The sequence below is a fragment of the Tetrao urogallus genome (genome assembly GCF_951394365.1).
Source record: "Tetrao urogallus genome assembly, chromosome: 9".
Taxonomy (NCBI): domain Eukaryota; kingdom Metazoa; phylum Chordata; class Aves; order Galliformes; family Phasianidae; genus Tetrao; species Tetrao urogallus.
In genome coordinates this window covers 14,334,806-14,392,848 of record NC_136822.1, presented here as the reverse complement: position 1 = coordinate 14,392,848, position 58,043 = coordinate 14,334,806, and the positions used below count along the sequence as shown (strand labels likewise).

The 58,043-nt window shown below is 57.6% G+C and overlaps 3 protein-coding genes across 4 annotated transcripts; 1 reads left to right on the top strand and 2 right to left on the bottom strand.

Moving 5' to 3' along the window:
* Positions 1-6,242: 6,242 nt before the first annotated feature.
* On the bottom strand, positions 6,243-19,909 carry TNK2 (tyrosine kinase non receptor 2; the record flags this gene model as incomplete). Of its 2 annotated transcripts, none has more annotated exons than XM_079539598.1 (15): positions 6,243-6,374; positions 6,459-6,554; positions 6,922-8,273; positions 8,738-8,782; positions 9,308-9,399; positions 10,613-10,807; positions 13,225-13,319; positions 13,427-13,573; positions 13,664-13,790; positions 13,872-14,149; positions 14,377-14,529; positions 14,645-14,857; positions 15,810-15,880; positions 16,030-16,207; positions 19,654-19,909. In XM_079539598.1, the coding sequence occupies 15 exons, from the start codon at positions 19,828-19,830 to the stop codon at positions 6,243-6,245; spliced, it is 3,351 nt and encodes a 1,116-aa protein (XP_079395724.1). The 2 variants fall into 2 exon arrangements, with proteins under 2 accessions (XP_079395724.1, XP_079395723.1); XM_079539597.1 differs by lacking the exon at positions 19,654-19,909 and adding an exon at positions 17,192-17,254.
* A 10,054-nt stretch (positions 19,910-29,963) lies between these two features.
* Positions 29,964-39,899, bottom strand: TFRC (transferrin receptor; the record flags this gene model as incomplete). Its single annotated transcript, XM_079539566.1, has 18 exons — positions 39,852-39,899; positions 38,512-38,725; positions 37,682-37,904; positions 37,371-37,514; positions 36,841-36,937; positions 36,345-36,467; positions 35,548-35,643; positions 35,246-35,385; positions 34,798-34,967; positions 34,434-34,553; positions 33,733-33,818; positions 33,543-33,606; positions 33,095-33,162; positions 32,681-32,748; positions 32,204-32,285; positions 31,122-31,343; positions 30,462-30,602; positions 29,964-30,206 (listed from the first exon to the last, which is right to left on the bottom strand). The coding sequence occupies exons 1-18, from the start codon at positions 39,882-39,884 to the stop codon at positions 29,964-29,966; spliced, it is 2,334 nt and encodes a 777-aa protein (XP_079395692.1). The 5' UTR covers positions 39,885-39,899.
* Positions 39,900-52,875: 12,976 nt separating this feature from the next.
* Positions 52,876-54,815, top strand: SLC51A (solute carrier family 51 member A; the record flags this gene model as incomplete). The annotated part of the gene is made up of 9 exons (XM_079539940.1): positions 52,876-52,925; positions 53,072-53,166; positions 53,347-53,501; positions 53,589-53,662; positions 53,744-53,902; positions 53,983-54,094; positions 54,166-54,312; positions 54,463-54,568; positions 54,685-54,815. Exons 1-9 carry the CDS (start codon positions 52,891-52,893, stop codon positions 54,813-54,815), a joined length of 1,014 nt encoding a protein of 337 aa, XP_079396066.1. The 5' UTR covers positions 52,876-52,890.
* Positions 54,816-58,043: the final 3,228 nt, after the last annotated feature.

The following is a 58,043-nucleotide window of genomic DNA, read 5'->3' as shown; positions in this document are numbered from 1 at the left end:
ATCTCTTGCAGAGGCACAGCTCTTCCTGGTGTGGGCTTCGCAGCGGTGCTCTGCAGAGCACTGTGTTCTCCCTCAGACTTCATGGGAGCTGTGCTGCTGCCAGGTGGCACTGAAGTGCTTGTCCCCTTCTCTGTGGGGGCATGTGGAGCTGGAGACAGCGTGGCTGTGCCTGGCCCATATGGGTTGCTCCCAAACCCTGTGGCCACTGTTCCTGCTGCCCCTCCAAAAGTGGTGCCACTGGGGTGAGCAGCAGAGGCACCTGTCACTGCCGAGGTCCTGCTGCTGTACCCTCCTCCAGGGACACCATCTGGGAGCGACACATCAGCTACCACACTGGAGACCGTCCCCATGTCCAGCCCCATCGGGGTGCCCTCAGTCGGCAGGACAGCAGTGCCTGTGGTGGCTTCAGCAGTGGTGGACACTGTCTCAGCACTGGCCAGGGCTGCATACGGGGTGGTGGGTACATGTGCTGCAGTGCTGACATCCATGGCCGTGCCTGATGTGCCTGGAGCTGCTGCAGTGGAGGCGTGGAGCTGAGAGGTGACATGGGGAAGGTTGACAGCTGCATCTCTGTGCAGCTCATCTCCAGATGTTCCAGGGGCTGGCAGCCCAGGGGCTGTGGCCTCACTGACAACGTCAATGGCAGGAGGAGTGATTGTTGCAGAGGCTGTGCCTGGGGGGATCATGGTCCCTGATTTCTGTGTTCCAACATGATGCGGAGACCCTGTGGTTGCTGGCACAGTGGGAGATGTGACACGGTCAGGCGTGGTTGGTGCAGGCTCGGTGTTCCCCGCAGTGATGCTGGCTGCTGTGACAAGAGGAGAGGTGGCCTCATCCAGCCCTGCTGTCACCTCCTGGGACTGGCGCACAGCGGCTGTGTGCAGCTCAGCTGGGATCCAGGTGAGGGAGTGGGGTGATGTCCCTGTGCTGCGTTGGACATCAGACAGCACCACGGTCTGTGCTGTCCCTGGTGTCCTCTCTGTGGTGCCAACACGGTGAGGCTGCACCAACCCATCGTTATCAATCGCTGTGCTGGTGGCTGAGGAAGGTGCTTCTGTTCCCAACACCAGAGGAGTTGCAGGGACATGTATCAGTGCAGGAGACAAATCTGCACTGGGCGTTGGGACGTCCCCTGTCACCAATCTGGTGGCAAGCATATGCTCCTCAGTCACTGTTATCTCTTGCAGAGGCACAGCTCTTCCTGGTGTGGGCTTTGCAGCGGTGCTCTGCAGAGCACTGTGTTCTCCCTCAGACTTCATGGGAGCTGTGCTGCTGCCCAGTGGCACTGAAGTGCTTGTCCCCTTCTCTGTGGGGGCATGTGGAGCTGGAGACAGCGTGGCTGTGCCTTGCCCATATGGGTTGCTCCCAAACCCTTTGGCCACTGTTCCTGCTGCCCCTCCAAAAGTGGTGCCACTGGGGTGAGCAGCAGAGGCACCTGTCACTGCCGAGGTCCTGCTGCTGTACCCTCCTCCAGGGACACCATCTGGCAGTGACACAGCAGCTACCACACTGGAGACCATCCCCACATCCAGCCCCATCAGGGTGCCCTCAGTCGGCAGGACAGCAGTGCCTGTGGTGGCTACAGCAGTGGTGGACACTGTCTCAGCACTGGCCAGGGCTGCATACGGGGTGGTGGGTACACGTGCTGCAGTGCTGACATCCATGGCCGTGCCTGATGTGCCTGGAGCTGCTGGAGTGGAGGCGTGGAGCTGAGAGGTGACACGGGGATGGGTGACGGCTGCGTCTCTGTGCAGCCCATCTCCAGATGTTCCAGGGGCTGGCAGCCCAGGGGCTGTGGCCTCACTGACAACGTCAATGGCAGGAGGAGTGATTGTTGCAGAGGCTGTGCCTGGGGGGATCATGGTCCCTGATTTCTGCGTTCCAACATGATAGGGAGACCCTGTGGTTGCTGGCACAGTGGGAGATGTGACACGGTCAGGCGTGGTTGGTGCAGGCTCGGTGTTCCCTGCAGTGATGCTGGCTGCTGTGACAAGAGGAGAGGTGGCTTCATCCAGCCCTGCTGTCACCTCCTGGGAAAGGTGCACTGCAGCTGTGTGCAGCTCAGCTGGGATCCAGGTGAGGGAGTGGGGTGATGTCCCTGTGCTGCGTTGGACATCAGACAGCACCACGGTCTGTGCTGTCCCTGGTGTCCTCTCTGTGGTGCCAACACGGTGAGGCTGCACCAACCCATCGTTATCAGTCGCTGTGCTGGTGGCTGAGGACGGTGCTTCTGTTCCCAGCACCAGAGGAGCTGCAGGGACATGTATCAGTGCAGGAGACAAATCTGCACTGGGCGTTGGGACGTCACCTGTCATCAATCTGGTGGCAAGCATATGCTCCTCAGTTGCTGTTATCTCTTGCAGAGGCACAGCTTTTCCTGGTGTGGGCTGCCCAGCAGTGCTCTGCAGATCTTTGGGTGACCCTACAGTCTTCAAGGGAGTGGTGCTTCTGCCCAACGGCACTGAGCTGCCTGTCCCTTCCTCTGTGGGGGCATGTGGAGCTGGAGACAGCGTGGCTGTGCCTGGTCCATATGAGTCACTCCCAAACCCTGCGGTCACTGTCCTTCCCGCCCATCCAGAGGTGCTGCTGTCAGGGTGGAGAGCAGAGGCACCTGTCACTGCCGAGGTCCTGCTGCTGTACCCTCCTCCAGGGACACCATCTGGCAGTAACACATCAGCTACCACACTGGAGACCATCCCCAAGTCCAGCCCCATCGGGGTGTCCTCAGTCGGCAGGACAGCAGTGCCTGTGGTGGCTACAGCAGTGGTGGACACTGTCTCAGCACTGGCCAGGGCTGCATACGGGGTGGTGGGTACACGTGCTGCAGTGCTGACATCCATGGCCGTGCCTGATGTGCCTGGAGCTGCTGCAGTGGAGGCGTGGAGCTGAGAGGTGACACGGGGAAGGTTGACAGCTGCGTCTCTGTGCAGCCCATCTCCAGATGTTCCAGGGGCTGTGGCCTCACTGACAACGTCAATGGCAGGAGGAGTGATTGTTGCAGAGGCTGTGCCTGGGGGGATCATGGTCCCTGATTTCTGTGTTCCAACATGATGCGGAGACCCTGTGGTTGCTGGCACAGTGGGAGATGTGACACGGTCAGGCGTGGTTGGTGCAGGCTCGGTGTTCCCTGCAGTGATGCTGGCTGCTGTGACAAGAGGAGAGGTGGCCTCATCCAGCCCTGCTGTCACCTCCTGGGACTGGCGCACAGCGGCTGTGTGCAGCTCAGCTGGGATCCAGGTGAGGGAGTGGGGTGATGTCCCTGTGCTGCGTTGGACATCAGACAGCACCACGGTCTGTGCTGTCCCTGGTGTCCTCTCTGTGGTGCCAACACGGTGAGGCTGCACCAACCCATCGTTATCAGTCGCTGTGCTGGTGGCTGAGGACGGTGCTTTTGTTCCCAGCACCAGAGGAGTTGCAGGGACATGTATCAGTGCAGGAGACAAATCTGCACTGGGCGTTGGGACGTCCCCTGTCATCAATCTGGTGGCAAGCATATGCTCCTCAGTCACTGTTATCCCTTGCAAAGGGAGAGCTGATCCTGGTGTGAGCTTCGCAGCGGTGCTCTGCAGAGCACTGTGTTCTCCCTCAGACTTCATGGGAGTGGTGATGCTGCCCAGTGGCACTGGGGGGCCTGTCCTGTTCTCCATAGGTACACGTGGAGCTGGGGACAGTGTGGTTGTGTCTAGCTCTGTATGCCTGTTCCCATGGGTAACAGCCATTGTGTGCCCTGTAGGCACAGGGGATGAGATCTGAGTGGTGCCAGGAGCCATGGGGACACTGGCCGTCCAGTCATTTTGTTTTGCGTAGGCAATCCCTGCCTGGGGACTGTCCCATCCTGACACCCCTCCAGAGACTGCTGCACTAGAAGGCATGTCCTGCTCCTTGCTGGGGCTCATGGGGTCCAGTGCTGCCAGCACCATCTGTGGCACTGCACTGCCTGTGAGGAGACAGAAAGCAATTCCACCCATACCAACCCCTGAGTATGCTGCTCACCCAAGCACTGGATTGAGCTCTCTGGCGGGCAGCGATCAGCTCCAACCTAGCATTACCTGAACCATCTCCGAGGACAGAAGGCTGCTCTGTTCGGCCAGGGGTCAGCTGGCACATGCCCAGCTCGGGCACAGTGGGTGACATATCCCGAAGTTGCTCGGCACTGATGCTGTCAGGCACGCGGGAGCTGCCAACCGGCTCTGCTGGGTCCTGTGCTGGGACAAGGGGCCCCATGCCTGCTGCTCCCGCATTCCCTAGTGGGGCTTGGGTGTGAGCAAGGGCAGGCTGAGCAACAAGCCCTTTGCTTCCCACTGTAATCCATTGGGTGCCCATCTCTCCTCCCCACCATGCAGGCTGCTGCAGGACAGATCCCCGTGCCTCCTTGGCACCGTGGTGTGTCCGGCTGCCCCGGTGACGCAGACGACCCCGGCACTCACCTGGCAGCACCCAGAGTCCCCAAAGCACCCAGCTCCACAGCAGCTGCCCCATGGTGTGGCCACAATGGCTCCCAGCACCGCTGGCACCTCCTCGCTGTCTGAGGACCAGTGATGCAATGAGGCGGCTCCTCCGGTGAGCACTGCCCTGTGCCAGCCCTCCTCCAGCTGCCACTGCCATATGGGGATGCCACATGCCACCAAAAACTCCCCAAGCCCATAGAGACAGCCATGCCCCAGCCCTGAGGGTGTGCTGGTGGCTGGGGTTATCTTTTTAGTCAATGCGTTAGCTATGAGGAGGTTTTAAGACCATGTATAGGGTGAACCCGCAGCTGACACCTCAAGGTTAAGATACACTTAGAGCTGATCACCTCTTGAGACCACTCAATGGCCTGCGAAAGGCCACAGGATGGCAAAGGGGGCTCAGGTCTCTAAGACTGCAGGGAGGGGGTGCTCGCCAAAACCCCACTGCCCACCCCACCTTGTTTGCTGCCAGGTCCCAGTCACGCTTGGCCAGGTAGACAATAACCCCCAGAACCCGTGGGCCTGCCGCCAAGGAGGAACAAGGAAGGGAGTACCTGCCTTGGGGTCCTGCGCTGCTTAACCCTTCCCCATCCCCTGGGGCACTGCACTGCCCCCCAGGATGCACAGAGACCGAGCAGCGCTCATCTCGCCCCCACCTGGCCCCCAGTAGTGCCCACCCCACCGACCCCATGCCCCCAGAAGTGGGGGGCATTGTGCTAAGGGCCCATGACCTCAACATGGCCGTTGCGTGCAGGGGGTTATCTGCACCATCGGTGTGTATCCATTGCAAACACCCACGCAGATCCGGGCTGGGGGGGGGGGGGGCGGGGGGAAGAGAGGGGTGGTTCCATGCAGGCTGGGCCGTGCCTTGCTTGCAGGTCACCTTAAACCAGGGAAATGCAGTGAGATGCACCCAACAGCCCCCCTGCACCCATCGTTCCCCCCTGGGGACCACCAACGCCATACCTCACACCCGTGCTCACACACCCAGGTTTGGGCACCGAGGTCCCCCTTCCCCTCTGCGAGGTGGCACCTCGGGACACCCAGGCAATGCATTCCAACAACGCTTTGGGTGCACCGAGTGCCACCCCCAACCCCCGCTCCCCAGCACCTGGCTGCGGCTCGGCGGTGCCATGCGGTTGCACAACCCCTTTGTTGTGTGGGTGGGGGAAGAGATGCAGGGCTCGCCGCTCCCTGCCTGGGCATGAGTCACACAGTGCTCCAGGCACATCTGCTGCGGGGCGCGGGGGTGGCACGGCCTCGGCAGGGTACAGGGGGCACTGGGGCCGTGCCATGGGGTCACCCCAGTGTGCGCCACAGGAGCATGCGTGAGTCCTTCCTGCGTGCATCAGGAATGCCTGTGTGTGCTGGCAGCAACCCAGGAGCTGGGCACGAGCACCCTCCTCCTTTCCATTGATTATTTTTATATATATAGATATATAATATAATATATATATATTAAAATTACATTTCTCTTTACAAAAACAATTCGACATCAGGCCAAGGGATGGAGCTCATCTCCTCAGCCAGGGCGCAGACCCCCCAGACACAGGGTCTGTGGCATAGTCTTAACTGTTGGCAGGATCCTTTTTGGGGTTGCCCCCATCCCCCAGGTGGGGCTCAGTCCAGAGTCCAGCAGCAGATGGTGGGATCGGGGTGGTGACCCCGCAGTGAGACGCCTGCTCTGGGTCCGGTATCGCTCACCTGGTTCCTGCTGTCACCGCCTGCAAGGAGAGCATATGAGATCAGGGGGTGACAGAGTTGGATCCCATCCCCAGAATAATATTCATGGACCTACTTCTGCCTGGAGGAGCTGTAGGGGTCAAGGAGGTGGGAGCTGGCCTGCGCCAGGTTCCAGTCGAACATCTCCAGCACCCGGTGACACTCCACACGGGACTTCAGCCCCAGGCAGAAGAGCTGCTCCACCTGCAAGGGGACACAGGGCATAAGGATCAGGGTGCCAGGGATTGTTCCCACCCTGCTGGCAGCAGGTGCTGCAGCATGCTGTACCTTCAAGTACTGGATGGCACGTTGAACATTCCAGCCGTGGTTCTGCAGGGCTGCCTGGCACTCCTCGGTGGTGACGCCATGCACTGTGTCCTGAACCTGGGGAAGAATGGAGGTCACTGTGTGTTACTGTGGGCAGCAGAGTTGGGGGGTCAGGGAGACACTATGGCTGCCACCCCCAAGACTCCATTCCCAATCAGGAGTTGGGCACCAGCAATGGGGTGTCAACATGGTGTTTCTGCCTCCTGGGCTGGGGTGACAGTCACCTTCCTCTTAGACCCATGGGTCTAACTGTGGGTAGGGCTAATTTGGGTTAAAAGGGCCCTCAATCCCCACGTGGGAGCTGCAATGACACTCCTGCATGTCTTCAACCCTCTGCGGGTTGAACACTGGGAAACAGATGCACGGGGTGGGGATACCTGTTGCCAACGGCCACCTGGACAAAAGTCACCACGTCCCTCCTTACCAGCCGGATCTTCTCCGAGGGACGATAACCATCTGGCCCATCATATACGATTTTCTGGAGGCTGCAGGAAGCTTTCACCAAACACTTGGGCCCGAGATTGCTGTTGTTGGACGAGAAGTTGGCCTTGTAGTCAGGCTGCTGCTGCACCATGGGCCGGACGGTGGCCGTGGTGACCATGCGGGATGCTGGTGCCTCTTCAGGGCTTTTGGCCTCCTTGAAAAACTTCTCATACTTGTCCAGGTAGGCAGGGCGCTCGGGCAGCAGGTAATAGTGGGTGCTGCTGACCTTCTGCCCATCCTTCACAATGGGCAGGATGCAAGGCCCCTTGGAGCAGTCCTTGCCCTGTGCCTGGATCACTTTGGGGGTAGCGTATTTGGGGTCCAGGGCAAAGCTCTGCGTGGTGGGCATGGGTTTCCCCGGCGATGTGGACAGGCAAGAGCAGAGGGCAGCCCGCTGCTGTGGGGAGCCCACCTGCAGGGCCATGGGGCTGGGCGTCCGTGAAGTGGGCTGTGACAGTGGGTCCCGAGGGGGGATTTGGGGTGGCCGGTCCTCTTCGCCCCCCGAGGCTGGGGACAGCTCCCCAGACCAACGCCCAGGTTCATTGCGGCGCAGCGGCCGAGGAGGGATGGGAACACGGGGTGGGATTTGGGGTTTGTCATCAGCCAGGCACGCGGATGGCCCCCGGGGCACGTTGAACCTCTTCATGCACTCCTGCTGCAGCTCCTGGAAGATCTCAGTAGTCTGCATCAGGCTGGGTTGCTTGGTGTCCTTGGGGGGCAGGAAGAGGTTGTCCTCCAGCCCCGCCGCCCGCTCACCCTCATCCACAAAGCCGTAGTTGGTTTCACCCCGCTCACGTGCCCTGGGAAGGCCAGCACGGCTGCCCCGTCGCCCCAGGGGGCTGTTGATGGAGCACACCTCGAAGTCATCCTCGTCCTGTGCCACGTCATCGTAGGCGGGCGGTGGGGGCAAGGGCCGGGCGTCCCAGTCCACCACCGGCGTGGGGTGGAGGGGCCGGGGCAGGGCCCGTGTGGGGCTTTGCGGGGGGGTTTTGTCCAGCAGCGAGAAGGCTTCCATAGCCAGTTTGGCGAGGGAGGGGGCCGTCAGCTCCCCCACGGGCGAAGGGGTAGTGGGGGGCACCTCCTCCCCAAAGTCAATGAGGGTCACCTCGCCGCTCGTTGGTCCCTCACTGGGTGACCGGCTGGGTTGCCGCTCGCCCACCTTGGTGCCCGGCACGCGGGCAGAGGGCTTAGCAAGCCGCAGGCCCTTCCCTGGACCTGGCTTCTTCAGGCAGAGCTTTCGGAGGCCTGCCGACAGGCCCTCGTCCTCCTCACTGACTGGGTCGTAGGAGGGCTCTAGGAAACAAAGAAGAAAGCAGTGAGTATCCCACTACGCTACCCACCAATATACCCATCCCATGTCCCCAGCTGCTGCCAATCTTAGAGGTGACTCCAAACCCTAACTCCTTCCCAAAGCCACACACAGTAAGACTCCAGAAAGCTCCCCACAGCCCCATGGCACAGCAGCCTCAGCCACCCCTCACCCTGCTCTGTGGGCAGGGTCCATGGTGAGCCAGGACGTGAGGACGCCCCTGCTCCACTGTCACCCCAGTGCATGCCATTTCTGGAGCCCGGGGACACAGTCCACAGGGAGCAGAGCCATGCTGTCACCCCCAGGTGCCCAGCAGCACCCACATGTGCCATCGGTGAGAGCAAGAGCCGAGCACACAGCACACCCTGAGTACCTTGAAAGAAAGGAGCTAAGAGAGAAGAGAAGGTGCAGGAGCAGGACTGGCGGCTCCCAGAACAGCCCGACTTACTGGTAAGCAGGATGGAAGGCTGAGGCGGGCGTGGAGGCGGCTGCCCTGCGGGAGGAGAAGAGAGAGCCCGAGAGCAGGCGGGACGCAGGGTGAGCGCGCGGAGCAGGCGGCAGCCGGGGCGGCTGTTAGCAGGAGCATGGCGCATGCTTTGTCCCCCTGCACCGCTATGGACAGCAGCAGGTGCCGGTGGCTGCCCCAGTGGGTCGCGGGGTTGGGGGGTACAGAACTTGCACTGTGTTGGCTGCAACCGCACCAGTGAGCCGCTCTGCCCCGTAATGGGGAGCCCTGCCCCGGGAGGGGACGAGGGGCCCGGCCGAAGGCCAGCAGGGCAGAGTCCAGTCCAGAGGGGCCGGGCAGAGCCGCCCACACTGCTGGCAGTGGCACCGGGCAGGGTGACAGCGTGTGCTGGATCCCCACCACCAGGGCTGCAACAAGCAAACGGCAGCAGAGAGACAGAGCAGAGGGGACAGAGGGATAGTCCTGCCCGCCACCCAGGCAGAAGGGTGCTCAGAAGGGACTTGGTGCAGCTCACAGGTCAGAAGTGGGGGGCGAAGGGGTGAAGACACTTACTTTTAGCCCTTCCTGGGAGCTGGGTGGGTCTGGCAGCGCTCAGGTCCACTCCTAAAACATCAGGAGGGTCCATGGGATTTCCCAGGTACAGCCTGGGGGAGAAAGAAGAGAGCAGCAGGGGATCAGCAGGATGTTGCACCTCTCTGGGCACACGGGACACGCCTGGTTATACATTCTGTACACTGCAACGTACAGTAGGGGGCTCACCCTGCCCCTTGCTGCAGGATGGTGACCCCACAGCTCCATGGAGAGAGGTATATCCCAACTGCTGCGTCCCTGTGATGCCAAGCACCCATATGCTGCATTTTATGAGGCTTCTGGCTCTACAGCACAGCCCCTGGTGCCGTCCCAGTGTCACCCATCCCCTCTCTGCCTCCGGCACAGGGCACCCACACATGGGGTACCAAACCCAGAGCAGTACGGCGGGAGGCCCGGGCGAGCCATCGCAAGCCAGGCATGGCGAGGCAGAGAGCCGGCGCAGCCCGAAGGCCTGGGTGTGTGCCGAGCTCGGTGCGTTCTCTGCGGCCCGGACGGCACGTACCCAGGGCGCGTGCCCACGCAGCGGGGCGCGGGGAGGCCTGCCAGGGCACGAGGCATGTCCGTGCGCCCGGCGCCTCGACAAAGCACTCCGGGGGCCGCCTGCACAGCTCCGGTGCTGGGAGCCCTGCTGTATTGGAGCTGCGGTGCCGTGGGTACCACCATTGCATGAGGTGTGGGTGCAGTGCAGGCTTTGTGTCTGCATCTCGTTCCTCCCCTAATAGCCCTCCACATCCCCCCTCCCCGAAGTTGGGGGAGAATCCACAGAGAGCTATAACCGTGCCCACAGCTTCCTGGGGTCTGCTGCACCTCAGGATCCAATGCACCACGCCCAGCCTCAACGCTGCCCCAGTCCTCTTCCAGCCCTGCTCCCATTACAAACCAAACAGGGTAAACTCTTGGTAGATCGCGGGGAGAAGAAAATATAAGTTATTTCTATATAAAGTACCAGCAGATGTGATACTGTCACCTCTGGGTGACACTTCCCTTGTCCCAGCGCTGCCAAGCACCAAGGGGTCTGCGGGCCTGGGAGAAGGGCTCCGTGCCCAGCCCAGCCCCGTGTCCCCACGCACGCTCCATCCCATGCAGCACCCGACCCCATTAGTGAGAAGAGGCGAGGGGGTTAGTCAAGCTGCGAGGACCCTGCCCAGAGCTGTCCCCAGCACAGCAAGGAAGAAGAGGAGTTGTAAGGGAGGAAGGCCAAGCTCGCTCCTTGCAGGGGGGAGGCAGGGGGTGAGGGGGTTGCAGAGAAGACAGAAAGTTTCTTACTCATCAATTTTATCGGGAAACCCCCAGCACTGCTGAGGGTTGGTGTCTCCATGGCCTGTGTGGATGAAGCTGTTTTTAAGCGGCTGGCTGATGTCATGGGCCGACAGCCCCGCCACCGAGGTCACCGTGTTGCGGGGGAACTGGCCCACTTTTAGGGTCCGCTTATTCTGACCCCGCCACCAGTAATTCTCGGCCCTAAGGAATAAAAAGGACCTTCGTTACTGAGGATGGCGTGGGGAGGGTGGCAAGACCCCAGAGGGTGGCGATGGGAGGGGGACAGAACCCTGCCCCAGTGACACAGGAGGAGCTAAGTGACTCAGCCTGTGACACGCAGGCAGGCAGTGGCACGGCTAGGGAGGGTGCCCAGATCCTAATCTTGAGCCCTGGACCACCCCAGGCACCAGAATGCCAGGAGGGGGGCAGAAACCAGCACATAGGGGATGGAGGTGAGTGAGGAGCAGAGCTCCTTGTAGGGTGCGTCCATGCACACCCCGAGATGCTCAGGAGCCCTGGGCATGGGGCTGTCACTGAGGATGGAAGAAGCAATGGCCATGGGACCAAGAGTCTGGGTGCTGATGCTGAATCCCCAGATATCCCAGTGCCCATGTGGGAAACCAAAGTGGGGACATCAGGCTGTGGGATCTCCCTTTCTTCCTTCCTCCCTATCAGTGGGAGTCCCATGAGGGGTGAGCTCCCTCTGACTATCTGGAGGACACTGGGGTCCCAGTGGAGCCCAGCGCCGCCCCAGGACACAACTACCGCTGGGGGGCACAGCCATAGGAGGGGACAAACCCAGAAAGCGAACTCCAGGGAGGCCCCCCCAAGCAGCACCCCCCAGCCTTTCCCAATCCTGCACACCCCCCCCCTCCTGCACCCCATGCACTGGGGGACGCCCGCAGCCCCGCTCTCCTCAGGCAGGCAGCGGAGCCGCGCAGGGGGTGGCACAGCTGCCGGCGCTGCCAACCCGGCGAGGCTGGCACGGGCCCCGCGGTTTCCTGGAGTCACCTGTGAGTCACCAGCGGCCACTAGCTCAGCCCTTTTCCTGTTTACCTTCCCCGCTCGCCGCCAGCCAGCCGCATTACTCAGCGCCGGACCCCTGGCGAGGGCACCGGGCACCCTCCCTCGCCCGCAGCGCAGCGGGGCGGGCTGCTGCGTCCCCTCCCGTGAGGTTCCTGCTCCTTCCCCAGCTTCTCGAGCGATGCTGCGGCCAGGCTGCCCCAACCCCGCCGCTCAAACCCCCGGTACAAACCTGCTCCGTGCCCCGCATCCCTGCCGAAAGCCCCCTCCCCGGGCCTTCAGGTAGGTCCTGCCGCCGTGCACATGGAGCCGGGGGCCCCTTCCCCTGCCCACACACACGTACGCACACCCGGCGCTGGTTCAAACGACGTGCAGGGGCTTGAAAAAGGGGTGGGGGGTGTTGACGGTGCCCCAGGGCGGCCTCAACGGGGCCGGATGCAGCCCCCGGAGGAGCCCCCCGCCCACCGCCTCCTCCCTGCCCTGGCACTCCACAAAGGGAAACTGAGGCACGGGGCGAGTGCCCCCACCCCCAACAGCAGCACCACCGCGAAGCCCCACCAGCCCTACTCCACACCCCCAAAGCAGCAGAGCCACCCCGACGCCGCGCCTGCTGGGGAAACTGAGGCATGAGAGGCTGCACGCAGCCCCCCCAGCCCAACGGCACCCCCAGCAGGACCGCATCCCCCCCTCTTGCCCCCACCCCCGTGCCCCTCACCGCTGTGCAGTTCACCCGGGGCCGGCAAGCGGGGCGAGCGCGGCAGCAGCGGCCCCGCAGTGCGCCCGTGATGCACCGGGGACGATATGCACGCAGTGGCGCGGCCGCGCCGCCCTCCGCCGCTCCTTTCCCTCCTTCCCTCCCTCCGCCGACGCCGTTTCCCTTCCCTTCCCCTCCCCTCCCCTCCCTGCAATTAAACCACCGCCAGACCCTGGGCAAGAGTCATCGGGGAGCAGCCGGGGGAGAAAGCTGGTCCCTGCAGCCACACAAATCCGGCCTGATTCACCGTGCCGGAATGCGGGGAGCCAGCCCCAGGGGAGGGGGGCAGAGGGGAGGCTGCGCCTTTCTCTTCGCCTCCACCCCGCTGTGGGGCCAGCAGGGGGGCTGGCACCCTGTGCAACATCGGAGAAAGGGACGCTGAGAGCCTCCAGCGTGTCCCTTGGGGATAGGGATCCTGGAGGGGATGCTCTGAGGATGGGCATCCAGGGACCCGGTGTCACCCACCCTCCCAGCTTGGAGCCAGGGACCTCCAGGGTAGGGAAGGAGGGCGTGGGGCAGGATGGAGCAGCCACTAAGCAAAGCCTCAGAGCAGAAGCAGAGGTGGCACTGAGGCCCTGGTGACAGTGGCACGTCCCCGCTGCTATCAGCAGGGAGCGGCTGCCTGGCAGCTGTGTCCTAGGGCAAGGCCATGGGGTGAGTCAGCGGGGACAGGCGCTGTGGAGCAGCCACGCTGCCCATGTCATGGGGGCACAGAGCCCCAAACTCCCCACTGCTCTGCCCACCGCTCCCCATCCTTGGCTGCCGGCCCCCACCCAGGGGGGCTGTGCTTTTAGGGGCTGTGCTTTACAGGACTGACTCGAGGTCCCCCCCCATGCACTACCTGCCCTCGATGACCGTGATGATGTCGTTCATCTGGATGTGCAGCTTGTCGGGTTCCTCAAAGTCTTGCAGAGCCCTCATGTCGGTGGGCTGGGCCTGCAGGGACGGTGGGGTGAGCACATGGGAGCATCTCCACATCCCCCTTCACTCTGCACTGCAAAGGGGCAATGAGGACCGCCTGAAACCCTCCATCCCACACCTACCTCCACCAGGAAGTCACGCAGGGCCACGAAAGTGGGCCGGTCCTCGGGCTTGTGGGCCCAGCACTGCAGCATGACGTTGTAGACATCCTGGGGACAGTCCTCGGGCCGTGGCAGCCTCTCACCCTCTTTGTCAATCTTGTGTAGGATCTGTGGGGCAAGGCAGTGCCATCACGGGACAGTGCTGGGGACATTTGGTCTGGGGAGCCATAGCATAGATAAGGGGCTTGCTGCACCCACCTGGCTGCCATTGAGGCCAATCCATGGCTCCTGCCCATAGGTGAACATCTCCCATAGTGTCACCCCAAACATCCAAGTATCACTTGCGTGGGAGAAAGTGCGTGTCTTTAGGCTCTCAGGAGCACACCTGCATAGGGAAGGATGTGAGCATCACAAGGGGTGGACCCCCAGATCCCCCTCTCCACATGGACCCCCGGCCCAAGCTCACCAGGCGAAGGGCACCTTACGATGTTCCTGCATCACGTAGTGGTCGTCGTTTTTGGGCAGAGCCCTCATCAGCCCAAAGTCCCCAATCTTGACCTGCTCATTGGAGGCGAGCAGGATGTTGCGGGCAGCCAGGTCTCGGTGGATGAAGCGCTTGGACTCCAGGTAGGCCATACCCTTGGCCACCTGGATGGCGTACTGGCACAGCGTGGAAATGAGAAAATGGCCCTGGTTCTTCCGCAGACGGTCCAGGAGGGAGCCCAGAGGGGCCAGTTCTGTCACCTGGGCAATAGGAAGGGGATAGCAAGGTGGTCAAACTGAGAACATCCCAATTTTGGGCTGCTTTCTGTTCCCCAGTCTTGGCACCACTGGAAAGACTGCAGTGGAGTCCATTGGAGGTGGACTCCATGCCCACCTGGCTCACTTGGCCCCACGCACAGCACCACCGCCCTGCAGGGCTTGCTGACAGCAGCAGCCAAAGGACAAGGCTGGTCCTGCTGGGGACTCACCATCTTCATGGGGTGGGAGAGCACCACGCCGTAGAGGCGGATGAGGTTCTTGTGGTCCAGCGAGTGCATGGCGTTCACCTCGCGGATGAAGTCATCCAGCACCTCCGGCTGGCTCAGCACGTCCGTCTTCAGACACTTCACAGCCACGTTGAGCTACAGCCGAGAGAAGGGGTGAGCCATGGAATGGGGACAACACCTTTCTGGGGGTGTCCCTGTGCCCAGACCCCCACCACTGGCGTAAGGTTTTGCACAGGCTCGTGCCCCTCACCGTCTTGCCAGCAGGTGTGCACCACTCTCCACGACGCACAACACCAAAGGAGCCATCACCCAACTTCTCGAAGAGCGAGAGGTCCCGCTCCCTGATGAGGCAGGTGAGTGAGTGCTGGCCCCCTGTGTCCGGGGGGGGTGGCGTTGGGGGCTTGCGGAAGGTGCTGTGGGGCTGAGGAGGCAGCTCCGAGTCGGGGCGCTTCCCACTGAACACCTGCAGTGTGCAGAAGGGCAAGATGTGGGCTTGGAGACACCCACAAGTCCTCCCTCCCATCGGTGGTGGCCAGAGCCTGCCTCAGGTTCCCCTTCCCACCGGTGAGAGCTCTTGGTGCCTTGCTGGTGCCAGGCAGATGGGTCGCCCCGTCCACCTCTTTGGCTCTGCACATGCCGTTCCTTCTGAAACCTACTGATGACCCCACGTGGTGTTTCCCCAGCGGGCGGCGTGCTGAGCAGCACTTCTAGATGGACGGAAGAGGCTGCCCTCCAGCAGCCAGAGGTCCCGGGCTCTCCTCGGCCAGGCTGTGGGCACACGATGTGCCTGGGCACCGTTCCAAGAGAAACCTCCAGCGCAGTGACACATCCCTGCAGCAACGTGGGCCTTGCGACACGCGCTGCTGCTGCCAGCTGCCCAGAGGGGTTGGGGACCGGCTCTCCTCCCCACCAGCTGGCACTGGGCACATCGCCCACGGGAAGGGGTCTGTCCTGGCTCACAGCTGGGGCAGCTGGCACCCGCACGGGGGCCGGGGCAGGCATGTGGCTGCGGTGGGAGGTGGCATTTCTCTGCCCGGCACAAGGCTGAGTCGCCTTCTATTAAAAGCCAGGCACAGCTTGGCTCAGCCCAGATGAGTCACAGAAGGGAGAGGCCACGACCCAGCGCCCAGCTGGCGAGCACACAGGCCATCTGAGGCTGTGAGGGTGCCCAAGGGTGCAGCATCACTGTTATTAGGGAAGGGTCCCTGGATCCCCCGCCCTAGTGCTGCTGGGAGCCGAGGCAGGCAGAGGGCTGCGCAGCCCACAGGGCTGGCTGAGGCTCTGCTACTAATTAGCTCTGAATAAGTTTCTTGGAAAAAGAGGCAAATCACAGGAGGGGAATGAATTTCCTGAGTGCCGATCCCAGCTGAGAAGTGACCCAAGAGCTGCGTAGGGCTGAGGCATGTTAGCCATACCTTGCTCATCCAAGATTTCCGCTTGCACATGGCTTTCCTCCGCTTCACTGCCTCCCACAGCCGCCGCTGGCCTATGAGATACAGGGACCGTCACTGACACAGGGTCCTTCTTGAGAAGAACCACCCTTCAGCCCTTGGGACCACGTGTTCCTCCGCGCTCCCCAAAAGAAGCAGCCACAGAGGGGTACAGGGGGAGGTTGAGGGAGGAGGATGTACCCACCGGGGCGCCCCATGCCAATCTTCTCCAGATCCTCATTTTTGACGTACTCGAAGTGGGACAGGCGGGTGACGTTGAGTTCATCCCGGATGCGCAGGAAGTATTGTTGCAGCTGCAGCTCAGTCAGCAGCTCCAGCAGCCAGTCTGTGCCCTCTTCCGCCTGCATGCTACAGCTCAGCTTCTGCCACACAAGGTGCTGGGTTAGTGGAGACCCTGCACTGCTCCCCAGTGTTCCCAGGAGCCCAGCACTATCCCACCTATGTGCCAGAGGGGCTGGAAGCCGGGGATGCTCCCTGTCCCAGTGGGGATGCTAGAGATACTCATGGGACTCACCTCCTGCAGAGCCCATCCTGGGCTTTCTTCCCTATCAGCAGGACCCATGGAGAAGGGCATGAACCCCATAGTGCCCACAGTCCTAATGAAACACACCCTGTGCTGTATGTACCCAGACAGCAGTGCCAGGAATGAAGAGGCAGAGCCCCAAGGCATGGCACAGATGCCCATAACACTGCCTCCACACTGCATGCTGGCATCTTACAGACATAAGGGACAGTTGCAACTGGCACCACACACACACACGGGGCACGCTCCCTGTACCCAGCTGCTGAGGGCGGAGGTGGCAGCTGTCCCCTGCAGGGACAGACACCTCAGTGCTGTCCTGCTGCCATAAGGCGGTGGCACAGGAGGAGACAGATGGAGATACAGAGCCACGAGTGTGCAGGGAATGAAGGTCTCCAGGGTGTCATCATTACCTCCCTGGAGCTGTGCTGGGGCACAGGATCCCCAACACCATGGATCCTCACATCCCTCAAGTACCCCCCTTGTCGCACCGCACCTCACTGTCCCCTCTCTCCCTCCCCACCATAACCGCAGCCTTCCAGGAAGAAACCCAGCTCAGCTTCCTGCCTCCAGCAGCCAGAGGGGACGTGGGAAAGCCCCCATGCCGGCCCCACAGCAGGGCAGCCCCGTCCATCCTCCTCTTTCCCTGGGGAGACGACGTGGCCCCCGGCCCCCTCACCATCTGTGTCCCAGCTGCGTCACGGCCATCGCAGCCCTCGGCTAAAAATACGGCGGGCACGGGGCACGTGGGGGCACTGCAGCCGAAGGAGCCGCCAGCTCACAGCACGGGGCCATCCGCGGCACCGGGGGGGTGACGGCCACTTACTCGGTAGACGCGGAAGCGGGCGAGGAAGGGGAAAGAACGGCGCAGAGTCTCGAAGCGTCGCATCCTGTTTGGCTGCAGCCTCGGCCCAATGTGCTCAGGGTACCCCTGCGGGTGCCAGCGTCCCTGGGGCACGACGAACGCAGCAGAGCCAGGGGACCTACGGGGGTGTCAGCCCGGCTGGGTGACGGCTTGCTGAATGCCACCCAGGTACGGCCACCCCACACATCCCACAGCAGGCGCAGAGGGCTCGGGGCATCCCTGCTGCACAGGAGCCGGCAGCAGGACGCAGCGCTGCGCTTCTCCTCCTCCTGCTTCCGTCGTGCCCTCCTTCCCGGCCGTCCTGCCCTCCCCTTCCCAAACGCAATGGGGTTGGAGCTGCGGCGTCGGCGCTTTCCCGATCGGTGCCCACGGGTTCGCTCCACGGCAGTTGCTGTCTGTGGGTCCTGGGGCTTCGAGTGGCCGCCCTGCCCAGCTCCTGTCCCAGGAGGGTTTATTTTAGCTGCGCGTTGGCCCGGCTCTGGGCCGTGCACCCAGGGGGCCGGGCTCCGATCAATGTGCTGCTTTCTCTCTTGTTCGGCGGGTGCTCGGCAGCTGCACCGCCTGGGAGAGCGGACCCCGGCTCCCATTGCCATGGAAACTCGCTCCGGCCTTGGGAAAAGCTCCCAGGCCTCAGTTTCCCCCCTCAGGAAGCAAGGCGGGAGGGGGGACATCCGGCCCTGAGCTTCCAAAGGGGAGGCAGTGGGCATGAGGCCAGAGTGACGGGCACCGTGCCGCTGCCCCACAAGCCACAAGGGACAGTGGGTGTGCTGCCAGCTCCATAAACCTACTCGGCTGCCAGACCCTGTGGGGTGCTGGGGGACATAGAGATGGACCCCTCCACAACCATCGGTGTGCCAAGGTGACATGGGACAGGCAGCTCTTGCTGCATTGTGGCCATGCCCAAAGAGCTTCCGCCGTGGCTTCCAATGCTGGGATCCCGGCTGGCACCCGGCACAACGGCCCCATTGAGGAGGGACAGACGGGCACAGTGCCCTCGGCACCAAGCTCTGCCACGCGCCAGCTCTCTGCCCTGGGGACACCGAGGGTGTGGGGGTTCCCTGTCCCACTGTGCAGCCCCCAGCACCCTCTGGTACCTCCAAGCCCTGGACAGCTGCATTCCAGCTGTGCACACCTTGCTTCAGTTCCCCTCCTCGCAATGGGTCTAAGAGCACAGGGCCAACATCACCACCTGAGCCCCCAGCACCCCAGCAGGGTGCGAGCCCCCAGAAACCGTGGGGCACAAACCACAGCCCCCACCACACAAGGAGACAGCTAAGAACCACGGCACAGGGGCAGGGGGACGGATGGCACAGGTACCCACGCACACACCTGCAGCACTGAGATGCACCCTACGTGCACACACGCTCCTGCACGGGCGGTGACGGCTCTCACGTGCGCCCCAGGACCACACGCACGCAATCCTGCAACCACACGCACCACGCACACACCCCGACACGTGCACGACCGCAACCACACCTCCCTCTCCCCTTCCTTGCGTTCAAACACATCACCTCCGTTCAAACACATCACCTCCGCGCACCCCTCCCCAACTCCCCTGCAGCTACCGCCGTGCCCGGGCGCACGTGCACCAACACCCCGAGCACCAACAGCCCACCACCTTCTCCGACTGACGCACGTCTGGCTGTGCGCCCGCACACCGCTCCTGGGCACCGCGGCCATACACCCACGGCACCGCGCAACGTCACGACTCTGCCCACGGGCTCAGCCCCGGGCGGCACACGCAGCGCGGTTGTGACGCGCGCCCTCCCGAGGTGACAAGCGGGGGTGCACAAACACATCCCGACCCCCCTCCGGACCCTTTCCCCGCGTCCCTGCACCCCACACCCCTCGCTCCCACAAGGGGAAACTGAGGCGCGCTACGCGAGTGGTACCGACACGCAGCCAACCCCTTGGGGGGGGGGGGGGAGAGGGGGCGAAGGGACAGACCCGATTTGCACAGGGTGACCCCAGAAAGGGGACACGGGTCCATGCCGCTGCAGATGGCCATCTGCGTGGCTGCCAGCCACCTGTGCTGGGCACCGTGCCCGTCCCGCGGCAGCCCCTCTGTGCCCAACGCGGTGCCAGCACCAGCTGAGCCAGGCTCACACCGTGCCACCAAGAGGGGACAGTGCACGCCTGTGTGAAAACACCTGGGTTCACATCCCAGCACTGTCCCTCAGTAACACAATTCCTCCCCCACCCACATGCCCTGTGCCTCAGTTTCCCCACGCATCAGGGAAGGAGTGCAGCCACGCAGGGCTGCTGCTGTCCCCATGCCAATTTATGGGGAGATGCCATGCAAGGGAGCACCTTCATCACCATCATCGTGAGCCCCCTACGCCATGCCAGCCTCAAATCCACAAGCACCCTGGGGACGCCATGGGGGCCGTGCCACTGCTCCCCCCATCTCCCCCAGCACTGACCCGCCGGCACGCCATGCCCAGAGTGACGTCCTGCTGGGGAGGCAGCCCCGGGCGACTGCTGCCCATCCGTGGGGCTCGCAGCCCGCTGCTGTCCGACAGGCTGTGGGGCAGGGCGGGCAGCATCTCCTCCTCCTCCTCGGCGCTGCTCAGGCGCTGGTAGTCACATCTCTCGCCCATGGCAACGGCGGCGGTTGGGGGGCTCTGCGCCTGCCTGGGGGCGGCGAGGGTTGGAGCCGGGCACGGGATCACATGGCAGAAAGTTGCTGCAGTTCCGGAAAACAGCGAGAGGGTGAAGGTGACCGCGGTGATGGAGGGGAAGAGGGAGGGGGGAGGATGGACGCGTAGGGGAGGGGGAAAGAGAACGAGGAGCCCCCCGGGTACCCATCCTCACCGTGGCACTGCTGTTCTTCTCCCAGCTCCGCAGCCTGCGTGCCCCCCCCGGTACCCGAGCGTGGAGGCGGGGGCATCGGCGGTGGCATCACCGCAGCCTCTGCCTCCCCCCGGCTGGCACTGCGCAGCCCTCTTCAGGCAGAGGGGAGCAGCGGGGAGCACCACCCGGCGGGGTGGGGGCTATGGAGGTCCCGTGCCTATCCCAGGGGCCGCGGGGGACCCGCAGCATCCCCAGCATCCCTCCTGGTGTGGGAGGAGGGGGCAGGGACGCGCGGGGAAGATGGCTGCTGCGCAGCACTGGCGCAAAGCTCAGCAGGGCAGGGAGCGTAGCCAGGCCCTGGTGTGATGGGGGAGCATGCGGCAAGGATACACTGTGATATCCCACCTCTAGCACAGAGCTGGGGGTGGTCTTGAGATGCTGCCCGTGCCTGCAGCCCTCCAACATCACATGCAGTCACAGCAGGAGCGAGCGGCGCTGTGTCACCCCCCCGGATGGGGACCTGTCACTATCCCATCGGAGCCCCCAGGTGCAGGGGGGCTTACAGGGGGCTGAGTCGGAGCCGCAAGACGGGGAGGAGGCGGGGCCTAGAGCTCTGCAGCCCCGCTACACCTGCCTGTGCTTGGAGGCATCATACAGCCCCAAGGACCAAAGGGGTCCTGGTGCCACCACTGCTTGGCACGACGCACACCCCATCTCCTGGTCCAATGCCACAGAGCATGACACCCCATTCTACATCCCATTCTGCCCCCTAGAAACACTATACACCCCACCTCTGCCCCCAGCGACACCCCCCCACAGCTTCTCCCTTGCCATCCCCTTGCCCCCTCCCCTCCCCTGCACCCGCAACTCCGGCTAAGCTGCAAGATGATCCCACGGTTCCAGTGCAGGGGGCACAAGCCCATCCTGCTCCCAACCCCCCAGCACACCCCATACCCAGCGGGGCAATGGCCTCTCGGCGGCCCCTCCTGCCATACCACAGAGGTGAGCTCAGCACTAAGCTGAGCCCGCGGGCGCGGGGCGTGGGAGCAACAGCCACCTCCGCGCGCAGCCCCGCCGGCGTCACCGCTGTGACTGATGCACGTGCTATGCCACCTTCCTGCTGGCCCCGGCCACACTGCCCGTACAACCCCCCCAAAAGAACTTTCACCCAGTGCCAGTGGAGCAGTGCTGCAGGGTCTGAGTCCCAGGGTCACTCCACACAGCCAGGACAAGCTATGCACATGGCACGAAGCCTTAAACCCATTTGTGGGTTGTGAACCGAAACCCAATCCCAGCACCCATGGACCTGCGGCTCAGCCAAACCCCCAAAGCAAGAGCAGTCTGGAGCAGGTGCACAGCATCACCCCAGGGGGTTCCCACCAAAACCACGGCCACTGTGGCAGTGACAGTCACACTGACCACAAAGTATCCTCCCCACCGCAGGACACCGGACCTCCCCATTGCTCCAGGCAAGCCAGCGTCATCCTTGTCCCCACATCCCTCTTGATGTCCCCAAGAAGCAGGGCAGCAGCATCCCCCACACCCACTCCATCTCCCCATGGAGCTCTGAGGCAGGGGTTCCCCACTCACCTCCAGTGCAGCACATTGCCCCGCTCACTGTCACATCAGGGCTGACGCTCACCACCCTGCCTGCCACCTTCCTGACAGCGGTGTCACCTGGAAGTGATGTCACCGACTCCAGCAGTGGCACGAGTGGCTGTGCCCTAGGCTGGTTTGCTCAGCCCTGGCGGGGCCCCAGGGGTGGCCCCAAAATGGCAGTGACAACACTCAGCAGGCTGGCTGCTCCAGTGCAGCCACGCACGCACACACACACATAAGGACACCTGCAGGATGCCGGTGCCCCACTCCCCCGCTGTGCTGCCTCTTGCCCCCTCTGAATCCCAGCGCGGTGTCCCCATACCGATGCGTGTTCTGCCTTCCTTGCTGCTGGCAGCTGGCATGGCTCGCTGGGACATCTCAGAGGGCCGGCACGGAGCAATGCTGACACCCGCGGTGGGGGTGGGCGGCGAGGCCGGCTCACTGGGTGCCCCTGTGCTGTGGGCTTGGTGCCACTGGAGCCCAGCACCATGGTTTGGTTCTGCCCCAGTGCATCTCCTGCTCTCTGTGCAGCCATCAGCCTGTGGACGTGTCCACAGCCCAGCAGTGCCCCCCCTGCCCCGACAAAGCCCAGTGCAACCCCAATCCTCTCCCTAAGCCTCTTTCCTCTGCTAAATCCACTCCGTATGTCAGGTCGCAGCCCATCGCCCACAGGAGCTGTTCCCCATCTCTGCGCCCACAAGTAGGACCCAGCCCCGGTCTGGAATGCATCCCCAGGGTGGTGGGAATATGGTGAACTGGGTGCACAGGGGGATTTGTGACCCAATCTCATCCCTGGCTCTGTTTCCTCTGGTTGGTTTCAGGGCCCAATTGGCTGCGTTTTGGCACAAAAAGGCAGGAGAGGCACAGGACAGCATCCAGGCAAAGAGGCAAGGACACGTGCATCAGCTGTAGGCACTTCCAGCAAAGCAGCCCCCCAGCACCCATCCAGAGCCCCATGTCCAGAGCAGTGTCAGAGAGCACATGGCACAATCCAGCACTGCCATATGATGGCACTGGGCTTGGCATCACTGAGCATCACCGCCCCAGGGATTGAGCCACCAAGAGACCCCCCCTGCAATTGGGCAACCCAACGCAACACCAGTCTGTGCCTTGCAGCCCCCACACTCCTCTTACCTGTGCTGGGGCAGGCGGTGCAGCTCAGGTCCGTTGGCAGCACCACTCTGTGCCCCAGCGTCCCCACGAGCCCAGCACTGAACGCAGAGGTGGCACAGTGTCACGGCTTCACCCACGCAGCCATGGGGGTTGCAGAGCTCTGGTCACAATGCCCATAGGGTGCCCTGGGGAAGGAGAGGTCAAGATGGGACCCTGACAACCCCACAGAACCAAACCCAGGGGCAGCACCAAAATGCCCACCCACAGCACGCTGGCCATGGAGATGTGCTTGTACTTGGGGGCACATTGGCCATGGAGCACCAACCTCATGCACAGGGGTTCTCTGTACCCACGGTCCTCCCATCCCCAGCATGAGTACAGCATCTAGTCATGTCCAGGAACCCCAAATCTGCCCCCACGTGCCCAGAGCTGGGAAGGGGCCTCGGTGCCAAGCAGAGCGGCACCTTGGCCAGACCACGGAGCACCTGGCTACTCATTAGCACTAATTGGCGGCAGCCTAATGGGCCAGGCAGTAGAGTGAGCAGTGCCCCCTGGTGTTGCTCAGTCAGTGCGGGATCGCAGTCAGCCCAGAGTACAGCTGGAGGGGGGTTGCTGGGCACCCCACAGGGCACCTAGGAGAGCCTCTGTTTGCATTAGGTTGGGACTGAGAGGGACACTGGGGACAGAGGGACAGAGACAGCCCTACACGCTGCCCCAAAACCCTGTACACCCACACCAAGGGCTGCCCCCACCCCAAAGAAGCATTTCCCTCAGCTGCAGCAGGGGATGGAGCCGCATGGTCTCGCCCGCTCTCGCAGCACCACACCTGCAGGAACCGGTGGTGCAGGAGGTGCAGCCGCCCCATCCCCTGCATGCACAGCTCCATCCCCTGCAGGCATGGCCTCCCCAACACCGCTGCCCCCCAGCTCTCCTCCATCTGCAGCTGCTGCACCATCCCAGTGCCGCAGGGTAAGGGCTCTGCTCCAGCCTGGGTGCTGCCAGGGGCTGGAGGCAGAGAAGGAAAGCTCCTCCCTGTGCTTTAGGGAGGGAGGGTGCATTGGGGGCAAAGACATCTCCAGTCCCAAACCCATTCCACTCTGAGGAAAGTGCAATGAGAGTGCTGTTTCTCAGAGCATCCCTGAAATACATCAGCAGATGATGCTCTCCAGGAACATCCACCTGCAAATCAGAGACAAACTCAGTGGCCCTGGACAGGATGGGGCTCATGACATCCCCACCCTCAGTGCCCCAAGGACAAGCACCCAGCTGACCCCCTCCCTGTGAGGCTCCACAGGTGGATCAGCCCCACATGGCTCAGCCACAGGGAACCTAAGAGCCCACTCCTTCCCACCGTGCCTATACCCCAGGGGCCTCCCAGGGGAAACTGAGTCACGGCCGCCACCCCCATGCCCAGCCCCAGGCAGCAGCAGGAGTGGAGCGGGGGCACCAGTGGCCCCAAGCTGTTCCCATACAGTCCCACCGGCACCAGGCCAATGAACACCAAGCTAACGAGGCCTCGGGTTGCTCGAGGGGCTGCAAACAGGCTGCGCAGCCCAAGCCCCCAACGTGCACCCCGAGGTGGGTTCGTGTGGGGCCACAGCTGCTCGGTATCATCTGTGGGGTGGGCTACATCGCAGACTCTCTCCACAAAGAGTCCCACTCCTGCACACCAAGGTGCCACTTCACGCAGGCTGCAGCTTCAGCAGGGTTTTACCAAAGCGGATGCCGTTTCCCACTGGCTTCGTACTAAACCAGCCCAGCAAGGGTGCGCCTATGGGAACCCCACAGGAGGAGACCCACGGTGCCCGGACAGCAGGCAGGGACAGGGGCTGCGCCGGGGCGGCTCCGCAAAGGTGAGCGCGTGGGGAAGCGCAGCGCCGGGCCGTGTCTCAGCCTGCCCTGGGTGCTGCATGGCCCCAGGGAACCCCGTGCCCGGGGTCACCGCGTCTGGGCCAGGGGAGCGGGGCAACCGACTGCCCCCTCGGGATAGCAGGCCGGGCAGGGTCCTCTCAGCGAGGCACCGTCGGGATTAAGTTTTGCAGCGCTTAAAAACAAGAAGCTGAAAGCAAGCCAACGCGTCTCGAGCGCTTTAGTGGGACAAACCTGCCCCGATGCGGCCGTGCTGGGGACGGAGGGTCCCCGCGCCGCGTGACGCACCCGAGCCGGGGGCCATGCCCCGAGCACAAGGATCCTCTGTTCAGCGCGCACGGCTCCCAGGGGCCGGGGAGGAGTGAGAGCGGAGCGGAGCTGAGCCCGCGACGCCAACCTTCCGCGGGGCACAGCTCCCCGGAGGAGGCCGAGCGCTCGCATCCCCGCAGTGCCGCAGGGCACGGTGCCAGCGCCGCAGCACCGCCTCCACGTGCCGTGCCCGACCCCGACATCTCTACGCGCCATCCCGGAGCCCGCTGCCCCACGAGCCATCCCGGCCCCCGGCCCGCATCGCCCTCACCTCTCGGCTCGCGGCCTCCGGTCCCGCGCGGCGTCCCGGCGCTGCAGGCACCATGCCGGGCGGCAGGGGAGGCGGAGGGGGGGTCTCCGCCCTCACACGCCGGCCTCGCGCCTCCGGGGCGGCCACGTGCCGGGGGGCTGCTCCTGCTCCCCGCGGTACCGCTCACCCTCCTCCTGCACCCCGCGCAGCGCCTCGCCCTCCTCCTGCCGCCCCCTCCTGGCCCACCAGCGGGCTCTGCCCGGGGGGCTGCCCCCCTCCCCGCGCTGCCCGCGCTCCTGCTGCGCCCGGCGGCTCAGGCCCTGCTCCTGCCGCGCTTTGGGGCCGCGCTCCTGCACCCCTCGCCCGCCCGCCCTCCCCCGCCGCGCCCCGGGGCTGCCACCCTCCGCGCCCCGCGCCGCCGCCCTCCGCCCCCCGTTCCCCCACTGCTCGCGGGGTCTCCGCGCCGCCTTAACGCCCACGGCGGGGGCCGCCCGCTCTCCCCGCTCCTGCAGCCCCACCCGCACCCCCAGCGCCACCCGCTGCCACTGCCCCGGCCGCCCCGCGCCGCCCCCGGCCCCGCCGCTCTCCGCCTCCCTCCCGCCGGCCACCAGCTCCTGGCCCTGCGCTCCCAGCCCCGCTTCCTGCACGCCCTCCGCCAAACCCCCCGCTTCCTGCACCCCCGGCGCCACGCCGCCCCCTTCCTGCACCCCCGGGCTCAGCCCCCCGCCCTCCGCTACCCCCGGCCCCCGGATGGTGCCCTGCCGGCCCCGCAGCGCTGGGGGCTCCGCTCGGCAGCTCCCGGTCCCGCTCCCGGTCCCGGCCTCCCCTCCGCCGGGAGCTCCCGGGGCGGCGCGCCGTCCGCCCGGCCCCGCTCTTAAAGGCGCCGCTCCGCCGCCTTACGTAACGGCGGGGCTGGGGGGAGGGTGGGGGAGAGGAGGCGGGGGTGCACGGGGCGGCGGGAATAGGCACAGGGTGAATGGGCACGGCCGGATGGGTGGAAGGGTGGAATGATGGATGGATGCACGGACAGGTGCAGGCGCGGACAGATGGGGGGGTCGAGGGGCGCACCCTCCTGCTGCGGCACAAGCTGCGCGGCCCGAGCACTGCGGCCCCGGGGCTCTGCAGTCACTGCAGGGACAGGAGCGCTGCCAGGCTGATAGGGGAAACGGCAGGCAGGGTGCCTGCAGAGCTGCCTCCTCCCAGAGCCTGCTAATGGGAGGATGCACTGCCTCTCTAGTCAGGCTGGACAGGGCTCTGAGCGCCCGATGGAGCTGTAGGTGTCCCTGTTCAGTGCAGGGGAGTTGGACTACATGGCCTTTAAGGGTTCCTTCCAACTCAAACAGTTCTGTGCTTGTATCTCCTGCTTCACAGACACGGTTAAGTGAGACTGGCAGGAAGGACCAGAGAAGATAGCACAGAAAAGTTGAGCGTCTTAACCCAGTAAAACATTTGCAATGGGAAGTCCTGCAGTAAGAGGGCTGTACACCTTTGTCTTGGTGGGGGATGCAGCACTCCAGGATGTTGAGCAGACCTAATCCAGGCAGACCCTCCTCAGGTTATGAGGTGCAAGGATAGGGCAGAGGGAGCCACCCACATCACATAGCAGCACCCAAGCCCCATACTACACACGTAGAGAGCAGCCAGCTACGGCCTTCCAGGGCACAGGCATAACCACCCATGGCCAAGAATGGGGGGGGAAGACTAGCATCTGTCATCCACTCCCAGGCCTCAAGGTCTGATTTCTGAGTGGTCCCACATACAGCCACGAGGTGGACTTGATACTTGATGGACTCATGAGTCCCCTCCACCTTGTGCTATCCTGTGACTTGAACATGGTGACTGGGAAGCAGCAGCCATGAAGGGAGGGGGACAGCTCACATCCATCACTTTTCCACATCACTGCCTGCCATCCTCAGCCCAGTTGCCTGGAGAGAAACAGCACTCTGAGCACTCCAAGCAGAACAGCATGGTGAAGTTGGGAAGTCCCCATGGTGGCAGTGGGGATACCAGGAGCTTGTATGCAGTTACAGCTCCAGGAGAGCAGCCTGTCTCCAGCCGCCCACCAGTGGCAACAGAAGCATCAAGAACCCACAGGAGTTCAGTGTTGAATCTTTCAGAAGTTTTATTGAAGCAGACAGCAGGTAACCTTGATACAGACAGTAACACCCCACACCAAGTCAGACACAAGCCCCACTACAGCAGCAGGCACGGCTGTGCTGGCTCCTGACTCTCCAGGTTTCATCTTTCTCTGCTGGCTGCAAAGCACACACTTAAGTCTGACATCAAGATGCATGCAAGTGCTACAGCAAGGAGTCACAGACAGCAAGCTCTTAAATGCCATCTGGAGAAGTGTCACTAGGAAACAGCTACATAGGGTTGTGCACATGCCTCAGAGACAGCAGGGCAGTTAAGGATGAGCACTGGGACTCGCACCTGGACAGCAGGCTTCCAGCTTCCGATGAATCAAACAGAGCCCCTCCGTTCACATGGGTTGAGTTCACTGCACAAGCAGTGGGCACCTGTGCCCGACCTTTGTGGAGGATGGAGTCTCTCACCCAACTGCACATCCTTCAGGCGTTACTGCTGGGCCTCAGGTAACACTCTTGATTTAAATGATCATGATTTTTAACACAATTTTTTTTTTTTTTTTTTTCTTTTCCTACACAAAGTACACAGCTAGATGCTGCCTGACACCTTCCTCCTGGCAATCTGCAGATGTCAAACACCAACAGTGCTCAGCATCGGGTCAGGGAGCAGTGCAGCACCACGAGGAAGGTGTTTCTCCCAAAAGCACCCAAGAGGAATGACTAAGGTTTCCAGCAACACCCAGGACAGAAGCAAGCAGCCTCTCCAGGCGTGCACCCCAGCATCAACCAAAGCAGGCAGAGTTCTTTGTAGTAGTACACACACCCAAAGCAGCAGCCTGAGCCCTCCAGCCAGCAGTCAGCCCCAACCCCTACATTCACCTTGAGTTCATCATGTCTTTGTGACCGGTTTGAAGGAAGTTTACAACAGCACAGAACACACAAACTACTGCTAACTACTCTACCTTTCACTAACATCCCAGCCCCAGTCTTGTTACTTGGGGCAAGAAGCAACTTCACAACAGCACAGCTATTAGAAGGAGTTCAGCCTACAGAGGAGTCTACAGAAGTACGGAACAGATTGAAGTTCGTATTTGCATCACCACAGGAGAGTGGAAAAAAAATAGGACTGCAGGAAGTTGATCCATGTTAGATACTAACCATCAAGCTTTGCAGATGACATTTCATGATAAGCATAAAACAATTATGGGAAACACTGTCCCCGATAATTACGTACACCCATAGTGCAACATATGGAGGTCACTGCCTCCGATATAACACTGTGGTAGGCAAAAACTACCTTGTTCTTTACACATTATGGAAGACACTGCCCCCGATAATGTCAGTTAGGTTTCATGATACATAAGGTACTGGAAGTCTGCAGGAAGCTGCCATTGCCAATAGGGCCAATGCCCAAACCAAGGGATGAGTTTGTGTGCAGCGCCATGGATGGGGTGAGCGCTGCACAGCGAGCCCTGCTCAGGGTGCTCTGCCCCTCCATGGAGCAGTGCCACCACACGAGCAGAAGGCTTCCAGAAACAGGGAAGAAGAGGAGTCCTAAGCCCACAGAGCGGCACAAGACACCTCAGGGAGCCAAAATTTCCAAATTTTGAGTTGCTTTCCAGCATTTCAAGGATCATTTGCAAGTGCAACCCAGAGACTTGCTACCAGGTTTAAAAACAAAATTTAGGAGGGGGGCTTGTTTGGATTGTTTTAAATGCAAAGTTCCAGTATCATGTTTGATTGTAATAGCAGATGCTGCTTTATTCAAAAACGACAGTATAACTGTCATAATTATGGAAGGCACTGCTTCCGATAATTATCTTCTATAAAAAAAACCCACGCACCATTTATAGTGAACACTGTCACTGATAAATAAATAAACAAATAAATATCTCAGTGTCAAACAAGAGCCATCCTGCAAAATGGCATCAGCCAAACAGAGTTTGGCCAGCAAGAGACTCTGCTTTGCAAAAGGCCCCAGCACAGCAAGGTCTGAAGTGCCAGCCCAGAGCTGGCTCTCAATGACTCTATTCAATGATTCTAATGCTGCAGGACTCGTGGAGGTACCAGCTAGGAACACAAAAGGGGGGCACAACAGTCTTTGGGTTATCTTTCCTGGGTATTGAGGCCTGCCCTTGTAGCAGCAAGCCTCCAAGATGTCATTGGAGCCCTGCTGCTGAGTAAAGGCAGGCCGGGCACTTCAGAGCTTGCTGATAACCCAGCACTTACAGGCTGCTGTTTTTATTCTTCAACCATAGGTTTGTGCCTGCAGCTCACTGGCCAGAGAAGAGATCCTTACTGTGTCAGAGGAATCCATTCCCTGCCCTGTCACTACATTTAGGAGGCCAACAATAAAAGAATTTTAGATAGACACAGTACCTTCCCACTCAAGGTACTGGTTCAGGATTCCCTTGTGCTGTTAGCTCTCAAGTACACCAGAGAGCAAAACCCCACAAGCAGCAGCAGGTGACAAGTTTGACTGTGGTCAGAGATATCATCATAATTATAGTACCTGCTTTAGAACTGCCTCATATGAATTTGTGTGAGATTTAAATTTTACGCTCAACTTTGGTCAAGAAAAGATTTGTTACAAAAAAAAAAAAAACCAAAAAAACAAAAAAACCAAACCAGCAAAAACCCTCTACAGAAAAATAATGCCATGGTAGGGAGTGGGTTTCCCTAACCCTGTACCTTAACCAGGTGTTTGCAGTGCCTAGAATTCATTGTCAGTATCCCAGATATCACCTCCCAAGGCATTAGCAGCCCCTTTAATGGTCCACGTTGCTAGGGCCAGCTGCTCCTTCAGCAAGTTCAGATCCACGTCGCTCTTGCCGGTTTTCAACAGCTGCAGATGCTCCACCAGACTCTGCAGAGTGTGGGTGCCTCTGCCGAAGAAGACGTGGCGAAAGGGAACATCTTTTGGTGAGAGGTATGGTGACAGGAAGTCATACTCCACCTGGGACAGAGATGCAAACTCAGTGTTATACTTTCACCTCCCAAGTTTTTCTTTTCTGATCTGCCCCATCACCAGCCCTCCAGCATCAGCACCCAGCCCTTCCCTACAGCAGCTCTGCCAGGGCCAGATCCTGACAGCAAGCACAGAAGTCAGTCACGTTAACATTTAGCACAGCACCTGCAGCTTCCAAGTACAAAGCCCATCCTGGCCAGCCCTCATCTCGTAAGGAAGGGCAAGCCAGCTGCAGACACCTACCTTCATGATCCTGTCATTCAGGGCTCTGCGGATGACCTTGTTCTCCCTGTCACTGTTTGCAATGTCTCTTCTCAGTGCATCTGCAGCTCGCTGGAAGTCACCACGGGCAAAAAACAGCCAGTCCAAGGTCAACCCCAGCTCCTGTGAGGGAGGAGCTGTTAGCAAACCTGATTTTCTTCTTTTGCAGCTCTCTTACCAAGAATTTTTTTTTTTTTTTTTTTGCCAGTTTAATTAAGTAGCAGAGCAAGTTCCCGGCAGTCTTTTCTGAGGTCACTGAGCACAGCTTATGCCTCTCCCCACCCACAGTTTCTTGTACTGTTTCAGCAGAGGTGCAAACGAGATGCAGAGCTGCACTGTGCTGTGGATGATGTCCAGGCTAGAAAACATAGCACCCACATCCACTTCCTCCCTCCACCACAGCCACGTCAGATAGATCTGCCTGCCACAGATCTGCCTACACAGCAGTACTGCCTGTACTGCTTTTTAAGGATTTTTTTTTTTTTTTTTTTTTTTTTTTTTTAACCTCAAATCACATCTTGTAACTCTTGTATCCAGATGAGGAAGATGTCCACCCAATTGCAGCTAACAGTCCTGGAGTACTGTTAACGCCTGGCCTCAGAACAGCCTTCAGGGATTCAGTGCACTCAGCGCCCTTCTTACCTGCACATCCTTAACGTAAGGCAAAAACTTCTCCTGGTATGCCAGTAATTCTTCACCGTATCTCCCAAAGTCCAGGAAGAGCTCGTGATCGTGGGTCAGCCTGAGAGCTACTTGTCCAGCTACTTCTGCAGCAGCACGCAGAAGTGCGTCCAGATTGTCAATTTTCCTCAGGTTCTCCAGTGTGTCACCCTTAGTATTCAGGAAACGATATTCCTCATCTTTCTAGAAGAAGGAAGACATTGAAGTCAGACACAAGTGCTTCGCCAGCTGGGAGTTATCTCCCAGTACATTCCATTTCCTCGTGCCTCTAAGTAGTGAGATTCGGGTTGGAAAAACTTCAAAGCACAGGAGAGGGAACAGACCTTCTACATTTAGTCCCTCACAGCTTCCAGCAATCAGCTCTGTTAGTTCGTTAGCCCATTTCCCTGCAAAGTTGTGAGCAGGCAAACTCCAGCACATATTTTGGTACCTGCTGACAGTACTCTCCAACCCTTCCTGGGCAGAATAATATTAGATTTTTTGGAGGAAGCCTGACACTAGTAAGATCCAAACATTCACAAGCCAAGGAAGCTGTTACCATAAAGGCTCCAAGTTCTACAGCTGGCAGCCTGGCTAAGGCCATTTTTGCAGCAACGATCTACAAAAGCAGATCTGGATAGTCTGTTAACACTTGCTCTGGCCAGCTGTACAGCTTCATACAGCTTCCCCAAAGCACTTTGCTTGCTGAACAGCAGGTTGTAGTGCATCTTCCACTGAAGCAGCAGAAGCTTGACATCTTTTCAGTGTTGTTCATTTCCCCATCACTGACCTTTGAACCTCCAGAACAGTGCTGGTTCCCCCTCCCTATAGGACACAAGCATCCAAGGTGCTCAAAGACACACTACAGGCCACATCCCAGCAGCAGCCTTCAGAACATGTGACCTCTCAGCCTGGGGTCTATGGCAGTACATGTCCTTTCCCAGAGAGGCTCCTACATGGACACTATGCTCAGGACAGCACTCTAGGCTTTGCCATCTTGGAGAGCAATATCCCTCTAGCACTTTCCATGGAGGGAATGCACCATGCAGTCAGACAGTACTTACATTGTAGAAACCAAAAGACACCACTGGGATTCCTGAGTATGCCAGGAAAGGGAATGCTGCATTATCCAGGCCAAGAGGAACACTGCAAGAGACAAGTATTGAGCCGTTATCAACTGGTTTAGGCATCCCAGGAAAAAAAACTACAAGGCTAGAGCTGAAACACTGAACCAGCTGGGCTACCCTGTTCAGACCAGACAGATTTTGGCAAGGAGTCCAGCCAAGTACCAAGGGCTGCTGGTCACTGCTCTTTGTGCAAGGTGGCTCTTGCCCTGCACAAAGAGCATCTGAACTGCCTACAGGCAGCCTGGGGCAGCACTAAGCAGAGCTACTGCTCTGCTGTTCACACTTACCTGACCCCACTGCAACAGGTAAAGCCTGCTCCAGACAGTGGCATGACATTCCAGCACAAAGAGCAGAAGCTGTTCAGTTTGTTCTACAGAAATCTGCTTTCCCAAAGAGCAGGATGGCAATACTTACACTGCTTTTACCCAGTCTGAGCCAACTCTGTCCAAGAGACTTCTTGATCCTTGTGCTGGATCCTTCACCTGCAGAGAGAGATGAGAGTCACTGCACTTGTTCTAACCTCTATTTAATTTGCTGTATCTGCCCCAGAACTTGCATAGTTATGCCTGTGTCTTCTTCTACACAAACACACCCTATGCAGGACAGGCACTCACCTCCCACCAAACAGTGATATTTACTGATTTCACATTGGAAATAAGTAAACTGCAGAGCCCAGAGCCCAGCTGACAGGGCCCTCCAGAATATTTCAGCCCCTTTATGTGATGCTTCTCCTGAAAAGGTGCCAGCTCTGGCAAGGAAAATAATCCAGCATAGCTCTGGCTTAAACTGTAAGTCACACCCAACCAGCTTGAGACCCCTTCAACTCACCCCCTTCATAATTCTCTCCAGCAGCATGTACAGCAAGGGGCTGGCAGAAATCTTGACATGGCTTGCTCCTAGGAAAAAGAAAAAAAAAAAGGCATTTGACACACTGATAACTACTAGAGCAGCTCAGACTTGCAACTGAGAAAGATCACTTGACCCAGGTGGTAATCTATCTATAGCTTGTTGCCAAAGGCTCCTCAAGATACGTAGAGCAAAAATTACTGAGACCTAGAAGTGTCTTCTAGCTCAGGCTGCAGCAACCTCCCTGCTTCAGCTCAGTCAGTGACAAATGGAGTCATTCCAGCTTTCAGCCAAATATCCAACACCACTTTTGACACAGTTGGAGCAGAGTTTCCATTTCCGGAGGCTAATCAATGTCTGTCAAACTATTCTAGTCCTACTTGATTTCAAGGGGAAAAAAAAAAAAAAAAAAAAAAGAGTGGTAAATTACCCAGGACCGCAGCATCCAAGTTGATGTAAGTGAAAGCTTTGGCATGCAGCATGGCAGAGTACCCCTAGAACAAAACAAATACTGTAAGACAAGCAGTAACGGTATAACACCAGGGCATTTAATTAATAAAAAATAATCAGAAATGATGACTGAGCAGTCATCAAACAGAAGCCTATCAAAGAAACTGTACCTCCAGCCATTCAGTAGCACCCACAGCTCCATAGTCTCCTGCACTCCAGCTAGCAAAGATGATGCTTCGCCTCGGTTTGTAGCCCTCTGCAAAGACAGAGATGGAGATCTTCAGCCTTCCTCACTGGAGATGTAGCAGCACTCAGGGCCCGGGCTGATCAATCACCTGCTGCTCAGGCAGAGCTTAAGCATTCTGGCTGTCACAGAAAAATGTGCACACTAATGGCAGCAAGCATATCCTTTTCCCAGCCTTCCTCCAAATCCTCCATGCTGCAGAACAGCAAAGCCATACTCACTGTATTTGCCCTCCTTTCTTTAGCTGCCTGAGCTCAGAATTAATGCTGGGGACGAGAGCACTTAGAGTAAGTGCCATCATGCAACCCCCACCCCTCCATCTGGTAAACTATTGAAACGTTTTTCACCTTCAGGCCTGGCTGTACAATAGACAGCTCAAATTTGAGGCTTGTAGTGCATGCTATACAAGGATATTCTTGCATTCAAGCCACACCAGATAAAGCAGGTGATTCCTTGGAAGCAAGTGCTCACTGCAGACAAGTTGTCGGTATTAGACAAGAAACAGCCTTTCAGAAGCCTTCCCGATTCCCTACACATTTCTTAAAGGATTATTTTGTAACTGGGCTCTCCAGTACTAACAAACGTAGAGCTAAGCCAGTATCATGCTTTAGTACACAAGTTATTTACCATTTTTCACTATGTCTGAGATCACACGGGCAAGTTCCAACAATATAGCAGTTCCAGTGCCAGCTTTAGCCACTCCTGGGCCCCAGGAATCTCTCTGGGCTCCAATCACAACATACCGATCTAAAAAGGAGACATCAAGATTTGAGGTTCAAGCTTCACTTTGCAAGCACTATCAGAGAGTCAGCTTTGAGTTACTGTGCCAGGAGCTACAGACAGAGTCTAACCTCTGTATGAGGTGCATTGCTCTCATTTAGCCTTTCCCTGGCAACACAGTTCAGTTTTACACTTAATCCTTAAAGAAGGGCTGCGGTTCTAACTGAAGGAAGTTCCCCTCGAGCCTGAGCCACAACGTAGTTGCTATTACCTGGTTCTTCAGATCCTTGGATAGCACCAAAGATGTTCAGAATCTTCCTGTCTTTCATGGAATTGTTCACATCCATTTTCACCATTATCTTGCTGTCCTGCTTTGTTGTCACCTTACAGGAATGGATCTCACCTTTCCAACCTTCAGAGCATGAGTCTCCATCCATTTTGCTGAGGAAAGAGACCCCATTCAAACTCATTACCCAGCTCTAGTCTCATTTAGTTACATGATATCAGGATAGCTATGTGATATCATTTACTATCCAGCTATCCTGTCTTTAAGCTACAAGATATAGACACAAGCAACATTTTTCCAGCCAGCCCCAGTAAGTGCTTCCTGCGATACACAGCAGAGACCAGCAGGGAGCTCTCTGGGCTCATAATACCTCAACGCCATCCTTAACCCCTGCAACAGAGACACCAGCACACATGCCAGAAGAGACCATTACCTGAACAGCTTGGTTGCTGCATTGCTGGAGATGGTCTGAACAGCAATGTGGGGTAGTCCTGAAGATTCAACTGGTGGAAACTGTGTGTGGTTGAACGAAGGGAAGCCTGGGGTGTAAGGGTCTCCAGTCCCAAGGTGGGCCTGTGAAAAGCAAGAAGCTCCTCAGGTCTCAGAAGAGACCAACTACACAAGGGCACAAAGTGCTGCTCGAGCTAGAAGCTACAAGGACAGCTACAGTTTGCAGCTCATAGGGAAAAAAAAATTCCTCAGAATAACAAACAGGAAAGCCAATTGCATACTCACATGCCCAAATGGGATAAGGGTCCCTGCTACCTCATACTTGAGCGAATCCACATACATGAGGACTCCAATTGCTCCTGCCTCTTTGGCATTTGCAACCTGAAGGGTAAAACAGCATTAGCTGCACATTTGCAGTCGTCGAAATGCTTCTCAGCTCTGTGTCTATGACACAGTGACACATGCTGGGCAGAGTCCTACAGCCCTGCCTCCCCACAAATATCCATCTGAAGAGCAGTTCTGGGGCAGGCCTAAAACAGGCTTGTGTACAGAAGGACTTGGATCTTTTATAGACTGCTTGCATGTTACCTCCTACAGAGCGAACATTACAGCAATACATGTGGCAACAGACTGGGAAGGCAGTGCCAACACTTGGTGCAGATGAAGGCTTAGTAAAGAGCCAAGTGAGACACTGCAGCAGCAAGAGGTGTTCTGGAGACAAGGCTGTCCTGCTTCTAACAGCCCTGTTACTGCTGCATCTAGCAATAACAGCCAACGCTGCACCCTGCCATCCCCCAAACTGCCTACTTCTCCCTGTTTTTCCCAAATGCTTGGCCATCCCAGTCAGGCTGCCAGAGGCTAAGAACACTGGCCCCATAAATGGTAGCCAGCTCCTTTCAATCTGTGTCCAGACCTGCGCGTGGAAGCTTGGAGAAAACAAGCAAGACCAGACCTGCTGAACAAGTTTACCTATGAGTTCTAAAAACTTGAACTGAGGTAGAGAGGTGTGACCTAAAAAAAAAAACAAAAACCGAAAAACAAAAGACCGTGTTTGGCCAGGCTTTAGGGCACACAGTGTTTACCTTCTCGGCAAGTGTTATTTTTCCAGCTCTGACAATGACTATGGTTCCATTCAGTGTAGTCGCTGACTTTTGTATTGTCTCAATATCTCTTTTCAGTCCATAGTTCACATAGACAGGTTTGCCCTAGAACAGAAACACTGTTATAAACACAGTAGTCCTATACTGGTAAGACAATTGAAGCGGCCTACAAAGCTGTGGAGTCTGGAACACATCAGTCTGCCATTAACAGAAAGCAGTTCAACCTCAGCAATGTAAACTCCAATCACATGCAACACGCCTGCTGGAGCAGAATCTCTGTCGAAGTTCCTGGGCTGGAAGAGAAATTTAAACTGTATCTTGCTGAAGGAAGAAAACTGTGTGCCCATTGCTCACCCCCTCCCCACCAGTTCTCTAACTGGGGAGGCCTTTATATAGTGCCTATTCTGAGGCGAGCTATTTCAGACATCACCATCTGACAAGCATGCACAAATCCCTCAATTTTCCTGAAGTCACTTACAGAAAAAGAGCCACTCTCACTGTATGCCACGTATGCATCAGGAGTCTCCAAAGTCTCCTCGTAGCCACTGATCAACATGGACACTTTGTTCTTGGTGCTGTTAGAAGTTAGGAGACAGTGTTACATTCTTTCACACGCTGAATATTTAGATATCTCACATATTTCTGTAATTCTTGTAATACTAAGTCAATCTAAGCCTGAAATAGGAAGACTCACCCCAGAACTTCCCCAAAACAATTTCTGGGATTGTTCAGATACATCAATGAAGGCTAAATTCTACAACAAGAAACAGTCCACGCTTCTAGATCTCTTACTGGTTCCTTCAGAAGAGCACACTGAATTCCCCTCACGTGAAGGGGCAGGAAGCCTTGTGGATGTGAGCTGTCAGCCAATACAATGGCTTGCCTAGATAAGGTCTGCTTTAGAGAAGTGTAACTGGCTCACAATTTCAGCAGAAATTCTGCGTTTACTCAGGGCTATAGAGATCCATGCTATGTATAAGAAAGATCTGCACTTCTTTGTTAACATACCTGCCTCTGACTTGCAACTTAATATAGTGTTCATCATTCCACACTTTATCCAAGAAGAAGCTGTTGAATTGATCATGAATGTAGGTGGCCATGTTCGAATCTTCAGCCTCACCAGCCTCAAAGGAGTCCAAGCCTGCCCTTTGCCTGCAGGGAACACACACAGGGCTTACGCCACAGCACCAGGTTGCATTCAAGCACCCCAGTCTACACAGTCAAGTCAGATGAGTCATTTAAAACCAACATGCCTCCCTATACCATTAAGACCCTTGTTCTCTCCCACAGCTTTCAGTTATGCTTTCTGGAACTGTTACCTCAAGCGGTCTCCAAGGTTCTTGGCTGACAGCTTATCTGACAGCATGGCTTTTAGTTGAGGCCAGTAGATGGCAGGTGGTCCTTGAATCTCTTCTTCCACAGTTTCATCACCATCCACCAGGTAAGATGCAGTAGGAGTTATCTCACACCTGCCACTTCCATCTTGACAAGTGGCAGCCAGCTGCATTCGTCCTCGATAACTCAAGTAGCCAATGAGAAACCCTGCAGAGAATACAGATTCCTTTGAGTGTCAGAAAGACAACCATACCAGCTCCACATCATACCATGTACTCACAGCAGCTTGACAGTTAAGTTGCATCTCTGTTCTCACACCATTTTTAACAAGCTGGTGTACCCAGGGACACACAGGAATAGCATCCTGACATTTTGCTTGAGTTGGCACATTTGAAAGTACAATGCAGATGTGATCTTGTGCTTGGCAGAGTCCCCCCAGCACCACTCAGAGAGAAGAATGTTTACTTTAGGTTGGCAGCAGAGTTAAAACCTTTTGAAAGCTCAGCATGGATATTCATCCACATGTCTAGAGAAGCATTAGGAGCTGATCAAGGGAAAACTAGAGCCCTTGCCACAGCCACCCGTTTGTTCTTTAGTTAAGTCACAGTGTCACTGTCAAGCTTCACACTTCTTTGTTTCAATTTTATGTTACAAGTCTGAGCTAGCCATTCTAAGGAGTGAGTGAAAAGAAGCTGCAGCCTGGATTGAGGCTCTTTAATCACCTCCCGAAACACTACAAATTCTAATGTTAACAGCCATGGAGAGGTTCAGTACTACAGTCCACTTCTTGCAGTTGCTTCCCACCCCTGCTTACCAATCAAAAGGAGGAGAACAGCTGCAATGACTAGGAAGCACAGTTTCTTGCCATTTCTCTGTGGCTGAGCCATACTGTCATGCATGTGCTCTGGCCTTTCAATGTCCACTCCTTCCTCATCATCAGCAGACAGTTTCATCTCCACGTGGCTGTTGTCTCCATCCGTTTGCCTGGCAATGCTGAAACGTGTGTACGACATCGGCTCGGCACTGAACTGTTGAAAGACAGTCATATCATGGAAAAGAGTTTGCTACAACAGCCTACAGGCAGCTGCACCCACGTTCAAACTAAATCCAGGTCTCCCACCTAAAATTATGCTAGCACAGCCCAAGCCTGGCTGTCAGTAAGTCACGCTGGCTGCTCTGAACAGACACAGGCAGACTAACATCCATACAGGGTCTGATTCTAGCTTGGACTCTGTTACAGATACAACACAGAAAACAGCACTGACATTTCCCATGTGACCCCATGGCAATGGCTGGCAGGATTTCCTGGTCTTAATCAGCAATGCTCTGCTCTAACCTGAAAGTGTGCAACCTGCACAGAAGGGAACTCTGATCCGAACAGAAGAAAGGGAAGACAACCCCTCCACTGCTGTGCCTTTGAGCCACATTCACTTTGACGCAAGTAGCTTCATCCTAGGTCTATATAATCTTACAGTAAACTGCCCCAGGCTATTTTTAAATTACACTTTTAATGAATATTATAAGAGAGCTATGCTGAAAAGAGATACCCAGGGGAATCACAGAACGGTTTGGGTTGGAAGGCACCTTTTAGGTCATCTAGTTCCAACCCCCTCCCTTGGGGAGCTCTGTTGGCTCACATCAATCTTTCCACCCACCAGAACACTCTAGACCTTCTCTGCAGGGTCACTTGAGTTCTTCCCCCAGTCCACACATACATCTAGGACTGCACCTTGCACTTGGATCTGCTGAATCTCACTAGGTTCTCACAGGCTCACCTTACAAGCTTGTCCATGTCCTTGAGGTCCCCATGTCACAAAGGCTGAGCTTACAGTAGAATTCACCTCCCCCCCCCAATTTACCCTCCCAAAGTAACATAACAGAACACAGTTGTCCTGATAGGAATACAATCAGCTTCCTCAGCAGTACTTCCTCCTGGGATATTGTTCAAAGCTCACCCCCCTAGTTTATCTCCTTTTTTCAGCTTCCTGAAGGACCCAAGACACCAGAGCAGTTAACGATAACCCCACCATATTGAGCAGCTCACACCACCTTATCACAGCCAGTTAGCTACAGGGAAGCCGGTCTCACAACTCACACAGGAGCACCTAACACTACCTATCTCTTGATAAACGGCACAGGGGTGGAATGCCTTACCAAGTTAGAGAGTGCTGCTCTGGCATGATCCATTGCCTTCCGGAGGAGTACTCACCAACTTGACCGAAGGCCTAGAAATTCAGAGCACAACAAATCAACTCTGGCTGTTCCCCTACCACCACAAAAGATGCCCAAGATCCAAGTCAATAGAGGAACGCACATGCATGCTTCTATCTATGCCACAGTTTTAATTAACCGACAACAAACTTGCCCGTTAACCCTGGATGCAACCAGCAAGTTCACGTATTCACAGCAACTCTTTTCACGGAGCCCTAATGGCAGCAGGGAGTGCAGCTTGAAAGCCAAGGGTCTTGCCTATTGCAGGACCATCTCCATTTAGGAAGGGGTCACAGGAGGTAGCGCTGTGACAACAGACACCACGCACCTCAGTCTATCGGGGTCTGGCTGGATAGCAGGTGGAGACAAGCATCTGGCTGGCAGCAGGGGCAGCACAGCACCCTACACCTAAGCAGCACAAGTTCTCAGCCCCTAGGAGCACTCCTAATAGGAAGATATCTCCTAGGTGACCAGGTTCTTCCCAGTGTTATAAAGGCAACCTCTGCTTTGATCAGCCGAGAGCAGCTACCCAAAACTGCGGTTACTTTCATAGCCTGGGTTTTTCTACACGGTAAGTGCTGCAACCAGAACTGCTTTGGTTCATCTTCCTCGGTGCTTCAGCACTCCTCCCTTGGACAGCTGTGGGCAGAAGCTCCGTGCGGTACTGACTGGACAGCGTGGGTCGGGACCACCCAGCTCACGCAACGCCCCCAAGCAGCGCTCTGAGAAGCCGCTTCGGGCTGATCCCTACGGGCAGGGCATTGAAACTGGTCTTTAGGCACACACAGATTACCTTTACACCTGGGAGCCGCGCAACACAAGCCGATTGTTTCGGGCAGAGAAGATCAAAGGTTAATAATAACGGCCGGGACTCGTTCCACCCTTCACTTACAGCCGGGGCACGTGCGGGCGGAGCTGCTAGCAGCTGGTAGGGGCTGCAAGCGACAGCCAGAGGGTCGGAGTCCAGCAGGCCGTGCCTCCCCACGGGAAAGCGTGTGCGTGGGGAGGGCCGGGGGAGCACGAGGGGCGCACGTGGCGCGGGGACGCAGCCGCTGACTCAACCTCCGCGCAGCGCTCATAGCAAAACCCGCAGAGACAATGAGCAGAAGGCGGGCCCCGCGTTCCGGGCAAGGATGGGAAAGGTGGGGAAAGCAAAAACCGCCCTGCACCCCCACTATGCAGCAGGGGGAGAAATTAAAAAAAAAAAAAATTAAAAGGGGTAAGAAAAAAAAAAAAAAAGGTTAGATTCAGAGAAAGGCGGGCGGTGCCGGGGCTCAGCCCGACTGGGGGCCGCGCGATAAGGCCGTGCCGATACGCCGCCCGCCGCGGGCACGTCGCCCCGCGGGCACCTCAAGGTCAGCGCCGCCGCGTGCGAACGGCCCCCACCCCCAGCCCGCTGCAGGCCGCCCCGCGCTCAGCCCCGCACCTGAGCGCGGCTCAGCTCGCTCTCTCGCTCGCTCTCCCCCGCTCCTCCCTCCCACCCAGCCCTGCCCGCGCCCCGCCGCTCGCTCGCTCACCCGCCCGCCGCTCCCGCACCTCCGCCGCCCCCTCCGCTCGCCGCGCAGCGGCACGACTGCCGTTCCCTGCGCCCTCCGCGCCGATCATTCTGGGAGGGGCCCGCCCCGCCCCAATGCCCCGCTCTGATTGGCTCTCCGGGCGCGCAACCGCCGTCAGACGGCGCCGCTCCGCTGCCGCCTGGCTGTCTTCGTGCGTCGGCGGCCCATGTAGTCGCTCGGTGGTGCGGTCAGGATGCAGCGGCGCACGTTTGCCTTCTGTTTACCCCCCCCCCCCGTCACCGCTGCTCCCACAGAATGTGACGGGCTATCAGTAGGAAGGTTCAACCTCTGCCGCCGTACCGCTGTGGGTCAACAGCGCAGCACAGGAGGTGTTACATTCGGAGCAGCCCTGGTGCTTGCCTCCCTGTACGGTTGCCTCCTTGGGGAGCACCAGGCACGGACCTTCAGGCCTGTGCGTGTCCAGGGCTGCGTTTTTGGATGTGAATGAACAAAGGCAGCCTTCCACGCGGTGCTACCTGGTATTGCTGTGCCGTTACAATGGCACCGTGCTGTGCTGACAGGAGCACAGCAGGACGAGTGCTCTGCACAGCTCTGAGCAGCCAGCCCTCACCCCAGCCCTCATCCCTGCTTTCACGCCAGCCTTTGTCTCGGCCCTCCCTGGGGCAGCTCTGGCCTCTGAAAGAGGGCGGGAGCAGAGTTGTGTGGTTCTAAGGAGAAGTACAGCGTAGCGGCATAAATGTGAAAGTAGTAAATGATGTGTGGAGTGTGTTTATGGAACCCATAAAGCACCTCTGTCTTAGGTAAGCCTATCCCCAGCTGGCAGTGCAGTGCCAGGCTGGGGCTCAGGGGGTGGTGAAGGCGATAACTGGGCAATGAAGATCTGCAGCAAACAAAGGCAGTGCAAACAGAGCATTCAGGAAAGTACAAACTGGGTCAAGGTCAAGCTGTTGATGGGGAGCAACAGGAGAGCTGCAGAGACCTTTGCATTTTGCATTGACCATCACTGAGCCTCTGAGCACTGCCCATGGTCACGGGAGGCCCCACAGCCTCCTCTGCCTTCTCCATGCTCGGGTGTGAGTGAAGGTCACTGCTCCCAGCTTCTGCCCATCACTCAGAGCAGTGCCAGATCTGCACTCTGCTTCAAGGTTTTGCTGTGCACACACTCAGCAGCGCTCTGCTCATTTTTCCCTTGCTCGTTAAAGCTGGTAGGGATGGATTATTGCCTCCAATCCGCTCCTGCAAAAGAAAGATGGGAGCATAAATTTGGTCCTTTGGCAGAACACATGATTGCAAAGAGGATTATGTTTCATGAAAAGAAATACATTCCTATGCTGATAAAGGGGGGGATTAGCCAGGTCAGAAACTCGATGCGGCTGCTGGGAGAGAGGCCTCCTGCATATCAGCAGCTGGGAGCACTGGTGGGATGTGCCAGCTCTGAGCAGCTGTGGCCCCAGCTCTGGCTTTGGGGCTCATGCTCCTGGCAGAGCTGGGTGCTGCAGCTGTACCACTGCTGGACATGGGTGGGCATTGCCCTCCTTGGTGCCCTGGGCAGCCAACAGTGCAGGAGGGTGCAGAAAGGGGATGGATGGATCCTCTGGGGGAGCTTCAGGTTGGATATTAGGAATGTTTATTCTCATAAAGAGCAGTGGTGCACTGGCACAGCTGCCCAGGGAGGTGTTGGGGTCATCATCCCTGGAGATGTTCAAGAACATCAAGTGGAGATGTGGCACTTCAGGACGTGCTACCATGGGAATGGGTCAACAGTTGGACTAAATGATCGTAGTGGTCATTTCCAACCCCAGTGATGCTGTGATTGCACAAAGGCTTGCTAAGAAGAAGGTGCTTTCCTTCTGCTTTGTTCCAGGCAGGCCTATGTGCAACCCACTAAAACCACACGACGTCTCAGTTCCCTGTTTGTAAAACCTACAACAGGGCTTTCCAGTCCATTCCCTGGCAGTGCTGCTGTGTTCAGCACTCAGTACACTGTGCACACACCAACACAGCTTTGGGAGATCTCAGAGGAGCGATGCTGAAAAGCAGTCACAGATTTCTGTCTCTCCATCAGCCGCTGTCTCTGTTTCAGAGCTGTTGCCATGCACTGTGCTGTGCCAGCCCCAGCTCTCCACAACACATGTTCACCACAGGTGTTTTCTGTTTTCTCTCACAGTATCTTAGGGTGTGTGCTCAGCAGTTCCCCATTTCCACACCTGTTAGGAAAAGAAATTAAACTAACTCTTCAGAAACAGATATTTTTGCACCACAGCTAGCGTTGGTGGTGCTGTACCCCAAAATGTTGTGTTCTTCAGATGCAGCGTGGTGCATGAAAGCAGTTCAAACCCTTTTACATTGCGTTTGCTGCAGGCTGGAAGTCCTGGTGCCAGCTTCTATTGAGGCATTCCTTCTCATGGCAACTTGGCCCTGGTGTTTATAGATCACAGAATCATAGCATCACAGCATGGTTAGGCTGGAAAGTACCTTAAAGCCCACCCAGTCCCAACACTCTGCCTCCCACCAGCTTAGTTTGTCCAGGGCCCACCCAACCTGGCCGTGGGCACCTCCAGGGATGGGGCACCCACAGCTCTCTGGGCTGCAGTGCCAGCGCCTCACCACCCTCTGAACAGATGTTTGTTTCTGTGTTCTCTGAGCTCCTGAGGAGCTCGTGCATCCCCTGACTTGGGCTCAAGTGACCCTCTGTTCCTTCATTCCTCAACCCCATGATGTGACCTTGTCCTTCATCTTGGAACATGAGACCAAACAGAGCAAAGATACAGTTTCACTTCTGTTTTACGGAGTGGCTGACACTTGTGTGATCAGCAGCACAGTTTTGGTGATTAGTTAAAAACAGAGGGAAAACAAAAGCCCGGAGATAAATAGCAAAGGAAAACAGGCAGCCAGGAAAAAGCCCTGGAGGGAGTGGAGGCACGGCAGGTAGCACTGCGTCTTCCCTTTGAGATAACCCTTGTCCCTGTGTCCTTCCCCGGGAAGCACCTGGGTCCTGCCCGGCTCCTTGTCCTCAGCTGGCCCAAGGAGCTGCGGAGATGAGAGGAGGCTCTGGCCCAGGACGCTGTGCTCTGGGACTCACACAAACATGCAGACCCTATTTCAGGGACTTCTGTCTTCCCACAAGACCCCAAACCCTCCAGCAGCTGCATCAGGAGGGAAGCAGGGATGGAGGTTCTTGCTACAGCAGTGCTTCTTGCCAGAGGCCAGCACAGAGGGTCAGGGGAGAGGCTCCAGCTTGTACCATGTCCCAGCAGGTTTAAAGCAACCTGCATCTTTCACCTGGGCTTCCTTGCTTGCAAACATTGTTTTTTGCTGGGACATTAACTCTCCACAGCCCTGGGGATCCCTCTGTGCTCCTTGCACAGTGGGAGTGACCCTGCCTGCAGGGAGAATGGGGGCTGTTGTCTGTGCTCAGGGCACACATGGAGATGGGGCCACTGGCAAAGACCAAGGCCTGGGAGATGTTCCCTGCTTTGGGATCTGGGAAGCTGTGGTGACTTGGTGGCAGCACACCTTGCCCATCTGACTCAGGACAGCCAGGACAAACAGCTGTCCCTGTGCTCCAAGCAAACCATTCGCTGTACTGCTCCCAGGCACCAGTTATGGCTTTTGGCAAGATGCTGGCCCTTCCCAAGGGGACAGCGGCAGCACGAGAACAAATCTCCAGCATGCACGGGGCTGATACTGCTTTCACCAACGAACAGCACTCAGTGGGCATCAGGGCTGGCAAGAGATGGGGCAGGCGCCGTTGGCAATCCAGAGCCCTCTGTGCTGTGGGGTCAGTGTGGTTACAGTCCCACTATCTATGGGGCTGCACCTGGCCCCGATAGTGAGCCTGGCTGCACTTATCTACTGCCTGGGAGTGCCTGAGCCAGGCAGCAGCAGGGGGCTGTGGGGCTGGGGACCAGCACACAAACAAGCTCAGGATGTAAGCACAATAGGCACAGAAGCTGGGGGATGCATCAAAGCAGCTCTGCTCTTGAGTTCTGCGTGTTTGATCGCACCCCTGGGCCTGGCTCCTGCTGCTCTGGGGGCTGGAGGTGGGAAGCGGAAAGGGAAAAGGCAATGAGGAGAAGGCGGGCATTGGGCTGGGATACAGCTCAGAGGGTCCTCAGCCCCACATCATGGGAACCTCACGAGTTCCCTTGGCCCCTCTTTGTTCTGCTCCTCGCTCATCTGTATCTCAAGTGCAAAACACTGCCTCTCTCTTTCCTGATTCTCTGGGCAGGCATCTCAGACACCTTTCCAAAGTGCTTTCTTTTCACAGGCATTTCCCCTGAATCAGCTGTTTTCTGAATCTGGGAGCTTTTGGAGTTTTCCTCGGCAGACTTTGTGGTTTGAGTCCCTCCAAACCAGGGATGCCACCTATGATCTGTAGTGCTTCCATATGGCGTTGGAGTGTGGGACATGGGGATGGGTCACCCGCAGCAACCAGCTCCCACCTGCCCCCCATGTCCATTTCTAGGAAGGGGCAAAAGTCCCTCTCTGCTCACCGTAAAAGGGCCTGGGAAGAGGCTGTAAAGCTGGGAGTTTCCCCCTGATTTGCTCTGTGGTGCATAGAGCAGTAGTGCTGCATAACGATAGCAGCAGCCAGAGCTGCTCGGTGGGAACCGCCCTCCCAGATAAGGGAGCGTGTTGGCTTTTAGATTAAACTTGACCACCTGTATCTGTGGTTTTGGGGGTTTTGAAATGAATTTCTTGGCAGAAGAGGAGCCCAAATTGGGGAAATAAAAACAATAAAGGAGAAGGCAGCACCGTGTCACGCTCTGCAGGGGAAAGTCGTTCCCAGGAGCAGAGTGATGGCTCTGCACCCGGAGCTGCTGCAGCCCATGCACATCTGGGCCAGGCTGGTGCTTTCCCTGCAGCTTTGTGCAGATTTTTGGTCCCGGTGGCTTTCCTGCTGCTGAAGCCATTGTCAGGGTAATTAACTGAGCAGGTGCGGGCAGCCCTTCAAAATCAGAGGCGTTGCTTTGTGCTGTGAGCCCCCTGGAAAGCCTTGCTGCAAGGCAGATTAATCTCTCTGAGCAATATCCGGAAGCAAAGAAAAGAAAGGGTTTTAAACTGGGGTGGGTGTTAGCAGGGAGAAGGGGAACTCTGCCTACTTGTAACTGCCTGTTACTGACAGCTGCAAAACCTTCCCTGGCTGGCAGCCTACCTGCTGCAGCGTGCCAGAGCGTGGCCGAGCAATGGCGCTTAGTGCAGGTTTGTTGCAGGTACACCTGTGACTTCATTCACAACAACCTGGTGCCTCCAAGCAGAGGTCCTGCAGCGGTGCTGCTTTCCCTGGGTGCACAAAGCACCTCAACGGTAAACCTCAGGCTGGAGAAGAGGCACAGTGCTGGGAAACTGGGTGTGCTGACCTTCTGGTGTGTGCTGTTCTACCCTGCAACAGCCCTGCACCCTGGCACCAGCACCAGGCACGTCCCTGTCCTATGTGCTTCCCTGGGGATGCGCTTGCAGCAGGGCCAGGGTGCTGCTTGATGGGGAAGCTGACTTGGTGTGGAAAAAAAAAATGTTTGTGTTTTTGTCTCAATAGCTAAAAAAACTTCTGAAGGCAATGGAAAAAGGCTCAGCTTGTTTTCAGTGACCAGAGCTGTCCGGTATTTGTTTTGACCTCCTGAGGTTTAGTCATAGAGTCACAGCCGTAGAGAAGTGGTCAGCAGGGACCAATCCTTCGGCCCTGCTCAGTCTCAGGACTGGCCTTAGGGCTGTTGTGTGGGTGCAGGCACCTCCCAGCCTCTTTCCCCCCTCCAGCAAGCACTTGTGGATTTTGCTGGGTGTGATCACCCCTGCCTTGAGACTGCCCTGCTTTGCCTGTGCACGTCCCAGCTGCTCAGAGCAGCTGCTTTGTTAATTAAGTGATGCCAAACGAGCGTGTGCCGATGTTCATGCAGAGTCACGGTGCCCACGTTGTACACATGCAGTGACAATGTCAAGGCTGGCTGTGTGCTCCCCACCGCTGACCCTTCGATGGGGCGGGATGGGCAGAAGCAGCTCTGCCCTTTCCCAAACACTCTGTGTGTGTGCTGGCTCTTGGAGAGAATATTTGCGGGGATGAGGTGTGCCTTTCTATAAGCCTCAGCGTTTCCACCTGCGAGCTCCTAATAGGAGACAGACGGATAAGAAAATAAACTCTCGACCAAAAAAAATGCCCCGGAGCCCACGCTTCTACCTCGTCCTTCTCAAAATGCAAACATCAGCAGTGACACGTGATATTTTAGGTGGCCACGAGAGAAAAAAAGCCCCTCTGTTTTCCAACAAGGCGCCTTTCTTCAGGGCTGCCCGCAGGAAACCTCTGGCTCTGCTAGGAGCGAGGAGGAAGCAGAGCCTCCGTGTGTTTGTTGGCTGCAATGCTTCCTTTGGACCCCCACACCGAGCCCCTTTGAAGGTGACAAAGCCCATGCCACGCAGAGCACAGCCCCGCTGGATGCTGGTGTTCTGGGAGGAAAAGCAGACAGAGAGGAGCCTGGAGCTGCTAGGCTGATGGTGGAGGCAGAGAGGTTATCAGGTGCCCCATCTGTGGGGCTGGGTTCAAAAGGAAGGGGTGGCTAGAGCCATCAAAGCTGCTCTGATGGCCTCTGTCCAGCTGCAGAACGGCTCCATCCAGCCCCTGCTCTGCTTCTTCCAGCCACCACGGGCTGCCCTGCCTCCCACCATCCTCCTTGTCTCCCAACTGGAGACGGTAAAACAGCAGCTCTGTGTGTGTGCTGGGGGCAGCGGGACACCTTTGGGCAAAGCCAGCACAGCCAGGTCCTGGTTCTGGCCCCTGGGGCACTGCTTTGGGAAGCATGATTGTGGCCCCAGTGGGGGTGATAACCAGTTCACGGGACACACTGCCTTGGGGCACACCCCTACTGGCTCTCTGCAGCACGTACACGTTGTATAAGAACCTATATATTATATAAACTCACAGGTACACACACACCTATATGGATATGTGTAGCTTTCCTGCTGCCGGACATCCAGTCTGACACTGGAAGCAGCTTTGGGAAGACACCACTGAGCTGGCGAGGGGTTCACACATTCCGTGACTTCATTCATTCCATTGGAGCAGAGCACTGAGACTGCAGCAGAGCCTCGTGCAGTGACCTTGAGGAGCGTGGCCCATGTGAAATGCATCTGAAACTCCAGCCCTGTCCTACAAATAGTGCTTGGCACAGGCTGTCCCCAGGCATTGAAGCAAATGAGCTGCCTCTGCCCTCCTGCCACAGGAATCGCTCCTCATTTTACAAGTGGGGAAACTGAGGCACGGGAGCCCTGTGGGTTTGCAGGGCTTTGGGTTTTCTGTGAGCAGGGTGTGCTCCCCACTGCAAAGCAGTGACATGCAGTGGGGGTCTGCAGCTCTGCCAGGGGTCCCCACCTCTTGCTCCCTCCAGGCCTATCTCCTGGGGATGTCTCCTCCCACCCTGCCCGCTGCCTTCCAGGGGCAATCAGGGAGCCGCAGACCACCTTTATCTGTGGCCACCCGTGGGCAGGGCTCCAAGGGCAGTATCAGTGGTGTGGCTCAGGCCCTGTGGCCCCCACCCCTCTGCACTGAGGCCGGGTATAGGGGCACCCTGACTATTAAACATTGATGCTGTGACCGTTGCACGGTGACGCTTTAGGGCTCAGGACCTCTTGCATCCTTCAACCCCACAGCAGCACGCACTCACCACCTTTGCAGGTGTTCGGGTGTTGCACTGCAAGGCAGACGGTGCAGCGTTTCTGTGCTGCAGGATCCAGCCCCCGTCCTGCTCCAGCCTTCCTCTTCCGGTGGTTTCCTCCCAGCACCCTGGGAAAGCTTTTCCTGTCCCTTTCTCAGTGCTGCAGTCGCCGCACTTTATTTGTTTATCTTGAGCTTTGTCCATCCTCGTGCTTCCAGTGCTAAGTGGGGTGCTGCCGGGATGGTGGCGGGGCTGAGTGGGGACACTGCCTTGAACCCAAAGCCATAGGGTGAGGGCAGTGGTGCTGTGCAGGTGTCACCATCCCCAGCCACATGGACTCTACATGGATCTACATGGACTCTATTCACAGTCCCAGGCAGAAAAGTGCATGGAGGGAAGTGTTTATTGCCTGTTTATCCAAATGGACCACAGCATGAACACTGGGTGAATGAGCTGCCTTCCCATGCGTGCCAGCTGCCCGTGGTGTCGGTGATGGTTGTCACTCCTTGGTGTCCTCGTTACCTGGCATGGCACTGGGCTCTGGGAGGGAGAGAAAAGCATGGAGGTGAGGGTCCTGGGAGTCAGGGCCTGCTCCAACCACAACCCAGGGAGCCAGAGGTGGGTGGAAAACCACCCCAGGCAAATATTTCCATTTCCAGAGCTTTTCCAAGTATTTGGAACGCTGACCCAACAGCTGCGTGGGCTACGTTGGCATGGCAGGAGGGCTCTGGTGAGCTTGTTTGGGCAGGTTTTCAAGGGCCAAATGGTTTTGTTTAAGGAAAAATGCTAACCCACCAGACAGAACCCTGCCGGCGCTGCTGGTGGCCCCTCAGAGCACTGCACCCATGGGACTGAGATTTCCTGAGCTTTCAGGTACTGGGGACCGGTGGGTGAATGGCTGTGTCTGGGAGCTCTCTTTTCCTTCTGTGCAGAAGGGTTTTTTGGCAGGCAGGGGGATCCTGCCTGCACCAAGGGATGGATGCTCACCTGCCTTCAGCTCCTGCTCATCCTCCTGGCCTTTACCTGAGGCAGCAGCCTGTGAGGACAGGAGTGGCTGTGGGGAGAAGGGGTGAGTGACCCTGGGGCCACTGTGCGGGGATGGGGGCAGAAAACAAGAGAAGCCCCCAGCTGCCCCATCCCATTCATCCCACTGCACTGCACTCTCCACAACCATCTCCATGGCTGGGCCAGATGTCAACATGGCATTGCAGGCATGCTGCGTCCTGCTGGCACAGCTGGTGCTGGTTGTGGGATGTAACTGCCCTACCTGCTGGCTCTCCTGTTCCTGGGACATTGCTGCATCCAGATGGGGCGATGTCCACACTGCCAGCACCGAGCAGTTGTTGGATGGTGGTGAGCTCATGGAGGAGTTGGTAGCGATGGTCTCAGCACTGATGGTGTTGGTCAGAAGCAGCCAGGCAGGGTGGGACGGGGACAGTCCCCACAATGCCTGGCAGGTTGGGGCATCACACCGGGCACCACACTCACCTTGACTTCCATAGGGCACAGCATAGGCAGGTGTAAGCCTGGGAGTGCAGAGTGGCACGGTGTGACCCTCGGGATGGGGATAGCTAGGGACTCAGTGCAGGTGGTGTCACTGAGAGGGGATGATATGGGTGGTGTGGGTACCTCCTTGCGCTCAAGTGCCTGCACAGTGGGATTGAGCTGTGTGGAGCATCGATGCATCATGGTGCCATCCACTGCTCTGGTGCCCTGTGGCCGTATCCGCTGCCTCGGTGTGCGCTGCGCTCGGGTGCCCCAGAGGGCCCAGAGCACGATGGGGTTCAGGTAGAGGATGGTGAAGAGGGTGACCGTGATTCTGTAAAGTGAGTCAGGGACAAACAGCCACGAGCACATCGTGCACCAGGGATATGCGCAGCAAAGGGAACAGGCTCCAGCATGCACAGCCCACACGGCACACGACACGTGTGCATGTCAGGGCAGGGCTCTGCCTCCTGGCACCAAGGATACACGTCGATCTTCTGCAGGGTGATGGGCTGCAGGGGGCAGAGCAGCGGGAGGAGGATGCAGGACAGCTGCACTGCCACAGATTGGGATGTAGCGACCGTCAACAGGAGGTGGATGCAGCGGTAATAGGAGATGGTGGAACGATGCCGTGGGCAATGCTGGGACCTGATGTTCTGCCTCGGTGCCTGGCAATGCTGGCAGAAGGGCTGTGACAGAGGGGTGCTGGCAGTGGGGCACACCACTGGGACCAGGGGCACCCAGGGTCTCACTGTCCCCTCTGCACAGCATGCACACTTGGGTATGCATATAAAGGGTGCAGGGTGTAGGAGAGGGGTGTGGGATACGATCAGTGGGGCTGCAATGTACTGGAGTTGTGCAGCACTTTGTCCTTTACCTTCTTGCAGCTATCACAGCAAAGGCAGAGGATTTGATGCCAGCAGGAATGGTGGCAGCGCTGCCGCCTCACTGTGCTGCTCTGCTCCAGCACATCCCTCTGGGTCCTTCCTGCAGGTGACACAACAGGGACCCCACTCCTTCCAGACCTGGAGCCATCCCCTCCTGCCCCGTCCCCCTGTATCCTTGTGGCCCACCTGTCCGGAGGAACTCCAGGCTGGAGAAGCTGAATGCCAGCAGACTGGTGGCAGCCTGGATGAGGAGGATGGTGGTGAAGAAGGGACCCAGTGGCAAGCTGTGCAGGGCCAGCCAGCTGTACCTGTGGGATGGAACAGGGCACAGAGCTGTGGTCACGGAGCAGGGTGAGCTGGTAATGTGAAAGGGCAGCTCTGCCACCCCATGGGTGCTACAGTGGAGTGGCTTACGGGTATGAGACCAGCAGGTGCAGGACCAGGAGGATGCTGAAAGGAAAGGAATCAAAGAGCTCCATGGCGAGCAGAGCAGCTGCAGGGCGTCACAGGCTGGACTGGATCCCCTTCCCTGGCAGCTGTGGCACAACAATCTGTGTTCCACTCCTATGGTAACTACTGCATCCCTGCTACACCCCATGGCAACTGCAGCTTCCTGTTCCAAGTGCTGGGGAGTCTTTTAGGGTGCGAGTGCCACTCTGAACTTTGCAGGAGCCCACTGCATACCAGAGCTCATTTTCCTTGGGGTGCTGGGAGGGCACCAGGAGCGTGAGCATGCCCACTTCCCAGGAGTCCATTCAGGGCAGGGACACACTGAATCCCAATTCCCAGCTCAGATTGTCCCCTCCCCAGGCCACAGCTTTGTGTCTGGGGCTGATGCTGAGCAGCGGTGCTGAGCGGTACCAGCCCTGCCCTCTGGCATCATGGTGCTCAGTTAACTGCTGGGAACTGAGTCCTTGCAAACTTCTCACCTGCTGCCATGCGCCTGCAAAGCCACAAGAGTGCCAGGAAGGACAGACAGACACTCAGCCATCTGCCAGGCTTCCCATGGCCTAGTGGTCAGAGCGGCACCAGGGTGGCAGGCAATGTGACACCAAATCTTGCCCCACTCCTTCTGTGCCCCAACAGGGGGACACATGGGGGCCAGGGGGCCCAGGCACCATGGGATGACCACCCAAGCCCATCTGTGGGGTGCCCAGAGGGTGGGCAGGCAGAGCCCTGCATACCAAGCTCTGGGGACACGCAGGCACGATGGCACATGTCACAGACACTCCTCCCAGGTCGATAACCGTGTGGCCAAGGCACTTTGTGGGGCTGGGCCAGAACCAAGGCCTCACCAATGAGCGCCCAGAGCTGGTTAAACTTGAATGAGACACCAAAGCCTCCCTGCGGTCCCTGCCCTCGGGACTCTGACCCTGCGTGGGGACAGCACAAGTAAACCAACGCAGTGCCGAGCAGCCCCGCAACTGCTGGGACAGAGCTGGACAGAATGGACCCCACCATAGAGCTGGCAGATGACCCCAGGTGGGTGCCTGGGATCCCCATGCTGCTGGGTTGCTTTGTACCCCTTTTTGCAGTGGGAGTTGGGTTACGTAGAGGAAGAGGTGATACGAGGGGCTGGGTGTCTCCATGTCCCTGCTTGCTCTCAGCAGCACTCCCCTTCACTGCAGGTTCCCTCTGCCGCTGGTGGAGATGCTGATGCGGAACTTCAGCGTGCCGGCCGCGTGCTTCTCCCTGCCACCCACCTCCTGGCAGCTGCTGCAGCGTAAGTGTGGGGAGTGGGCAGCGTGGGGGGACTCCCCTCTTGTCCCCTGTGGGAGCAGGAGGGGGTGAGAGACAGATGGAGGTGGCAGAAGGCCGCTGCTTGGGTCTCATTCCCCCCACCCCAGACAGGGGGGAACAGGACAGGACTCAACAGAACCAAATTCTTGCCCCTCTCTGGCAGAGCTGGACATGATCCAACTCTCCATCACGGGCCTGGCCACCATCCTGACGCTGGTATCAGTCATCATCTACGTGGAAGAAGCCCTCTATATCTACCGCAAGACCAGCTGCCCCATCAAGATGAAGACCCTTTGCTGGAGCAGCTCAGCCCCTATGGTGAGCTGAGCCTGGGGGCGGCACCGGGGGGTCTGAACCCCCGTGGGGATGGGGGACAGCACTGTGCACAGCACATGTCTCCTCCAGGTCGTGACTGTGTTCAGCTGCTTCGGGCTGTGGATCCCACGCTCCATGATGGTGGTGGAAATGGCCACCACGATGTGAGTATGGCCTGAGCTCGGACAGTGGGGCCTGGCTGCTTCTGCCACCTTCCTCTTCTTCCTCCTTTTCCTCCTTCCCAGGTACTTTGCCACCTGTTTCTATGTCATGATGATGGTTATGGTGGAGGGCTTTGGGGGGACGGAGGCCGTGCTCAGCACCCTGAAGGACGTGCCCATGGCGGTGAGCACCGGGCCCTGCTGCTGCTGCTGCCCCTGCCTGCCCCGCATCACCATGAGCAGGTGAGGAAGGGATGGGGCAGAGCTGCTGGGATGAGACAAGTCCCAGGCAGGGAGATGCAATCAACTTCTCCCCACGCTAGGAAAAAGCTTCGGCTGATTATACTGGGGACCTTCCAGTACGTCCTCCTGAAAACAGCTTCTGTCTTCCTGGGACTGGTCCTGTACACTGATGGGAACTACAACCCTGCTGATGTGAGTGCCACGGCGGAGGACAGGGAGGGGCATGTGTGACAGGGCAGCCCTGCCAGCTGCTGTTCCCACAGATCTCGGCGGAGAGCGTGGCACTCTGGATCAACACCGTCATCGGAGCCTCCACCCTCTTTGGGCTGTGGGCACTGGGTATCCTCTTCCGACAGGCACGACTGCATCTGAAGGAGCAGAACATGCAGGCCAAGTTCACCTGCTTCCAGGTAAGCCAGCAGTTTACGGAGCACCTGAAGCACGAGGAGAGCTCTTCTCGGCCAGAGAGAGGCAGTGTGACAAGGGGAAGAGTCAGGCCTAGTTGCTGAGAGCAGTGGCTGCTTGTGGGTCCCCGTGACGGGCGGTGCTGTTGGTTTCAGGTTCTCCTCGTGCTGACAGCACTGCAGCCTGCCATCTTCAGCATCCTGGCCAACAACGGTAACATTGCCTGCTCGCCACCCTTCTCCTCCAAGGCCAGGTCACAGCGTGAGTTGGGAGCTCGGGGCGAGGGGTGCTGGCTCCTGGCTAAGCATCTCCAGCACACAGCAGGGAGCGGACATGGTTGGTGAAAATACCTTCAAATCTCTGTTTCCTGTTTTCAGAGATGAACATGCAGCTGTTAATCCCGCAGACCTTCATCCTGGTGGTGGTGGCACGGATGTATTACCGCAAGCAGGATGACAAGCCGGGCTACCAGCCTGTCAGCATCACAGCCACCAGCAGCAGTGCCTAGGTGTGAGCAGAGGAGGGTGCAAGGGCAGAGCTGCCAGTGTGCTGCCAGCCCAGCACAACCTTTGAAGCCTGCTGGGAGCAAAGGCAGCAGAAGGGGAAAGGACATTTTGGGATCTGGAAGCAGCCCTCCAGTCTGGGGGGTTCCTGGTTGGCACTCAATAAAGATAACTTTGTACACGCGTTGTGGTGGTGGTGGCTGGGATTGGATCTCCTCCTGTCCTTGATGGGCAGGACACAATTTCAGGTGGTGAGGTAGAAAATCCCCAAAGCCTCTTCTTCAAACCATGGCTAAAATGGAAGATGAGGAAAATACATCTGTGCTAGAACAGCAGAAGGGACGTGGCACACAGCGAGTAAAATGATTTTGCATTTATTTGGCTAATCATAGATGCAAAATAAACAAAAAAAAAAAAAAAAACAAAAACAACTCCAGCACAAGTAAGACACAGAGTTGTGCACATAGGGCCATACAGACAAACCAGTACAGTGGACGCTGAGTGGGAAGAGCCAGCCTGAGGCAGGTGGGGCTGGAAGGGAGAGCACGACCAACTGATGGTCAGAGATGGGCAGATCACGGGTGCTAAAAGCAGAGCTTGCTGCTGGGCACCACCAAAACTTCTCACCCCCCATCACACGGCCTCTGCTCAGCACAACGCACAGGGGAAAGGAGGAGTAGGAAAGGCAGAGCTCCCAGTTTGTACTTGCTCAGCTCATTCATTTCAGGGAAAAGCTCTGCCCCACCAGGGGCAGTGGGAAGTGACTCAACTTTTTGTTGAGCTCAAAGTGAAACTGCTCAGCCAGCAGATACTTCAGTGAGCAGGGCTAAGATTGTACAACTCGGCACACTCCTAGCAACAGACCATGACCACCATCAACAGCCTCGTAGGCACCAACACAAGCGGCAGGGCCCAGAAAGCTCATGAGTTTTGGCACATGCAGCACACGGTCAAGGAGCAGAGAATGGGACTGGGTCACCTTGTTGACCAGCTCCTTACCTGCAACAGGCAGGAAACCCAACTCTTACAGCTGGGAGCCCTTGTGAGCACTTGGAGGGCACAAGGGGAAGAGGCAAGGTCTGTTCTCACTACTGCCAGCCTATTTGCAGCTCCAGCACCCACCTCAGGTTACGAGAGCTGGACCCCAGTAATCCCAGTACAATCCCTCTCGGGCAGGACTGTCTCACAGAAGCTGATGCCTCTGGCTTTAGCAGCATTAAATTCCACCTAGGACTGCATGTTCTTCAATGCATGCAAGTGAAGTTTTATTTTGCCAGTCTGCCTCTTAACTCATGCTCGGTTCTCTTCCAGGTGCTTCTTTTGAAGAGGGTGGGATGGCTGAGGGTTATACGCAGGACAGCCCCGAAGCAGCAGCACCACACGTCAGAGAGAGACAAGATGTTCCTGGAGAACTCTGCTCGTCTTTTGCCCGAAGACCAAGCTCTGCCATATTTATAAGACAGTACTGGGGGTGGAGGCAGCAATTCAAGAGGAGACACAAAACTAAAAAGCCAATAAATAAAATACTAGTGTACAATTCACGTGGCCGTTTTAATTTAAGTGCAAGGAGGAAGCAGGGATTATTGGTTATGAGAAACAGTTCTGTTATTCCAAGCTACGTGTAAAATCACGTCTGTCTTCTTACCAAGCACCCCAGGTTGTGCAGACACCAAGGAATATGCAGGGTCTTCACGAGACAAGCCACCATCTGAAACACCATTGTTATCCCAAAGTACAGAATACTGCTGCTTAACTCGTGTTTAGAACAGTAGTGAGGTTCTGACACAGCATGGCCTGGCTGGGGAAAGCAAGTTAACATCCAGAGTGAGGGAAGGGCAAACCAGGGGAGGTGGGAAAGGTGCGGAGGAAAGAACACGGGTGATATAAATGAAGTGCTTTATCACTCATAAACCAGGGGAGTAAAAACTGGCTTGTACCAAGTGACTGTACTCGCTCTGTACAGCTCAAAATCTACAGCAGCCAGCCATGCTCCCAGAGCTGTGCACATCCCTGCTGGAGGACTGAGTGGCAGATCAGGAATCCCCCAAATACTCTCACACAGGCTCTAGCCTCAACAGAAGCACGGAGCAAAAACCATTTATTTCCTATAAGTTCCCATCCAGCCCTCAGGGCAGTGACAGATCAGCAAGGTAAAAGCTGATGAGCAGCAGCTCACTCCTTCCCTGGAGCATCCCTGGCAGCACTGCTCAGCCCAGAGCTTGCGGCAGCATTTGGATTCGTCTCCTTGCAACTGCTGCTCCCTAAACCCCATGTCCTGCTTGTAAGAGCCCTGCAGTATTGCTCCCAGCACTGCAGAAGCCCAGCAGCTTCACCCAGAGACTTTGGATGTCACAGGCAAACCTGAATGGATAAACAAGTGGGAGGCAGCAGCCCACTCCCTCCAGCACTGGCTACCAGGACAGAGTGCAGGAGGGGCTCAGCGCATGGGCACGCAGCACGCAGAGCTGGAGGCCATGCAGCTCATTGCTCACTACACAAACACAACAGCAGGCAAGACTAGGGCCACGATTTCAAATGAGCAGATTACATGTTTAAAATCTCAAAAAGCTGCAGTGCTCGGAGGCTCTCTGGCCTGCCTCGAGAAGCAGACTAAACGGGCACAAATTTGTGCAAGGCAGGGAACTGTCACATAGGACTGTGGCCCTCTGCTGGGGTGAAATGTGCCCTTCCAGCTGCACACACTCACACGGACAGCGAGTTGGCTGTACAAGGTCATGTTGTATCCTTATAGCAGCAACTTCATGGCACCAGGCTTAAGGACTGCTCCAGCCCCTAGAGCCAGCAACTGAAACACAAACACGCACAGAGCACAGTGTTGAAGTGCTGTTTGGACAGACAGTAAAACTCATGACACAGCAGAGACTGAGACAAGGAGCTTCCCAAAGGCATACATACATTCATTTCCTACCTGGGCTCTCTCACACCGTAGGAAATGCACAGACAGCAAGTGCCCTGAAGCAAAGATTCACTCTCTTCTCTCCAACAGCAACCGAAGGCTCAATGTTTAAATCAAAAGATTTAGCAGTCCTGTTAAGACTGGCTGGAAAGGCCTTTCTCCTGCAGCCCCCTGTGCAGCTTTGGAGCTGCAAATACTGCACGCTTACAGGGTGTGCAGCTGTGGAGCTGCGACTTCTTCCAGGGTGTAGCTCATGCACTCTAAGCCAGCTGCCCCATCCCAGCACACCCTTGCTGTGACACGCTGGCAAGCTCAG